Raw genomic sequence first — 72089 nt, 5'->3', positions numbered from 1 at the left:
ACAAACAAATTAATGACTTCATATTCCACTTAGGAGTTCGGGTTGTCTCTTTTGCATGATGGAATGATTGATCTTCTTTCGCCATGTTGACCGCTGGATTACTTCTTGCATAGATCTCAAAGCACTTCCAACTCTTTCATTCATTCATCTATACAGATCTCAAAGTAGCCACCCAATGATGGATTGGTGCGAGGGAGGGAGAATTCTTCTTTCACGCGAAAGATTCAACCCGTCCTTCTGCACCGCAAGGTCCACAACTTGCAGTGCGGGAAAAGTTAGCATTCCATTTCTCGGGTCCTCGAAAGTGATGTATCGAGCAAGAACACATGCCCCTCTAATGCCAGTTTCTTTCACCATCCTGTGGTTCTGAAAGTAAATAGTAAGTAATTCATGATGGATGGCATCACATAGAATAAAAGCTCGCTTGTGGACAGGGTAGTCGACTTTCCGAGGTCACGTTATTTCAAGGACAGATAAGATTCTACGGGGCGAGTTCAAGCCTTCAAAGATGAACTTTTTGGAAGAGGGGACCAAGAACATGAGTTAGAAGAATATTATTTACAAGGTTAAAAACATAGTGGTACCAATTAAGAGTAATCCAAACTAGACAAGTAATCCCTATCTAGTCGCTTGATTACAGGCACATTCATGCTTCTGAACAAGCCTGTCTAGTCGCTTTATTGTTTAGAAATTTTGCTCATGAGTAGGCCAAGCTCAAAGAATTTTGGTGCTAATTGAGTACTCTCTGCATGCCATGGCCAGGTCTGCACTTCCATGGATAAGGTTTGAAAGCTTATTAATGAATTGCAGCCACCACCTTAAGCCATGAGACCATTAAAATTTATGATATACATATGCAAAAACTCATCCATCCTGTACCATATTTTTCAGGGTTATTTTGTTTGCATCATGTTGGTTTAACATTCATGCCTGCTAGCTCAGCTGGTAGAGTACGAGGTTTTTAACCACAAACCCCTCCCCCTCTCTCTCCCTCTCTCTCTCTCTCTCTCTCTCTCTCTCTCTCTCTCTCTTCAAGGGGCTCGTTCATTCTATCCACACATAAGGGTGTGCTGAGAACGCCAAACGAAGGGCCTATCATCTCGTCTCCTATTCTCTTTTGGCACCTCTTGTGTGCGCGAAGGGCCCTGCCCCATTTGTCTCTCTCTCTCCCCCTTGCGTTTGCTTGTCTGGCGTCCAACTCCCCATGCTGTCGGCCACCTTTCCGGCCCCTTTCTCTTTCACCACCCACTCCCCAAATCCAGACCCCAACCCCAGGACTCATCCCTCAAGCTTAGCTCAAGACCTTGCTTTGCATCTAATTCCATGGCTCCAACAGCCACTAATAGTCGTCCTCACCGACGTTCTAATCGTTCGAGTCTCATTTGGACGCTCGACGTGGTAGTGAGAATGAGCACGTCAGCCATGGGCCATCCAAACTAAACCAGCCTGCATTACTTTTGAAGACCACTACCCCTTGTTCTCTGCAAAGTTTGAGGTGCAACCATGAGTGCCGATGCCTTTTCCAAGGACGTCATATATAGGTCTCATCGGAAAACTTGACGCGGATAATTGCAGCTGACTGAGGTCTATGTTGATTGCTTTCATTGGAGAGACCAACCCTGCCTCTGAATAATGGAGGGAGGAGCCTCATGTCGATGTGATGCGAGTCGCATCCATGATGTCCGCGTCTGCTCGTGGTCGGGTACTGGGTGTAATGGATGGCCCGCCATTTCCACGGAGGGGTGGCCCTTGCTTTTGCTTGTCTCTTGATGCATCGCTCAAAGCCGATTTATGTACCTTCCCCAAAAAAACAGCTGGCCAGAAGCATCCTCATCACATTATAGATTTAAAAAATGCTGCAGCATTTTTGACCTACATGAGTCACAAGCCGAGCCTGATATGATATTATTTATAACAACTCAGAACTTTATTCAAAAAAACTAATTAAAAGATATTATTTAAATTCGGCAATTCTATATAAATACTTAAAATCTATTCGGTGAATAACTGGTATGAGACTGGACACACATATGCACCGCATAAGTCCTCACAATTCTATACGAATATTTTCGATCTTAGCCCGATCATTAATTAGATTAAGCCCTAATTGTTATCTTGATAAATCTACCTAGATAAGCTATCTTTAACATGTGACTTAAATGCAATGTAAAAATTATTGGGCAACAACTCACAGGATGTCATGTTATATATAAGTACACAATCAAACTCAAAAAGAAAAGTAATTCGCATGATAAGCCAACTAGTAGGATTCATTTGATTGCTACTACAATATAAAGATGTTTATATAATTCATGGCCAATTTGAATAGATAAATTGCTCAAAAACACATTCTTTTGAGGATCCGATTAACAAGATCGCTTGTAGCCAAAAACACAATATCTTAGTGAAAAATTTTACTGATCTAGTACAGATTATACAGGCTCTAGGGTGGCATGAAAGAGGATGATCTATCAAAGTTTGACCCAAAAGTAGCATGGATATATGCTGATGTCATTGTGAATCATACTTGGGTGCTCTTAAGATAACTCTTGCTATTAGTTATGGCAGATAGTTACAAGCATTAGGTGACTCGTAGAAGAATAGTGAACACCAGTTCTTAAATGAATTGCAGGCACAATACATATCTTCCAAATATATGCTTCCATGTGTCCCTCATGCAGATGTGATGGAGCATTGTGGAAGGCTGAAAATGACTGTTGTGCACCACCACCCATACAGTACCATAATAGTGTACAAGACATTCTTGGCTACAATATAATGCTCTTTTGATTATACTTTGGAACAACTCAGTCTAATCTTCACCTTGCCCTTTCAATTAACAAAAGATGACAATAAGAATAAGACTAATGCTTAACATGTATGTATCCACGTCACCGTCATAAAATCTTGAGTTGACCTTTTCAAATGATCCATCCAATTGTGCTTGAACATTACAAGTGGCCCTAAAATCATTGCATGCGTTTGCTTCTTCCTTGTGCTTAATCTTATGTGCCTACTAGTAATTTGTTTTATAAAGTTCATGGAGCTTTCACTAGCTTTAAACGCTTCTTATATTTGCTGATCTTCTTCTTCTTCTCCTCCTCCTCCTTTATTATTATTTTTTATAGTTCATTCTCTGGTACTTCATCTGTCTACATAGCTAAATATGTCAATAAATATGATGGCGTACCCCATTTAGTGGTGATATACATACATACATGTACACACATGCATAGACACATAGGTGTAGAAATATACGCACTATTTTTGTATGTTGTATACATATTGATATGCATATTTTTGATAAATATCTAATGCTAATACTCAAAATTTCTCGACCGTATGGTGTTAATATTTTGGACTGCAGACCATGGCATATGCAGGGTATAAATATTTTCTACAATGCAATTTTTAGAGACGACATGTAATATGCATGTTCTTAGCCTGGTATTGAAATCTTAGCTTGAAATAATATCATCAGAGAATATAATGGCTGATTTAAATGTTGAACCAAAGTTTGCTGGACACAGTTGCACCTTTTTTTGTTTTCTGATTGAGAGGAATAGAAGAAGTCCCACTCATTTATTAAAACTTATAAAAAGTAGAGTACAGAGAGAGAAGAAAGAAAAAAAGAAGAGAAACCAGAGCTATCGAAGGTGAACCAAGAAAGAAGAAATAGCAATACAGGGTCAGAGCAATCAGCAGTTAGCATGGGGAAGAATAAAAAGGAAGAAAAGAGCAATTGTACTAGCTTGTGCTCTTTCAATAGTTTGTATGCCCTCCTGGATTTCTTCATAACCCCAGATTTGCAGAGCAAGGTCCAACCTCTCGAGACAAAAAAAACCCCCAGCATTCTTGAGAACCAAATTTAAGGAGGCTTTCCACACAAATATGCGAGAGTTTCGTTCTTTCCAAAGGTTCCAACGGCTTGCCAGCACCAGCAGATCCGAGGCAGGCTTCAGGGCTCGTTTAATTGTTCTTTCCAAAGGTTCCAAGCAGCAGGGTGCTCCTTGACATCTAGGAAAGGTTTCAGAGAAGACTAAATGCCCTTAAAAAATGGGCAATGAAGAAAGAAGGGTGAAGCAGTTTCGCTTTCTTGAAGCACCTCGCCGAATGAAAACACGTACTTTTTCTGGCGCTATCCACTTCCAAGGAGAAGGGAATGGGAGAAGAAAGGACAAAGTTGACCTCCCTAATTCATAGAATAGAAGGTTGTGACACAGTAGGAGTCGCCGGAGCTAAGCTTCCTACCAGGTGAATCAGGATTAGGAAAAGGTTGGGTCAGGTGAAGTTGGCCTTCCAATGCCTGGAATTCAACATGCTCCATGGATGATAGAGGTCGATGGAGATGCAGGGCTCATGTGTTGCATGTTCTGTTCTACTCCACTGAGAGAGAAGGGATAGATTCGTTCTAAGAGCCAATGCAAACAAAGCTGGAAGCAAGAAGGATAGAGGTATGGTACGTATTCAAGTATCCTCCCAAAACCGGATGCAATTGCCATCACTTAAGAGAGAGAGAGAAAGAAATACCACATCAAAAAGGATCCAAAACAGAGCAAATGTCCTTGCAAACAGAGACATTTGCCCTGTTTGCAAGGATTATTACGCCGTTACGGAGCCACACCTCGCCGCGTCGCCCAGTCCCACGTGGCCGTTTTTTAATTTTTAATTTTTTATTTTTTTATACCTACATTCATCAAGCACTAACTTCGGCGTATCTTTACAGAAATGAACGGGTATGATTGACCGCGTCACCATGCAGCGTAGGGAATAATTTCTTCCGTTGTGCTATCGATTAAAGCATGCCACGCACGCCCTTCCATATTCCTCGGCAAGCCCACCACCCTCAAAAAGCTGCACCTCCCCCACCGTTCTTCTCCTTTAGTTTTCTTGCCTAATAAAATTTGAATAAATTCGCGACAAACTTCCTTCCATTCAACTCTTCAAAAAAATTTACACTTCCCGCAAATAAAAGTTCCATCAGAAAAAAGGAAAAGGAGCAAAAAAACAAAACAAAGGAGGGGGAGAGAGGCAAGGATCACTGCTCTGGTTCTGGGGTCTGGTCGTCGCTCGGTCTTTCGTTCTGAGTCTCGTTGTGAGTCTTGTTTTGGGTCTCCATAGAATCCCCAGTTCTCTTCTTCTCCTCCTCCTTGGTCTTATCGTTGCCATTATTATTATCGCCGAAAGAAGAAGCCCGACTCGACATGGGCATCGCGAGGAACGTCGGCTTATCTTCGCCGGCCATGATGACTACGATCTTCTCCTCGTAGAAGGTGGCGGCAGGAGCGGCGGTGGCGGCCGCGGCCTTGCCGTCGGGCCCGCCGTCGCTTCCGTCGCCGCCGCCGGCGCTCCCGCTGTCGAGGTAGCCGGAGAGCTTCCAATAGGAGCAGGCGAGGATAAGGAGGGCGAAGGCGATGAGGCCCAACATCGCCGCCAGCCCCCCGAAGAGGTACGGCACCGGCGAGTGCCACGCCGAGTGCCCCACTCCGCTGCTCCCCGGTGCCGCCGCCGGCGTCGCGTTGAACCCAGCTCCAGGCCTCATCTTTTTTCCCGTAAATTAGAAAATATAAAGAAGAAGAAGAAGAGATGATACAACTTACAGGGGGTTTAAGGGCCTCAGAGGTGGTGGAAAGTAGAGGAGTGGGAGGGGGTATTTATAAAGGTGGGAAACTTAGGAAAGGAGTGGGTTGGATAGCTGTGTAAATAAATTAACAAATCACTTGCGTTTTTTTTTTTTTTTTTTTTTTGCCCTTTTAGATTGTTCAATTATTTGTCCTTAGGATGCTTTTATGATTTTTGGCTTTGTGAATAACATATTTACTAGTGTGAGGAGCTGTCACTGGATGATTGGATGATTGTGTGTGTGCTTATCCACATATAATCTGTTCATAGGGCTACATATCTTACATGTTCGCAAGGAAAAGTGAGCTATGGTGAGAAGCGCACTAGGCTGCCCCACGGTGTGTTGAGGGAGGTGGAGAGGTGAAGGTGACAGCGCGCAATGCTCGGGGAATAGGAATAGGTGAAGGTGGTGGGCCTCTCCCTTCTGCCCTTTTTTTTCCATTCATTTGCCGCTTGGTGCGAGATGAATTGGCGATGTGGGTAACAATTGCACAAGATGACAACATCACTACTTGATTGCTATTTAGTGACGTGAAAGGGCACTGGAGATTATAATATTACTTTCATGGCATGCTCTAATATATTCCATGTGAAGATCCCCTACTAACTCAAGTAATGTTGTCATGCACTTCAAAGTGTTTTTGAATTTAATTACTCCCACTTTATTAACTTGGCAGTGCTATGTCAGCTGCTTTATTATCACATGAGTGTGTGCGTGTAGATGAACGTTAGTAGGAGCTGATGAAAACCATTCAGAAAACAAACCTTAACCCCCCACACCACACCAACCCAAAAAAAAAAAAAATGTTGTATGGTGCAGCTAACATTTAAACCACATCAATCGCCAACCATTAATTTGACACCATCATCATCTGAGAATTATGATCATGCATGTATCTAACTCTCACAATTCATACCCCAAATAAAATCACCTTCCGCATTTGCAGCTTCTTCTGGCAGTGTTGTTTCTAGAAAATTAATTTTGAAGTCGTACTTGCTTCTCTCTTATACTATGCAAACAAGATGACCGACTTCTTTTAGCAGATAGTTGTACATTCGGCACAGCATGTATTGAAGAAGCTAGAGGGGGAAATTCTAATCGTTCAACTTAGCATGAGCCATAGATTGCTCTCAGAAAAATAAATAAGGAATTGCATGTCATTTTAACTTCCAGAGTTTAGCTGTCTCAATCTTGCTGGAGTTTACAATGTATGGAGTTTTAAAAATATGTGACGCTGAAGGATCGGCTATGAGCTTACGTGTGTGTGACACTGATGGGGGTGCGCGGGATCACATCGTTCGAAATTGTCGACTATTAGATACGCCAAGATTTGTTTTGCGTCAGAAAGATCCTCTAGGGATCCGATATCTTGGGCAAATTTGGCACGCCGGCGAGGGCTGAAACGCTGCATAAGCCCCAAAGTAGGGGTTTGAGGTGTTTTTGTTTTCAGGGACTGCCTTTAATGATACCGGATAAGATAAGAAATGCAATGACGAACGAACCATCTGTACAGTGACTACCATGATATTTGATCCCCATCATTATCAAAACATAATAGAGGTGTCTTGAGACCATTATAATGTTTTTCTTCAAATCCGTGGTTTAAGTATTTATATGATGATGTAGTCTACAATTAGAAGAGGCTGCAGCAAGAGGATACCACGTAAGGTGTACCTAGTAGTAATTATTTGTACTAAAATTGAATTTGATGCACAAATAATTTTCACCCAAATTAAAGCAAAGAACCTACAAATTATTAGACTGGTTTAGCAATATATGAGATGTTACTTTGAAACAATGGACCCAATTAATTGACATGCTACACTTTAACTATACCTCAGCATCATGAGATTCAAGTATATTAGGTTTCTTTCAACTATCATCAATGAAGCAACTCAGAATCTCATCCAAAAAGACTGCCCAGAAAATATTATTTAAATTTTTTAGCTCTATATAAGTATCCAAAATTTACTCAATACATAGCCGATGTAGAACTAAACACATACTCACACGGATCTCCATATACTCTTCCGTTTAAGTTTTGACGTTTTTATCGAGTTAACGATCTAAATTTATTCAAATTTAATCACAAATACCACGATCGGCCTATGGTCAATTCTAATGAACTTGTGTTGCAATGTCTCGTAGTCCATATAAACCATGAACTAGATTCATTCTGATATCATTTATAATAATTTAGAATTTTATCCAAAAAAACTAATCAAAAAATATTATTAATTTTTTTTATATAAGTATTTAAGATTTATTCAGCGCATAGTTAATATAGAATTAAACATAAATTCGTATGAATCCTCATAATTATTTAAACTAGAAGTTATTCTAAAGGCTGCTATGTTCGGCTTGCATGAAAAGTTTTCTCCATGTCTATTGGTAATGTCACACAAGTTAAACCAGGGAAGCAATAAGTCTATATAACTAAACTTAACTAGTGCTGGTGTCAATGATGAAATTTATTATATATATTTTTTAAAGAGTAATATGGTGGAAACCATCGAGGCCTCAACTTGAGCCTCTTTCGAGGATGAGCTTTTAGGATAAGAACATCAACCAGCTCACCAAACAATTATTGATAAAATTAATTTATCATGCACACACGTTAACATGTCAGCCCTTGTATCATACTAGATGGAGGCAGTCAAGTTGCAGCTTTCTTTATGAGAATTGCGTCTTGTCATAGAATAAATTGTACAATCCGGACCAATACTGTTTCTTGGAGACAAGGGATTTGGTAGTGATATCCAAAATATTTACGTGTTAGCCGTGCGGCCTTTTCATTATAATTAAGATTTTCATGTTGCCGAGAACCACGTCATCGTTTATGTATGCTTGTATTATTCTCTTGCGAGGTTGGATCCTCTGCGGCGAGCTTTTGCATCAGAATATCCTGTAGCACTATGAATATATAGCTACCATATTATCTATTTTGAAGATAGCCAGCCTATCATCAGTTACAAAAATTCGATGACTTGATTCAGAAAAAAATAATTTTTTTTGACCCATTACATTTGAATCTATAAAAAAAAAATAAAAATAGAGCTTAAGTCCTCTTTTTTTCATTAATAATGATCCATACCTTTTAAATTGAAACACATTGTCTCTATTTATAATATTAATTAAACCCTTAACATTTACAATTGAGATTAGATTTTTTTTCCTAGTTCTAATAGAATTAGATATTCAAAAATAAATATAATTAAAAAAATAATTTAAAAAATAAAATTTGATGAGAGATATATTTTGATTTCTATATTAACTTTGTCTTCTATCTCTCTACTTAATTCTTCACAGGTTGAAGGATAAAGTTTGATCAAAATTTTTTATGAAAAAAAAATTAATTTTATTGGTTCATCTTGGAGACGATGGAATTCGATGGAATTTTGATCCAATTTAATCTCTAAAAAGATTGGGCTAAAGTTCTAAACCTTGAAAAACTATTTTTTTTAAAAAAAAATAGTCTCCCTCTGGGACCACCACTATTGGCGTCACAAGATTCGGAACCCCGTCGCAGCTGCTGGCCCCCAAGCCAGCACTTCGCTTGGAGGTGGGCCCGAGCCATGTCAGTATCCACCGTACACTCTTGTCGCAATTCAATTTATGCAATGTACAAAACAAAATCATGACAGCACAGGGATAATATTATTTATTTAAATGTGCTTTACTTGATTAGAGAGCGATTCGTTAATTAAGATTACTTGGATATTAGAGAACCTAATCTAAATGGAAAATGCATCATATTTAGCTTTGATTGCTTCATCAAATTGTAGGCAGTTATTTTAATTTACATGACACGGTCAAAAATTTACGATCTATCAAGGCTACATCGAACTAAAGCGTCGATCATCCATGCTTGAGTATAATACTCTCAATACAGTCAATAACTTGATTCACATAAAAAAAAATCATGAACGTTATGTAAACGTGGAAGTTGGCGCTCTAAACTACTGTTTTCCGTATCCATATCATCATTGTGGGATTCCTCTAAGGCAATGGCGTATCATTGAGTAATTAATATCATTAGTGCGATTTCCACCACGTCCAGTACTTGATTTCGTGACAGAATAATATCAGCTGCCAAAGACGCAAATCTCTTGATAATTCTTTAATCTCTGGATGGCCCCATGGTTCAGAATCCTGCCGAATTCTTGTCTATAGTTTGATGCATGGCCACGCTATTCCAATGCTGTATTAGGTACCAAGCCAATGGAAGAAGGATGCTGGAATCCGGCATCGCATCGTTGGGGTGGCAGGACGCATCACGCCGAGGGTGGGGACGCTGTTCCCTCGGCGGGTGGGCGTATGCCCGTCGCGCCAATCAGGGCCCAGGCGTGCCCGCCCGGCCGTCGCCATCCTTTGCTGCAACTTGTGCCCATAGGCCAAGGACTTGGATAAGGGCTCGTATGTATATGAGTACATGAGGGTGCTCTTGGAGTGGTGGCCACAAGCACAAGAGGGGCTGGGTGCATGCTGGCCTCATGAGCTCTGTCCACCAACTTGAGGATGTTATGTGGCATCAAGCAATGCTGTTCTCCACTGAAGCTACTAGTGGGTGAAAGCTTGTTCTTATTCGAGCTATGCTTGTGTTGGAGGATTTCATAGTCCGCTTGGTTAGATTGAGATGGGGTTGTGAAGTAGGGTTGGTGCGGATACCAGTGCCAGACCGCCTGTCACTCGGGTCTATAGCCGTCGCAGAGAGATAGTTCAGCTAGTGTTGGATTGTTTTTGTGTTATTTTATTTTATGCTGATTGAACTTATTTGCATATTGTCATTTTAAGATCTTTATGGAATTGTTTTTTTTATAGGGATCTTTTTATTATTTCTTGATCCTATATATATGGGTCTATGCACTTGTTTAGGGTTATAGAAATATTGAATGAAAATAGTCTCTTTTTTCTGAAACCCTAGTGTGAAACTATGACCAGAGCCAGATGAGAAGCTTGGTTCTTCTTTTTTCTCCTCCTCCTTCTCTCTCCTCTCTGCAGTTGTTCAACGGGCTACCTTCTTTAAGTTTGTTACGAAGTCCTGCTAGACATGCAATTTGTAAATCGGTTTAACATGCAGCCAGGCATATTTAAATGTGAGACATATTAATGAGACTGCAGCTGCTCATCACCTTTTTCATGAGCATAATGGCTCTTGACATACATAGGGTATATAATCCTTTGGTTATAAAAAGCGGTGGAATCATGAAAGAAAATTTTGTAAATTTAATATTGTTTTTGTATCTTCGTGGATTATTTGGTACAAAATTTAATACTAGGATAAAAAATGTCCTTGATCCTTCCACACTGGCTAATGACTAGCCCATAACATCGGTCTGGGTTGCACAGGTTTCCAATGAAATTTACACAAGGTTATGAATTGCTAATTTTATAAGATAGTACAATAAAAATCTTGCATTGATCTTGTGGAAGCCTGTATTCGCTCTAATAAATTGTAGTATTAGTTCTTTATACTAGATATTTATTATAGATCAATTTTAATTATAATGTGTTTTTGAACTCTGCCTAAAACAAATCTATATAAATCTTCTTTCATATTAAAAAGCTCCTGCAAATTTTCAACATGCTAATGTAGCAAGGCTTAAAAAAAAAAATCCAAACTAGAAGGGCTAGGAGCAGCCCTTCCATGCTAACTCATAGTATTGATTCAGGTTGCACAAATTTCGAACAAAATTTTGAACAGCTGATTTTAGAATATGGTTAAAATAATGAAGACTTACATGAATCCTCTACAAGCTTTATAGTCTATTTGTTTACCATGGTACTAGTTTTATATTGGGTGTGTTTTGAACCATCCTTTACAAGTTGCTCAGAACTTATGTAGAAATATTAAAAATTTGTCGAATTTTTTACATACTAATATGACTAGTCCAAAACATCCAATCTAGAAACTAGAGAAAAATTTGGTCAAATTTTTAAAAATCTGAAATAAAATTAAAATAATGCTGAAAACAAACAAGCGGATTTTTTTTTGAAAAATCCTCATTACGAAGAACTTCCATAATTATGTCTAGCCAGCACTTCAAATTTATCATCCCGAGTCGCATATTTTAATTATTCAATTGTGAAAGCATCTTCGGTAACGAGTCCCTTCACACGGTGATTCTGAAGGAGAGTTGTTAATTATTCTCTTTAGCTTTTGTAATAAAAAAAGCAGAACGCGTTTTGGTTTTTCCTTTACTTTAATAAATAGAGTCGTGGGTTTAGCACTTCCCACTATGTTCTCTGAGTACTAGGGAATAAGTTCACATTTCGCAGAACATCTCTAGACTTCCATATGATGTAAACTCAAGACATGGAATCTGGCGGAAAAAAACATGCCATTACTTTAATGAAAGTGATTTCGACCTAAGCAAACATGCCATTACGGAAGGAAAAACATGTCAGATTTGTTACATTCTTTCTTCGCATGTGCGGTGTCACAAACGCAGGCATTGATTTTACTTTGGATCGATCTCCATCACTTTATATATATTCAATTGCTCTCGTTTTACTTCTACAATCAGTCCATGACCATCTACTAATAATATAACAAGAGCATGGATTCTCTACAGTGCACGAGTCGCATCACAGAGCACTACACATTCATCGATAGTCATTGTCAAAAGATGGACAACTATCAAACAATACAGTCATCTTCTGATGGTGGCCATCGAAAGTTGCACGGTACTCTGACACCTGACCAACTCAAGCCTAAGGAAAAATGTGAGGGTTGTGCCAACTAATAAGCCGAATCATGAGCAAAGCGAGCCACCCATGGCCAACCATCAGCATGTAGCCATTTCTTGATACTCCTGAATCCGACTGCAGGCCAGAATTCCAGCATCCTGTACTAAGCTTGGATGCTTTCTACTTCACTATGCTTCCCACAATGAGGGAAAATGCTGCCTTGACTTGATCCGAAAGTGTTTTGGAACTTGGAGCATCAGAGCTGGTGCAACTGTGCAGGTCCTTCCAGAAAGTGGCTCTAGCTGAATTCCTACAGACCACCAAAGAATACACCTGTAGCAAGACTTTAGAGGAGGTTAAAAAGTAAGGCATATATTGGCTTGAAAAGCATATGGATAAACATGAACCTTCCTCAATTCAAAACTAAAGTTGCCAGATGCTTTGCACCCAACGCGGTTCAAAGCATTTCGACACCCTACGAGCAATGTCCATTTGAAGCCAAGAGCGAGCAACTTCTGGTACCAGACGAGTTGGTGCAATATATATATGTATATATATTCCAGCAGCGAACATGGCATCATTCTTCCATCACTAGTTTCAGCCTCCAGATGGTCGCTTGATATTTCAAGATCATGGAGATCCCATACCCGAAGCCTCCTATTGAAGTGCTGAGGCATAAAAGGGGCAGTAGATATGATTTCTCACATGATCAATATATAAAAGGAACATGGTTATCTAATCAGTATTTGGAACCAGCATCCAGAATTCTTTCTCTCAACTAGTCTGCTTCTGTGTTAGAGCTAATACCACAAACTCAACTACGTGTCTTGTTACGGTTGCCAGAATCATATACAATCTCGTCCACTATAGCATGCACGATTTTGGATATCATAACCGCCACATATTGCATGCACAATTTTGGTATATCAGCTCGGAGCAATCTCCAAAAATTATAAGATCCGATTATCATATTCAAATTTAGTATTTATACCAAATTATGAGATTTTGCTATCATATTATGCTATATTTGGTTTCTAGTATCTTTTTTATTAGAATGAAATTTTGTTGTCATATTTTATTATATATGAAGCTCAATTTATATATAAAGCATACCAGTGTCAGAACAAGCAATTCAAATCTTAAATAGGGTTATACTGCTAAAAGAAGCAGCAGATTGAATTTGATCACTTTAGCCGGAAAGAAGATTCATATATGACCTACTTGTCACCAGTAAGCATGTCTTTAACTTCCATTACTCCAACTGGCAGAGTTGCCTTAAGTTTGAAATTGAATGAATTCAATCACGTCCGATAGGAGTGAAACCTATACGAAGGATTCATCACCTCTGTCCTTTCCAGTAGGCATTCCAGACTTCTTCCATTTGTCCTACGAAACTTGATTAGATTCCAGGACGTTGGAGAAGGCAAACGACAATGTTTTTTCGAAGTTATTGCAGCTCAACGATCCGCGTGAAATAGAAAACAAATAATGACGCTTTTAAAACATGAAAATTTAACTTAGAATCTAATCAGATATGTATTCTATTCGAGTAGCCAAACAAGCCCGTAATCACAGTAAAACTATTGAATCACTGCATGGTTGTTTTTTAAAAAATACTAAAAATTCCAGAATTTTATATATTTATGACGAGTAATTTTCTGGGACCTTCAAGTCAAGAGTTTTATATAAAACTGGCAAGAGGGAGAGAAAAGTTGACAGAGGATTATTTGTGGATGTGCAAGTGAATTATTTAATCATTTACCACCTCTTCCATTTCTAGTTTTCTAAAGATCAGATAACAATGTGGCCAGGGGTTGGCAATTGGCATTCAAGTTGGACAAATCAGGTATCGATTGGGCCCAATTCAAGTTGGGTAAGAAGAAGCTCAACCTAAACTGTGCCCAGATTTGGCCAACCCAGGAAGCTCCGCGGTGCAGCAGACGCATATCTGGGCTCTCCGATGGACCGTTTTCGCGAAAGCCGCCAACCCTGTTGTCAAGTCGAAACCAACCCAACAATTTCTTCCAAGACGTTCACCCTCTGGGCTATTCTTATCCGACGGCCCATATTACGTCATGAACCCATATTTTTGGACCATTGGATTTTGTTAGCGAGTGGACCATCTCTGCAACCGTCTGGCCGGATGAGCGACTGTAGAAACGGATCCGTTTTGGGTAATCCAAACCCGACATGATGACAACCTACCTAACGCTAAACCTAAGATTGTATGAACTTAGTCCTTTCAGGGTTTGCTTAATGGGCTCGGCTTTCTTTTTTTTTTTTTTTTTTTAGCTAAAGCGGATGGCTTAGACGTCTCTCACTCTGACTCTGTAGCTACCAGAGGAGCTCCAAACTCTAATACTTAGACAAGCATACTTTAGAACAAACAGCGACTGAACTCTCTTTATAAGGTGCTCTCCAAACAGATAGTTGATCAGGGTGGATCCGACTTAGTTGGCCTGCCGAGCCTAAGGCCCTGTTTGGGGGAGCTGTTGGCAGTAGAGCTGTTGGAAGTAGAGCTGTTATAAAAAGCTGTTTGCTGTTTGGTAACTACATTTGTAAAGTGCTGTGGTACTTTGTTTTGTGTTTGGTAAACAAACTGGGAAAGTACTTTTGTATGACAAAATTACCATAAAGGACATTGCATAGTATTATACAACAGAATATAATAAAACATAACATATATTAATACATAAATATACGATATAGTATAATATTTTTGTAATATAAAATAATATTATTATAATATAGCATAATAGTAATATAATTATTAGAGTAAATTAATATTTGGTAATATAACATAATATTAAATTATTTAACATAACATATTAATGTATTATGATATAATGTAATATATATTATATTTATAGTATAATACAATAATAAAGACATAAAATATTATAATTATTAGTATAAATTAATTTCTCATAATATAATATAATATTAAATTATTTAAAATAACATATTAATGTATTATAATGTAATGTAATATAATATAATATTTATAGTATAATACAATAATAAAGATATAAAATATTATAATTATTAGTGTAAATAATTAATAATATTGAAATATATTTATTTATTATCTTATTTATTCATTCATTCATTTATATAAATATTTATTTATTTATTTATTTTATTTTTTAAATTTTCTTTTCTTTTCTTTTCTTTTTCCTTTTCTTTTTCTTTTCTTTTTTTTTCTTCTCTTCTTCTCCTTCCTTCCTCTCCCCCGTTCTCCTTTCTTCTCCTCCCGCGCGGCCGGCGGCGCCGGAAGGGGGCCAGGCCGCCGCGGCCGCGGGAGGGGGCCGGGCCGGGGCCGGCGGCCGGCGACGGCCGCGGGAGGGGGCCGGGCCGGGGCCGGCGACGGCCGCGGCGGGCCCCCTGGGAAGTGCTCTCCCGCGAGGCCGACAGCGCCGGGCCGGGCCGTGGCGGACGCTAGAGGGGGGCGGATCGTGACCGCCGGCGGCCGCAGGAAGGGGGAGAGGGAGGGGGTGCGACGGCGGGGCCTCGCAGACGCGGGAGGGGGGCCGTGGGACCTCCTTCTTCTTCGGCACCGTCCCTTTCCGTGACGGGGACATCATCGCCGGCGGCGGCCGCGGGAAGGGGAAGACCACCTGTCTTCCTCTTCTTCGGCACCTCCCCACCATGGGGGCGGGGGAGAGGGAGGGGGTGCGACGGCGGGGCCTCGCAGACGCGGGAGGGGGGCCGTGGGACCTCCTTCTTCTTCGGCACCGTCCCTTTCCGTGACGGGGATATCATCGCCGGCGGCGGCCGCGGGAAGGGGAAGACCACCTGTCTTCCTCTTCTTCGGCACCTCCCCACCATGGGGGCGGGGGAGAGGGAGGGGGGTGCGACGGCGGGGCAGAGGGAGAGGGTGCGGCGGCGGGGGAGAGGGAATGGGGTTGGGTGGGAGAGGAAGAGACCGTGAGAATGTGAGAGAGAGGTTTTTGGGAGGAAATTTTTTTTTTAAATGGGGGTATTTTGGTCAAAAATACAGCTTTCCGAAAAAGCTGAAAACAGCATTTTCGGAAAGCTCCAAATTGGAGCTTCCCCCCAAAAGCTGTTTTCAGCTTCCCGCAAAAGCTGAAACAGCTTTTCAGAAAATTTACCAAACACCATTTTTTAGCTAAAAGTACTTTTGGAGAGCCAGAAAGTGCTTTTTGGCCCTCCAAAAGCTCCCCCAAACAGGACCTAAGGATTTAGCAGTTCATCTCGATTCTCGATAAATCCATTTTAACCGGTTCAATTTATGGAACGAAATCCGAACCGGAATTGTAGCTCAGTCGATTGATAGGATAGGCCGGCTCCACGGCACGGAGATGTCGTTACTTGAATTGTTCCGCGGAGTAGCAGACCAATGTCTCGTGGCTATTACCCTGGCCGTTATTTAGGGGCGAATCAACAAACAAAGAAGCCTTCCCCCCACATTGGGGAAGCGAGAGCGATCGAAGCCCGCGCTGCAAAATTCGAAAGAAAGGAAAGAAACAAGAAATAGGGTTTCAGGCTCCCATCGCCATGGCCGGTGCCGGAGCCAAATCTCTACTACCAGAAGTGGACACCACCGTCGCCGCCGCCGCCGTTGCGTGCTCCATTCCCGGCCTCGAACCCCGCCGACGCGGCCACCGAAGCGGTATCGCTCTCTCTCTTTCCTTCATCAAACCCCCCCGATGGACTGGAGTTCGCCTTGGATTTTCTTCTCTCCCTCTTGCTGAAGGTCGGCACGATCCACGTGAGTGGGTTCCCGAGTGACCTGAAGGGGAGAGAGCTTCATCTCCTCCCGAGGTGGATGCCGAGCTCCACGGTCTCTCTTTTCCAGCCACAAGCACAGGCGGGATTCGCACTCTTCTCGACCCGCCAGCACGCCGTGGTCGCCTAATTCTTTCTCAATGTAATTTTCCTCTCTCTTCGTTCTTTCTCCCCCATGACAATCGTTTTGATTGCTTCTGGTCTGGTTCTTGGTCTTTGAATCGAGTTGAATGTGAGATTTCTTCGTGCATTTCAGGGCTTGGAGCTTGATGGGTCACGGGATCATATATTGCGCGAGGCGATGACAAAGAACAATCTTTGCATCAGGGTAGGGTTTCGTCGTTTGGTACCCCATTTACTTTGCTTTTGGTGCAAAGAATTTTGTCTGATTCCTTTCTTTTCTTTTTTTAATAAATATTGTGAAGATTCTTTTCTTTCTTCCCGATTGCAAGAATAGTGTGGCAATTGATGGAGATCTCTATATTTTTCCCTCTTCTTTCTTCCACAATATCAGATTATGGCTACCACTGTTGGTCAAGATATGGTCTGATTAATTTGTCATGGAAAAATGTTTGATATTCATGGGATCCCTTTTTTTAATGATATTATAAAATTGATCATGTTATCCATTATTGCGCGGGTGGTGGTTGGAGACCAACTATATCTTAATAGCTACATGACTGTTGTGCATCTCCTGTTCACGTATGGGGTATCCACAAGGATTATAACTTGACATCCAAGCACTCCCTTAATTTTGTTCATGCAATTAGAGACTACAAGTTCTCATCCTCTTTGTCAAACTATAGTTTAGCAGTATATTTTCCCAAATAACACTATCCAACCCCAGCTCAAAGAACTTGGTAATATTATTAGAATACAAGGGTTTCAAATTTTTCCCGGTCTCAAATTTTGCCAAGCATCTTTTAGCTTCCTTTAGGCAGATTATGGATTTTTTTAGAATGGAATGGAGCGAAGAGGTTGTATATGCATATAACGCTTGGAGCCAAATATTTTTGGACTATGCTAGTTGACACTGACTGGTTTGTTTTAAAACTGGCAATGGATTGTCTGGTATCTCCCCATGAACTGATATTTTTCTGGTTCATGTGGAAAACAAGCTTGCAACAACTTGTATTAGTTGAACTTGTTAATGAAGTAGTGTCCCAAGCGATTTGACATAGTATAGACTAATATAGAATACTTCAATTTAATTTGAATTGTTAAAATGCTATAGAACTTATTCAAGTGCTCGTATTTGTTTAGAATAGGACCAAGTGGGCCCTTGAGAATAGCTTCATGCACTATCTCTCTTCCTTTAAGGGCCTGTTTGAATGATTGGACTAAAACTCCTTTGGGATTTGTAGGTTGGGTCAGTACAGCTGGCAAAATTATAAAGATTACAGGCTGGGCTAGGCCTATATTTATAAATACTTAGGAGTGGCTTTGGAGTGGGCAAGCTTTTCTCCTTATGGGATTCAGGGCGGTCCATTCTAAAGCTACTCCTGTATATTTATGAATATAGACCTAGCCCAGCCTGTAATCTTATAATTTTGCTGGTTGTACTGGCCCAACCCATGAATCCAGTAGAATTTTTAGCCCAATCATTCAAATAGGCCCTAAGTGAAATATGGCAGAAGAAAGCAAAATCCATAGACTGATTCCCTGTAAAATTCATAGGTATTTGAACCCGAGTATCCAGGAAAAAGCAGAATATTAAATCAAGAATAGGTCTCCTTTTGAAGAACATGTTCTACTAGGAAAGGCCTATATCCTAAAATTAATTCATCAAGTTGACGATAAAATCCATGTCCTGTTTGTTCTTCTAATTGATTGCTTCTAAACTTGGTCCAGTCTTTTCCTGAAAAAGGATTGAGTTGAATCGAATAAAATAAAAAATGAGTACCATACCATGTATTTGCATATATCTCTCATATGTACAGACCTTACTTATTTACTTAATGTCCTTTAGATATTTAAAATGACATCTTTTGAGCACCATTCAGACATAGCGGGCTATTTGTTTTGACATAGGTTTGTCAACAATAACTTCTGCTCTTGCAGCCATGACTGATCTGATCATACTTCACACCAGAATTGATAACTTTCACTTATGTCTCACTTTCTGTACATTTCTACATGATGAGTTAACTGATGCATACAATTCTCTAATTTATAAGTGCCATGACCAATTCTGGCTCCTTTAACCATGCTTGATGAGCTATGCAACATGATTTGATCACGTATCTCTGCCCAGGTACTGATCTGCTTTGTGGTTTTCTGCATTCAATTTCTTGTGTTTTACTTGAAACACCATTTTTACATTAGAAGTTGTCCAGGGTTCCAATGGTACAAGATACTCTAAATCCAAGCAGTATGAACGGTTCTGATTTCATCTGTTCTCACTAAATTACATTTTGATGTGGCTTTGTCTTTAGGTACATGCCTTCATCTACTTCTTATTTCCTTCCTAGGGGCTTTATGGCAACACAAGCACCTGGCCTACTGATGTTGACATACGAGGATGTAGCACTTCTGTGCCTGGTCAGGTAGCAGCCATGTTTTGCTTATTTGACTATAATTTCTATTTCCTCAGTCCCCAAACTGGGAAACAGAAGTCCTTTTGCTAATATGCTCTCACACACAATTTTTGTTTAGTATAGGTGCTTTTCTCTAAATACTTGTAATTTCTTGCAGCCTCTCTGGTATTCTGAGTCTTCATTCTCTTGTAGTGCATTCTGTTTATATAGAGTATGGACCTTCTTATGCAGAGGAACTTACTCATTGCTGAGAGTTTATTGATAATAACTAGCTCAAATTGTACAGAATGATGCTCATTGTTGCTTAATTATTTTGTGCTGTAGTTCCTTTTCATGTCAATATCTTCTGCCGCAATTTTTTTCAGCGCAATTAACTTCAAATTCTAAATAACTTAAGGGTCATAAGATCCTAGACCCCTGCCAATTTTGATGAGCTAGGGAACATGTTTTCTTCCTCCTGGTAATAGTTTTTTTTTTTTTTGGTGCTTGTCTAGGCTAATACTCATTGATGCATTGTAGGGCTAGATTTGAAAGAAGGCAGTAAGGGATGATGTTATTACAACCTCTTTCCATGAATAATATAGGTCTGTCATGGACAAAATAATCAGAAACAAAGGTGTCTAAAATGTTTGAACCTTTTGTTATTATGAAGCTTATGAAATGCGAATTCTTAAAGCATGTCAAACTCAAGGCGTTGCATGGAAGCATAGAACAATAAATTGGAATATCAGTGAGTCAGTGAATGGAAGGTTCATTTAGTGCACCCAATTTCTTATGTCATAAAAGTGCAAGGGCATGAGCTATTTACCTCGTGGAAGACATGGCTTTACGTGAAAAACCACTCATATCCCATCTAAACCAGATGCCCTGTCAGACTAGTTTCATCTTTAGCATCCTACTGCAAATAACCTCCTTACATAAACATCCACTGAAGTTTGCACTGGTGTAGCAGAGCCGCAGAGGTCACTGCAGAACCTATTCTGTCCAATTGTTAGTTGTATTTATTTTGTGGTTGTAATGCATGTTGGGTCCATGTGAATTCAGTTATTGGCATTGTCTTTGTCATGAAATATTATGTTGGTAGAGGTTTGCACAGATTGATTTCAAATATAGGGCCCTTGAATTGAAATGTTTGTTTAATTGAAAGGGTCTAGTGTGGCTTGTAAATAGTGCAGCGGACTGGGTCGTCTCCTATATGGCACATCATGCTGGAGAGTTTTTTTTTGGTGGATCAGAAATCGGCTCCTGCTTCTCTTCGCTATGTATCTTTCTGATATTGTAGGGTGCGCTCACACACGACTAGTGTGAGTAACCGCTGTAGAAAAAAAAAAGAGAGAAGATTCCATTCAGTTTGTTTAGAATGCTTCCTCAATTTAAAAAATCTTTCGGCACTGCCTTCCAGTCTTTCTGACATTATTTAAATATTAAGTTGGAGCAAGTTTCCATCCTTGCTTCCATCCAGAATCTGTTGATAAAGATCAACTGCTTGGTTTGCTTGTCGTGTTTTGTTCCATTGTTTCTAGTGAGCACAATCCATGTTTGAAAGATCCATCCCAACTAATCTGCCATTTGAGTTCTCTTCTAGTGCCAGGCCATGATGCAGACTTCCATTTTCCTGGTCAACTTGTAGTTAGCTCGTGCTTGAATTCTAGTTCTTTTGTATGTTCTATTGACCTCTGAAACATCGCATCCTGGAGTAGCTAGCTTCTCTTGGTTTTCAACTTTTCATGGTTTTGCTGTCGAGCAGAAATTAATAGAGTATGGGTATGATAATCTAAATCAGTTTTTTAATTATCAGATATTAGGTTTGATTAGCTTTACCTAGTTGGTGGACTCGGAGGTGGTGGTGGTGGTTGGAGGTTTCAGTATTCTTGGTGATGGTGACCTCTGCAAAAATTGAACTTAAACAGAACATGTTGAGTAGTGAGGACAACCTGGTCTGTTTCCTTTCCTTGTTCTCGGGTGAAGTTGTTATCCTTCGATGTGGAATTGGATATTTATGGGTTGCGTTCGTGGTTGGTTTTTTTTTTTTTTAAGGAACATAGATTTGTTTCTTCCCATTTTCTTATCTATATGTTTTTATATAATTTTTTAAAAGAACTTTGAGTTGCAGGCAGGGCAGCTGCAATCACAAGTACAAGTGCTTGCAATGCAAACCATGTCGTTCCCTAAGGCGGCATCACCATGATGGGAGCAATGGGATGTTGTTCCTTGGGCCATGTAACTTTAAGCCATGGAAAATTCATCTTTGCTGGTGAGAGCTTGATGCAGCAAAAAAAAGGATAACACTTCAAAAATTAACATACAAATAGAAGCAAACAAGGTCGAAGAATCTTTTATTTAATTAAAAAAAAATTCAAATTTTTTTAATATATTAAAAGAATGCCCTGTACAATATATTTAGATCTGGATATTCAGAACCCATCTCTAATTTTGGGTATTAAATTCAATATAGAATTATGTTTGAACAAGACTTTATAATAAGGAGGAGTGCTGACTATTTTTGACATTGGGAGGCCCATTGTCTTGATCATTTGCCGCCAACATTATGGTAGCAATTAAGAAATAAGGAGGAGTCCAATTCAAATCTTTCTTTAACGGTCAATAGGGGTGCGAGTTCCACGAGTGCCGACTATTTCTGACATTGGGAGGTGCCGCCTGACATCATGGTGCGTTGGATGACGTGGCATTGGGAGGCCCATTCATTGTCTCTATCATTGCCCGCCTAACATTATGGTGCGTTGGCGCCTTCATTTATTATTTTTTTCCTTCCACTTCAAACTGGTCCCCTCATGCAGCCTATGCGTTGGCAGCAATGCAGTGGGTCCGGGTCGAATGCATCGTGGAAATTATTGGGGTGTGATCATGGAAGACGCTATTCTGACAAATATTGTGATGTCAGCCTTGCATGACTTGTGATGTATGTATCAACAGTTGTATCGTAATCAAGAAATTATTCTTTAGGTCCTGTTTGGTATGATTTTCTTTTCCTTTTTTTAATAAACAGAAGCACGGCAACTAAAGCAGGAAACAAGTTTGGTAAGCATGTTTCTTTTTTCTTTCAAAATAAAAAATATTTATTATTTCTGAAAAAGGTTGAAATGAGAAATTATCCTTCGCTCCGGCCTTATGGTAAAACTCATCTCTTCGACCACTCTCTCTACTTTTCTCCCATGCGGCCTCATCGGACCGTCTCCCTACTTTCTCCCCTAGATCTCACGTGTTAGAGCCTCACCGGAGCTCGATCTCACCACCTCTCCCCGCTTCTCCTCTCTTTTCTCCGATGAAGAGCATGAAGGCCAGACCCTTAACCATCCTCTCCTCTGCTTCTTTTTCTTCTGAACTGCGGCCTCATTTAGCAAGTTGCAGAATCAATGAATGTTAGAGAACTAGAATTGCTTAGGTCTAGGTATAGCATCCTTCAAATCATGTTCTGGTGGAGCTTCTTACTTGGTAGAAGACCTGTGGATGGGTGAGAGGGTAAAGGGTGCAGGGACTTGGGGACATGGGGCTGCTTCAGATGAAGTCGATGTGGCAATTTGGAATGAGGTCCAAGAGAAACAACTTGGGGTGGTTCTTGAGACACCATGCAAATGCATCAGCTCAGAACCGCGGCACAGGCCCTCACAGAGTTGGGTCTGATGCCTGATTCTCTTAAACCATTGTTTCATCTGGACTGATATTTTCACTTTGCATCCACATATATACTATTACAGCATTGTTATGTTTTTAAAACATTTTAACAGTCATGGAGTTTTGAATTTGGACTGGTTAGGCATGATGTCTATTACTCATTGTAAGTCTTAAAAGTAGATGAACTAGAGAATAGCAGAGAAAATATAATTGCTTTGAATTTTCACTTTTGCTCTTACCAAACAATTTTATTTCTGTTGTCAGGGAAAAAGAATTAGTAACTATGGTACATGTTTCTATTATCAGAAATCTGGTCCATGTTTCATCTGTTCTCCTATTTGCTAATGAATTATCATCACTAATTAAACAGATAGTTATAATCTGCTAATGCTATTTCTTTCTAGTAACTGTTTCTTTTGCCTAATGGTGCTATCCTTGCCTGTTACATGCGTAATTATATATGAATAAGAACAGAAACTTTATGTTCTTTATTTTTGTTATGTGAATTCCTTTGCTGGTAAGCTCTTAAAAATTTTCTTTTCATTTTTTCCCTTGCCCGTTTGGCAAACTTAAAACTTTTTTTTCGAGAAAAATGCTATTCCTTTCTAGTAACTGTTTCTTTTGCTACGTGGTGCCATCCTTGTTTGTTAATTGCGACTTCGAACGACCGGTGTGAAGTGTGAACCCTAGCGCCCAATGCCCATTGGGTAATTAATTGCGACTTCCAACTACTTTTTATTGTCTCTCTCTCGCTCGCTCGCTCTCTTGCTCTCTCTGCCCTTAGTGCTCTGCTCGACGTTTGCCTGCCCTGACGTACCCGTGACCTGCCTGTCGGTCTGTCTGTCGCTAAACGAAGTTACATCGTGTTCTTAGAAAATAGACAGATGACGCTGCATCCACCGCATGATAGTCTGAACGCCTCTTTCCATCGTCGCTTGAAGTTGAAAAACGTGTGCTGTTTTACTGGAATTCCAAAATACTAGAGATTTAAATGCCTCGTAGAGTTGGTTTACACTAGGTAGTATGATTCTGTCCCTCTCTAATCTTGTCTCTCGGATTTTGTGTGTTCGAGCGGCAAGAACCCTGGAGCGAGGAGGTAACGAAAGTGAAGAGCTTTCCACTATTCGAGCACTAGAAGCGCTCCGACAGAAGTAAAGATCCCTCCTTTTCCTTGGATTTTTTCTGTTCTTGTGATCTTTTTCAGAAACGGGATCTTTTCGTTTGAATCACTCAACGCTTTTCTTGAATTACATTTCTTTTTAGTTGCCAATATCTCTCTTTTGCTCCCGTGGTATGTGTTAAATTTCCATGCGATTGCTTGTAGTAGCTCTTGAAATTAAGGTAGTCAAACGTGTCCTCCTCCTCAGATTTCCTCAAGTCTGTCGGCCTTCACAGAGTTAGTTCTTTTCTTTTGGCATTGCTCCATGACTCTTCCCGCAGCAGTAACCTAGCGCTCTCATCTTCTTTGTTTTTCTTATTCTTTTCTTTCTTTCTTTTCTTTTTCTTTTCTTTTTTCTTTTGTCTTATATTGCTTATTAGTTATATAAAACAGCTGTGTCATCCGGAATATCTCTTTTTCTGCTGATTTTCTATTTACTGTTTTCAGTTTTAACATCAACAGCAAAAAAATAATAATAATAAATAAATAATACAATTCTTTTTAGCTTCTTCAAATTTTTTCCACATCTACGAGATGGGTTATCTTCTTTGGCATTGCTCATCACTGCTCCTGGCTTTGATTCCACTATCCTTCGGTTTGACCTCCGATGGAATAGCCCTCCTGGCCCTCACCAAAAGCCTGATCTTACCACACTCCATAAATTCCACCTGGAAATCTTCTGACCCAACTCCATGCAAATGGGTGGGAGTAAGTTGCGACAAGAGGCGCCATGTGGTGTCTCTCGATCTTGCAGAGAGAGGGATTTCAGGCACATTGGGACCGGAGATAGGACTGCTGCAACATCTGCGGACGATTGATCTTGGTGTCAATGATCTCTCTGGACTGATCCCACCAGAATTGGGCAATTGCACCCTGGTGGAGCACTTGGACCTCTCGATTAACTTCCTTTCTGGTGAGATACCGGAGACCCTCCAAAACTTGAAGAGGTTGTCTTATCTATCCCTTTACGGAAATTTCCTTACTGGAAAAATACCAGATCCTCTGTTCCGAATTAAGTATCTGGAAACAATTTATCTCAATCAAAACAATCTCACTGGCTCGATCCCTCATACTGTCGGGAATATGAGCAGGGTCAAGGACCTTTGGCTGAGTGACAATCTCTTGTCAGGTGTCTTCCCTGATTCAATTGGAAACTGTACCAAGTTAGAACAGCTCAATCTGTTCAATAACCAGCTGACCGGTCCTCTTCCAGAAACTTTAAATAGCATCAGAGGGCTTAAATTTTTGGATGTCCATAGTAATAATTTCGGTGGGAGGATTCCTTTTGGTTCAAGCAGTTGCAAGTTGGAACAGCTAATTTTGTCATTTAACCGATTGGAAGGTGAGATCCCAGCAGGGTTAGGAAATTGCAGTAGCTTGACGGTCTTTAGTGCTGTTGGCAATGGACTGTCTGGTGAGATACCATCTTCACTTGGTTCACTGACCAAGCTTACAATACTTTACCTATCTGAAAACTCTTTGTCAGGATCCATTCCAACAGAGATAGGGAAATGTCAATCACTGAGGGCATTAGAATTGTATGAGAACCAGCTAGAAGGGGCTATTCCAAGGGAACTGGGTAAGTTGTATAATTTGACCAAGCTCTTTCTGTTTGATAATCACTTGACTGGAGAGGTTCCTATAGAGATTTGGCGCATCCGGAGTCTTGAGCATGTTCTAATATATAAGAACAATCTCTCTGGGGAGCTGCCTTTGGAGATGACCGAGTTAAGAAATCTGAGAAACATTTCTCTGTTCAATAATCGGTTTACAGGGGTCATACCTCAAGGTCTGGGTATCAATAGTAGTTTGGTGCAGATTGAAGTCACTAACAATAGCTTTGTTGGTGGAATACCACCACATATCTGCTTTGGAAAAGAACTTAGGCTTCTCAACTTGGGATTTAATATGCTCAATGGTAGCATGCCTGTAGGTCTTGGGAACTGTTCAACTTTGCGGAGGTTGATTCTTCGTAATAACAACCTCACAGGTTCCATTCCAGAATTTGTGGAATCTTCTAGCCTGTCATATATGGATTTAAGTTTCAATAATTTGAATGGGCATGTTCCTCCTAGCCTGGGAAATTGTGGAGACCTCGCTATGATAAACTGGTCAGGGAACAAGCTTGTTGGCCCAATACCTCAAGAAATTGGAAGGCTAGCAAATTTACAAGTTCTGAATCTTTCTTACAACAATTTATATGGTATGCTGCCTCTGGAGATTTCGCACTGCAGTAGATTGTATTTGCTGGATTTGAGTTTCAATTCTTTGAATGGCTCAATCCCGCCAAGCTTAACAAACTTAACAGTGCTCTCTCGATTGATACTGCAAGGCAATCAGTTCAGCGGAGGGATTCCAAGTTTCCTGTCACAATTTGACAGGCTACTGGAGCTGCAGCTTGGGGGAAATAAATTGGGAGGCAATATCCCTTCATCATTGGGTGCACTACAGAATCTGGAAATAGCTTTAAACCTCAGTGAAAACAGACTGGCAGGTCAGATTCCATCAGCATTAGGGAATTTGAAAAGATTACAGAGCTTGGATTTATCTCTCAACAATCTGACAGGAAGCTTAAAATCCTTGGATGATCTCAGTTCGCTGCTTCAAGTGAATGTTTCGTTTAATCAATTTAAAGGTCCACTACCAGAAAAATGGTTGAAGTTTCTGAACTTGTCACCAAGCTCATTTATGGGAAATCCAGACCTTTGTATCTCTTGTCAGGCAGATGAGTTGTCTTGCACAAATACGACTACTTTAAAACCCTGTGGTCCATCGAGCAATTCTAGAGGCCTTAGAAAGATTAAGACCGTGATGATAACTCTTGGCTTGTTACTTGTCGGTGTCCTGGTATTTCTTTTGTTTGGATTTGTTCTCTTCAAGTGTAAACAGACAACAAAAGAGGAAGGACCATCTTTACATGAGGGTTCTTCTTTCCTGCTGAATAAAGTAATGGAAGCCACTGAGAACTTAAATGAGAAATTTGCTTTGGGGAAAGGAGCTCATGGAACTGTTTACAAGGCTTCATTGAGCCCAGAAAAAGCTTATGCTGTAAAAAAGCTTGATTTTGCAGGCCACAAGGGAACAAGTACAAGTATGGTGAGAGAAATCCAAACGGCTGGACAAATCAGGCACAGGAATCTGGTGAAACTGGCAGACTTCTGGCTGAGAAGTGACTATGGGTTGATATTGTATGACTACATGGAGAATGGAAGCCTTCATGATATTCTACATGAGATAAAACCAGCTCCAGTTTTAGAGTGGAATGTGCGTTACAGGATAGCTCTTGGAACTGCTCAAGGGCTGGCATATCTTCACAATGACTGTAATCCAGCTATTATTCACCGTGATATTAAACCTAAGAACATACTCTTGGACTCAGAGATGGAGCCACATATCTCAGATTTTGGCATTGCCAAGCTCATGGATCAACTTTCTGCCTCTCTTGATTCCACTGCCATCACGGGCACCATTGGTTATATGTCTCCAGGTACTCTTCTATTGCCAAGGACTTGATGATGCTTTTATTTGAATTCCTGTACCTATGGATTAGCTGTACTCTTCTCATTGCAATGATAGGAGATACTATTTCTTCAGTGTATTGCTGCCATCAGAACGACCTTCCCCATCATATATGAGTATGTTGGTGTTTAATGGTTATGCGGACAAGTATAACTTATTAATTTTCCTCCTTATAAAAACTTGATATACAAATCTTCCAAGCCACCTAGATAACATCTGTTAAAACTACCATCAGCTCTTTATGCATGAAAGTAAAAATCTCGGTTGGAATCATATGTTGAAGTTGTATTGCCATGCCTTGCAACAGAAACTGCATTTACAACCAGAACAAGCAGGGAATCAGATGTCTACAGCTATGGAGTAGTCTTGCTTGAATTGATAACCAGAAGGAAGGCCCTGGATCCATCATTTCCTGAAAACACAGACATAGTAAGGTGGGTAAGTTCAATGTTGAATGGCAGTGATAAAATTGAAGTGGTTGCTGATCCAGATCTCATGCATGAAGTTGTTGGCTCCGTGGAAATGGAAGAAGTATGCAAAGTACTTTCATTGGCTATGAGATGCACAGCTAAGGAGGCAAGTGAGAGACCCTCGATGTGGGATGTCGTTAAAGAGCTAACGGATATTATCAAGTCCAAAGCTTGTAATTTGCCTAAACAGGGAAAGTATGGATCTGTGGTACCATAGGTATTTGCTGGGACTTTTGGGTACTCTCATCGCTTCATCCACCAGATTATTAAACTGTTGTTAGTGAGCGTAGTAAAATGAGATAGTTTGGTGTACAAACGCTGATAATATGCATGAATCAGAGAGAGGTTCTGTATCATCATATTTTGTATTCGACTCTGGAATATGTAGAAACAAATTCTAAAATTGCCTTATTTCTTGGATGTGATCATATGTGGTGCGGTACCGGTGTTTCTTGTAAATTCTCTGTATATTATTAATTTTTTTGTGCATATATTATTCTTCTAGCCAGTGCTGGACTCTGAGCCCAGTAATTATCTGGTTATGAACCAATAGGAATGATTATAGCAGGTGTAATCGGCTTAATCTAGGTTCAAACGTCTATTTGTTTAGCAAGGTTTTCCATCTGGTCGTGGCCCCAGATGGAACAGTATAATGCTGGCAAGTTGCTACAATATTCTTTCAAATAAAACTTCCCTAAGACATCGCTACCAGAAACACCTCTTACAAGAAAGGAAAAAAGAGAAGGGGAAAAGAGTTCTCTTAAGATGTGTATATATAAATAGGGCTTCCAATGAGCCATGTGATAAGAAGAAATTGGTGCAAACTCGTTGTATTTGTTGCAATACATGGATGGGCAACTGATGATGAAAATACCAAATAAGCATTTTTCATACATAATGGTTAGCCGTTATACCTCCTATCACCTCCACAGATATGGCCTACAGGCTTACATCCATGCGGTGACCATGTCCGTGCTATAAAAAGATGGAGCATAATCAGGACCACCACTATATTCATTCTTTTAATTTCTTCGTTTAGTTTGCAAGTCACCTTTCTATGTTAAATATTCTGTTTAAGTGTAATGAGTGTGTAGCAGCAGTTTAATGTCCGTTCATAAAAAAGATAATGTTCGGAAAAACAAGTATTGAGCTTTATGACATCTCCAGAAGAAATTAGTGCATCTAAAACACCGATAGAAACAGTGGGGAATACTGTATAGGCCATCAATTCTTTCACATGGAGCTTCAAGCATGACTTTTAAAGATGACTTACCAGCAATGCAAACAATGTCAAATTGGAATGTTATTTATGAGATTATAACCTGTAAAAGGAATGGATAACAAGATAGCTATCACAGGGATCAATTTACCTTCATGAATAGATTCCAGATAAATGGCAACAATAACAAAATATTAATAAGAACTTGACCTGGATATATAAAATAAACTTAGTATAGGCGTAGCCATCAAAACCATTATCATATTGTTCCTGGAGAACCGTTGAACAGCCCAGACTGTCAGATAATCAAGTTACCCTACTTTCACATGCATGATAACCTCGTGAGACAGATTGACACATTCATTGATATGAAGATACTTTGACATGTGATACCAGCCCTAACACTCTTTCATTCCACGATGCTCAACTTAACCTTGTGAGGTTTCCAGCCACAATCCTTCTTCCTACTCAAGCATATCAATTTCAGTACCAACAGTCGTAACGCTTCACGCCATGATGCTAAGCCTGCCAAGTTTCCCTCCACAATCCTTCCCCCTTCCTACTTAAGCATATCAATTTCAGTACCAACGGTGAACAATCATTTGTTACAAATGTGAGGCAGTCCTTCACAGATTTTTGCCATAGCGGAACCCATTGTGGTTAGCAGAGACACACAAATGTGAGAAAAGGAAGAACCACCATATCTCAAGAGTTGGCAATGATACAAAACAGCAGTTGCTTTAAAAAGATTTCCATTCCTTAAATCTAAGCTTTCATATTCAGACCAGACACCTACCAAATCACAAGAAGCTTATTGGCACTATAAAGCTAACGTTATCACATTGCAGATATCACTTGCATTTGTGAAACAAACATGGCATAAAGATGAAACATCTGAAGATCCTGTTCAACCATAGGTGAAGTTTAGGAAGAAGAACCAATCAATGACATTAGAATGCTGTACATGACTCGATGAGCCCATATACATGATGAGATGATAGCTGAACTTATATCAACTTTAAGCGGTAAGAATCAGCACTCTCCTAAGGCAATTGTTCCTGGTAGTGACTTAAGACAGGATTACAGCTTGCAGAACTGCACGCTGTTTCATGGTCGCATGAAATGATCTTCCTCTAGGTATTACTTTCCACTTATCATAAGCGACTGAAAAGGAACCCTCCTAATCACCACAAAAGTTGAGAAGTCTTTCAGAATTGGCTGTTTCCATGGCTCCCCATCCATTTGCAGATAGGCCTGTTTCCACTGGCCACCTCTGATTTCCATCTTAATTGCAGCAGCCTGAAAGACACCAGCAGTTTCTTTACAAATATGTCACAAGCTTTATTACAACCATCTCGATTTTGGTAACAAAACTATTTAAAGTATGTTAGCAACAATTGGTCACTAAAAAAGCATACATGAAGTTCTTCGGAAAAAGTACTGATGCTAATAATTTTTTAAAAATATGTCATCATGCTATTCATATATAGAAGTTTATTTTATTCTACTTTAATAATAAATTCTTAAAGATCTCATGGCATGACAAAAAATATGGCGTTGATTATCATTTAATTAACAATTTTAATTAAGCAATCATGACTTCTGGTAGCTTCACAAGTGGCAAATTCGCATCAAGAGTAATCAAAATAAAAATACTTCTGCACCCTAAACAGTCTTGGAATCTTTTTTCTATTTCTGAATTTCTTCAAATTCTATATGCACAATGAATTCTTAGAAGTTATCACTGCACAACAAAAACAGAGTGTTGATTAATATTGAATTGGAAACTTGTCTTTCAATTTATACAGAAGTTTATCTCGTAAAATTCATCCCCTAGCATTAACTTTCATGAACTTTTGTCATGATAATAATTTTCCAAGGTTTTCCCTTACTCTTCAAAAATAATTTCAAGGGGTCGACCCTCCAAACCAACTGGATGGATTTCTCAGAAACAATAGTTACAGATTTCTCAAAAGGAATAGTTTTAAGTGGTTTGAAGGCATTTCACTTTAAATGAGCTATTGCAATTGCACTTTCATTTGAGTAACAGTAATTACAGACTATCAATTTTTGAATAAAATCACTAGTTACTTGTTAGTGCATTACCCAAACAAGTAAATAACAGGGAACACTATTGGTAGTGGTACACAACAGATGAAGCTAATACATTCTAATTTTCTTGGACAGTTGGACAAGATGCGTCAGATTTCACTTTATGTTCTTACTTAAATGCTGCAGGGTCAAACTGTCAAAATAATGCTGGTACCTGAGCAATGTGCTTGGCAGAAATGAGTTCAGTCATAACAAACGAAGCATGCCAACCTTGCTTTATTCCAAATATTTCAAGTAGACCATCATCTGCATGAGCCTCAACAAAGCCTCTCTGGAAAAAATAGAAAAAAAAAAGGCCAGTACAAGATTTTAGTTATGCATAGAAGTAAATGTCATGAACAATGGGTGTAGGATAAAGGAATAGAAACCTGGACTTGCATTCCAGTAAATACATCTCTTTCTCTCTCTCTGTGTTAGTAGAGATGGACCAACAAGGAGAGCATTCTTAGAGAAGCTTCTAAAATAATAGGTACTCCTTTTGCAATTACATAACCTTCATTTCTAAACATGTTTTTGAGGTAAACAAACTAAAAAAAACTGCGCTTATGGAAAAGAAGAGTTCATCTATTTATATATTTTTTTCAGTTAAGACGATACAGGCATCATGATTTCAAACCTAGCAACCAAGTGCTTTGGGTTATGTACATAATAATTTGGGACTAGGATATGAAGTTAAGAACAAAGCGACCCAAAATGACCAATTCAACCAAATCTAGTCCAAAAAGGGGGCTCTATCCAGAAAAGTTAACAAGTACGACTCTCTCTACAAAATGCTCCATGCTATCTAATTCTTTTGAAGCTAGGTACAGTTCATGTGTCACTCAAATTTATAAGCATACAGGGCTTAGATAGTCAGAACCAACTGGCAAACATTACTCTGTATTTTAGATTCACAACAACTAATAAAATATAGATTAGCTCTTAGGCCTCTGGCACAAATAGCTAATAAGGAATATCCATTTAGCTGATGCAATATATGATATTATTCTTAATTAGGTGTTGCGGAAATAGCTAATAAAGATTATTCATTTGACCTCTGCATTATAATGTAATTATCATTAATTAGGTAGTGAAACAATGAAAATCTGGGTTTCGCATATAATTGAATTAACATCCTCGAAGTCAAAATGGACAGATATCATCCATCACACAGTCACACAGTACATTACTCAACAATATATGAAATCTTGTAACCAAGAACTCTTTCTATTAAGAAATCCAACTGCGAACCTTCTCGAGATATTCAGGGTCAGGTCGGCCCCATGGATGTCTTCCACTTGCATAGTTTTGAAGATTTAAAGCCACAATTGCCCTGACACTGCAGCCAAAAACCTTATTGAAGTTACATTGGGGAGGTGGGGTGCATCAAACTAATAAGGAAGCCTTCCCATAATTGTTCAACAATTATCATACTAATGAAAATTTATAAATAAAGTTTTATTTAGAAAACAAATAAAAGCATGTATTCCTGAATTGATCTACATTAATTTACTTATAGTGTCGTTATACGATCTTAGACCATTCAGGCAGTAAGATGAAGAGAAGTTATAACTTGCCTTGAGGGAACCAGAATCTGCTCCCAATCTGCACAATTGGCCCTTTTAATGTAAAGTCGTAAAATGTTCTTGAGACCCCTGTTAAATATTACATTCAGAATAACACAAATTTATTAAGCAGCACTATCTTCCAGATTGCTTTATTGAGAAGTTGCACAATTAATATGCACGAGAACACAAGCAACCGCATATTAAGAAAAAAGAAAACTTCAACCCTCCATCCTTTATTACAAAGATTGAAGGCCACAAAACTCAAAGCAAAGATAAGGAACAATGCATTTTTAAAGAATACGAGATTTCCAGAAGTGATTCAGCAAATTTTGAGAGAAGAAAGCAGAAGCACAACTATAGCCATAACTCCCTTTTAAAGAATAGGAAGATTTCCAGAATCCATAATTCTTCTTTCATCTCTAAGCTAACCGGAGCTGGCCATCCAAAGTAAATGCTCAGATTCTGAACACACCCCAAATTGGTTTTCTTGAAGGTTCATTAATCCCCTCCAATTTGCACATCACATAATATGCAATATAATGCTCCTAATTTTCCAATCTTCATATTAAAAATATAAGAAACCATATGCTGTTAATCATACCATCATTCTTTGAGACAGCAGAATGTGGATACTCTGTAGGACCCAGCAGCATAGCACCCAATATACAATAGAAGGAAAAGCACCCAAAACAAGAAAAGGCTCATCATATAGTGCTTGTATTTTTTTTTGGTGATGCATATAGTGCTTGTATTAGGTTGAGATCTTCCAACAACGAAATCCATGAGGACAAGTATGTACTCCACCATATACAATAAGTCAAATCATTGTAAAAGATCCAGAGTAGGAGTTAGTTCGACACACACATCAATACTTTCATCACACCCTTCCTGAAATTTGCTTTTAAGGACATCTTATTGTGATAACTAATTACTTGACCCTGGAAGCTTGAGCTGTCGTGCAATGGATCAAAAAATTTTATGAGGCTTAACACCTCCCTCATGTGGAGAGACAAGACATGAGAGAGAATGAGACAAGACATGAGACAAGTCCAGATAACAGGCAAGTTAATTAAATAAACAATCCAACTTGGAGGTGATTATAACCCACCGCTTTCAATACTAAGAGGCTTTTAGTTGACTGCATTAGATTGTACTATACTTTTTACACAATTTAAAACTCATTAGTTTTCAAAAGCTACTCTCTAAAGGACCGGAATATGCAATGTTAGCTTATACATTGTGCAAGTTGTCAGACAAATCTAACTGGCTCAAGATATCTTTTGGTGTTGCTTAAGAAAGACAGCAATAAGCAGACATAATGGAGATTTCAAAAATGCAACTTTTAACACAAAATAACTTCCAATCAGAGAATGCAGAAAAAAAAATTATAAGAATGCAACATCCTTGAGCAAAGCATTCAAATGACATACCTAAGTAGGACTACAACATCTAAATCATACCGTGTTACTATAATTATAATTAAACAGATTAACTGATCTTAAATTTCTTCTAGCATGCCTAACAAATGATGAAATTCTACATGAATGTCAATAAAATTTCTTGTCTAGGATGAGATAATGTACTCATCGTGTATAAATTAAGAAACCTCTTGTTTAGAAACTTGGTGTAGTTTAAGGAAGGCAAGACTAAATAGCATGACTAAGACCCACATTGAAAAAATACTGGACTAATCACATTCCATAAGGAAAGAGTCATCTCCTCTCTTTTGAAGGTCATGAGATGCTTGTCAAAAAGCAAACAGAGAAGAATCTATCTTTTGGAGGTTACATGAATATGCTATCAAGTTTGGCAATGCAAATGATATGGTTGTATTGGTGCATTACCATTAAGTTGGTCCACAGGGCTCGAAGAAGTGGAATGCTTTCTTCAATCAAAAAACTGAATAATGAGAAATTTAGGAGATGGACCTCACTTTTCCACATTTTTTGGGTGAAATTAGAAGTAAGGATTAAACATGGATGAACATAAAGGTGGGGTTCATAGGGACATTGCTCATTTTTCTTTTCTAGGTGTATTGTCAACTAGTAGTTGGATCATGGCTAATAACTATTTTTAATAACTATCAGTGCATCTAGGAATGCAAGGTACGAGAACCTTTAGTTCCATTATGCCCAATAACTATGCTGAGAACCATAGCAAGGTGGCAGCAAACTGGATGATAGATGTCTTCTGTACGAGAAAAGAAAAGATTTAAATGAAATAATGATATGAAACTTATGTTGTCACTTTTTCCATCAATCAACTTTGTCCATCACCTACATAGTGGTTGTAAGCAATAAAAAGGTTTACATGATAACTAACATGTAAAACATATGGAAGAACATCCCAGCTGTGAAGTATATGGAAGAATAGTAAGGGAAATACAGAGTAAATGATTGCTCCTTATCTCATCATGATGATCTTTGAAACTTCATATTCCAACAAACAATTCATGCTTTGCAAAGGAGTGGCATGTAAAAATTATGTCTGTTCAAGGGAATAGTTGATTGCATGGACATCTCCATTGCTATTTGTGGAGTTCATTTTTAGTTTCATGTTCCATTTACTTATATATTGTTATTTACTTATATCCTAAGGTGCCCCTTTCTTGTTAAGGGTCTGAAACCATATCTTTTGTACTCTTCTTACTGTACTTCTCTATATAACTTCTCCCTGTTTACAATACCTAGAATGCTTTGCAATTCATTCAATAATACAAATATAGTAATGTAGTTTATATGATGACACAACAAATGAAAGACTTCTCATAATTTTATTTCCCTTAAGAGATGTGGTGTGTGCATGCAGACACACGCATGCACGAGCGCTCACTGCACATGCGCGTGTGCATGGACACACACACACACACACGGAGAGAGAGAGAGAGAGCATGATTGGATGTAAGTGATGACAAGTTTATATGAAAAAAAAGTGAGTGATTAATATCTAACCTTAAGCCTGGATCATTCACACATGGTGTACAGAACCACCCCTGGGTACAGCTATAGCTGGAGTAAATCAACTGAAATAAGAAGAAACTCAAATGATATCTTGCATTTTGACAAAAATTGATAATCAAAGTCTCAAACTTCATATAACCTGATTAGTATAATCTAAACACAGAAAAGAAGAAAATCGAACAACAAATATAAGTATGGAATTATTTTATATGGCTGACAAAGTAAATTAGTTAAGGAGTAACCAGAGTTGGTTGTGAAGATATTCTAGATAGTTTGAGCATGAATGGCCTAAAATACAGAAGCATACCAATCAGATGAAAGGATACTTTGACCTCCCTTGGTAGGTGGGAGGAGGTATTTGAATTAACATCCTTAACCTTGGAACTACATTTGCAAAACTTTTAGCAACAACAAAAGGTACTAACCAGGAAAATGTTTTCTATATTCTTCAATATCCAACAAAGAAACATGTAAAAGATAAGAGGCAGACCTATTCTATGAATACTAATATATGAGAGGTGTGAGAACTAGCAGATGGAAATAATATTCACATAGATGGGTCCAAGCAGAATTAGGTGCAGAGAAGATGAGCCAAATTCGTGAATGTGCCTGTCACTGTAAGATATAGCTCAAGGTAAATCTACAAGTAGAAAAAGCTTGGTCACCAACATGGTGAGATATGCCCCAAAAGATAGAGCATTCTAAACTACAAAATATATGTATATACCTATGCATTATTGAACATAGTTATCTCTAAGCTATTGCTCAAGGTAAATATACATGTACAAAAATAATGGTCACCACTCACCAGCATGGTGAGAATATTATAAAAATATATCAAATAATATCTGGAACTACATAATACATATATATGCCTCAACATGCAGGTTTCAGGTAAGGCCAAAAGGCCAAGATGAGTAGAATGCACTCAAACCATCAGTAAGAATAACATTCCCTGACAAGCAGGACTCTCTTAAAAATATAAAATTGGGAAGGAAAATCATCTTTGAAAGCATACTTAGCAAATTTGCATTTCACAGTTATCAATAGTGGATATATGTGCAGGTCTTGGTAGAAGTTGGCAACCTATAACAATAAATAAGAAAGTAAGACACATGCAGCAAGAGACGATATTCATTTTTATCTTAAAAAACATGACCAAGTCTCAAGTTTTACTCGAGATGGTATATGAATACTTCTTGCCAAACCCCCACAATTTGTTCACCTACTTGAGGATAAAAAAACAGTCCTCTAGGCCCAAACATGAGCATGATATGGTCATTGATAGTCATGAGTTTGTACTCTGAAATCAACACAAAACATTAGGTCCGACTCCACATTATTCACTTAAGTAGTTTCTCCGGTTCCACAGAAAAATTGGGTTTAGCATATGGATATATTTGAGAGACTGCCTGCAAAGAAGAGTCTTTAGAGGGAACAAGTAATCACAGCTGGTCCATACTTTCCCTCCGCAAGAACTTAAAATGCAGTGCACCTATCCTATTGCTGCCCCTAGTTATGGCACCAAAGTAGGAAGAAACTAATAAGCCTTCTCTCAGATCACATATTCATATTCCACAAAAAATGCAAGACTAGTGGGCAGGCTAGAACTGCAGTTGCAATTGCAAATGCTAATCACTTTAGGTAACTTAGAAGATAATGTAGCACCAGAATAATTGCTAAGACATTTTCTCAACCTTTTCCAAAATCAATTACCTAACCTACAAACTCCAATCTGAAGATGGGTCATTTCCGGAACATTCTAGAATATTATTAAAGTTAAAACTTTATAATACCTAACAAACAAAATAATGATAGAAACATTTAACTGAGAAAACCCATTAAGTAATACGTCAATGTCATTAGTGATGATTTCTCTATGCAACATGCTTCACAAATAAGCTAAAGACATTTTGACATTTTGAATGTTCTCATGCCCAAAGCCTCTTTCACATCAGCTTAAGTTTTCAGATGGCATGTATGGCTGGAAACAAAACTGCAAGTTCTAAAATGTGATCAAGTCAAGGCATGTCAAACTTGGAAATCTACTACTTCTTTGACAAACAATGCATATTGTTGAACACAAGGCTTTAAAAATTAGAACCAGAGGGCATACTGGTTTTTTTACAAAACCGGTCTGGTATCGGGTACAGACACACGGTACATGACCTATATTGATACATTGCATACCGGTGCTGGTTTTCTGCCAAAGCGGTACGGCACTGCTCATAGCACCCTGTTCCAGTGGTTTTTAAAACCTTGCCTGGAGCTTTCCAGGCAAATATGAGCATATGAACACAAGATGGGATGTTGAATGGCATGCCATCCTATCAGCATTTAAGGAAAATGATGGGTCAGACATATGCAACTTCAACAGCGCATGAGGTTTAACAGTACACCAAGGACAGGATACAAAGATATTTATGCTTACAAGAAGATAGACACTCAACTATGAAACCACCTTCTCCATAAGCCACTTGATGTAAGCATTCATGAATTATATTAGATTCCAGTAGTTTACTACATCAAGCTCATTAACCTACACTAAGTGTTCAGTGAATTTGTGGAGATTCTATTGGAAATCGTCTGAGCAATAAAAGGTACAAGTATATAGAAAATAAGGAAAAAAGGTAACCTAAACACTTAGTATCAATAGTTTCAGAAGAAAGCAGCATCCACATACAATGCATGACGGTATGGCTTATATCAACTCTATTGATGCATATGTGCAAGAAAATAAGTGAATATGAGCATCATCTTGGCACAAAGGTTTGGTGGGAGATCAAGGTTATTTGCTTATAGGGCGCCAAGAAGATCTTATCCCAAATATGAAATAATTTCATGGAATCAACTTCACGTTTCCATCAAGTCATTCTCTGTGGTAATTCATAAAGTTTCAGGAGTTTAATACCTGTTCAGTTGTTTACAAGTTTTGGTGCAATAACTACTGTAAGGATGTGTTAGTTGTCAAAATAGTATTTTAGCTTCTTTTTTTTTTTTACTTGCTTAAAATTAGATTATAACAGTAACTTACAAAACACAAGTTTATGTTAGATCATTATAAAAAAAAGCTAATACACACCCCAATCCATCGAGTTCAGGTTAGATCATTATGTTAGATTTCCCATGACAACACATATTGGGACATATATTCCCAATTTCTATCTTTGACATGTATAGTATCAGATTCTTTTGTAGCAAATCCCCAACACACAATCACCCAAAAAAATTGAATAGGGAAGAACAATCAAGGATTAAGTATACGTAGGCTTCACATGCACATGGATACACATTCATGTAACATGTACCTGCAAGCATGAATGCAAAATCCACCCACCATAGCTGGCAAGATATAATTGCATTTTTTAACTTAAGCTACCATTTGCTCTCAAACATCTATCTAAATAATCTTAACCCATTCTTTGGATTCCAAAAATCTCATCCATAATTGAGCTATATACTTTTAATGAAGTATCCCGCGTGAATTATGATGCCAACATCTCATCCATGTCCTATGTAAAATTCAAAAATTTTGCAGCAATTCAACCGATTGTTTAGTACTTTGTTCCAACAAGTTTACCAAACCAAGTAAATATTCTGCAGTCTGTGCCCCGTCTCTCCAATCAACCTGCATATAAGCATAACCTGCAAACATTCATCCAATCATTCTTCTGACATATGACAGAAGTCGTTATTAATTTTGGTCATATTTCAATACCACACTGACAACACCAATGTTTCCATCTCATTGCCTGTGATAACTAGAATCAAGCACCATGAGATGATCCTATAATTCTTTTGGGCCACTGACTTTCCTTCCATGTGCAGCATCATCTGAACCAGCTCATATATTAGGACACAAATGACCTTTTTTACCAAGCCTGATTTGTTGGGATAATAAAAAATGCCATATGTTCCTCCACAAAGATATTTCGCTAGGGAATATTATCTGTATCATCTCTGACATAAAGATATGCTTTAGGTCTGTGTCGGACAATAATTAAAAACTGCAAGCAAAAGACCATTTATTATAACTACATCAAGGAAATAAAAAAGTTTACTTTCCATGTTTTTTAATTTTTGTTTTTGTTTGTGGGTGAAGAGGGGGTAATAACATGCCAAAAGAAAAGGTTGTTCTAAATTATTATTGAGCAATTTTGTAAATGGATAATAAGCTGATGTGTCTGTTGAAATAAGGGAATTGACAATATAACAAACAAGATGAAGAAGTTAGATACTTAAAGTAAGGACAACATGATTAAGCTAAATTGATGCCTAGTAGGGATGTGCATCACAATTAATTAACAAAAATCAGAACAGACCTTATTCGCAATTGGACCTTGTGCAAGGTATGGTTTTTTATTACGTAGCTGGTGGAAACCATGTGCTACTTGAGCATCCATTCCTGCATTCAACAAAACCAAAAACGTAAGGATCTGCTGGCACCAAAAAAAAAAAATCACGAACTAATAATTAATGATGGGAAGTTCATCAAACAAGGTTAAATAGATTTCAGCAATCATGAGGAGTTCTATTTCCTTTCTTTCCTATTTCTGTTTGTTTTGCATCATCCAGCAGTCGCTTTTTGGGCGCTTACTGAATATACTATTTTGGTGACGTATCAGGCAGAATGTGAAAAGCAATATTTCAATAATAGAGGTAGGGTGAATATGTGAATAGCCATTTTGTTCTGCTTTGCTTGGCTTTGACACAGCACATAGAAGTACAATAAGCATCAACTACAAGATCACAGCACAATATAGCCCTAGCCTAACCTACATTTCAAATTAAGCTTCCCCAATACATAGAACAACATTGTAATTATTTTTGTTTTTCAAGAAATATGAGCTGATGACATCTTGAAGCAAGATGATTAGCCACATCATTGGCAGGAGGCCGAGGTCGAGGATAAGACTACCTACATAGATGATTAAGGATGCTTGAAAAAATGGCAGTACAGTGTAAAAAAAAATAAAATCAAATACATTAATGCAAAAATACACAATATACCAAGAAATGCTATCATGATATTTTGACACCCTTCTCTATAAATGCTCATAGATAATAATAAATGCAATCAATTTAAATGGCAGAGTACACATTCAAAGTTACAATTATCTATTATTAGAAATGGACTAGTTTAGGTAGTTTCGAAAAGAAAAATTATATTTTTGATTTTAATTTGATTAGAAACAAGTTTCCGTGCATTCACTTTTCACTGAAGAAATAATATTGGTTAGAGAGGCTCAAACGTTAAAATAATTACTAAATTAATTTACTGCTGGCAGCCTAGCACTAGGGAGTTCTGTGTAAGTGACATGCCACAGTCTGTGTTGCCAGTGGTTTCCAGTTGAAGCAGTGCTCTGTTTTATATAAGCTAATATAACAAAAACAAATCAGCCGCATGCGCAATCGAAATCCAACCCATCTGCTTAGATCTGTATCTGTGAAGCGTTGATAAGTGTTGAGAGATGTAATTTGATAAGGATTGAACTGATGCAGTTGAACTTTTAATAGGATGAATGGCGAAGAAGAATTCAAGATGTTGGGATCAATTAGTCAGGAATTCATTTCTTACCTAATAATGCTACCATCTCCAATTAGTTAAGTTCCCCTTGCTTGGAAGTATCAGTACAGAAAGAAGATGAGTCATTCATGGATTAAATGGTAAGATTAGCCCATACATGGGTTCATGACAGTTTATAGCAAGGTTCGCCGCACTGGTGTCACACTAGCATAGTGTTGGTACAGTATGGTACAGAATTTTTTTTGGTGTACCGAGGATCGGTACGCCACTAATACCGGTACCGTCCAGTACGGTACAGCATACCATGATTTATAGAGTTAAAATCGCATAGAAAGATTGTGTATATTAGAACTACATAAATTTAATCCAAAATTATATCCGTGATGATAATAATCAATGTGAATGATGCAACATGTCAACTAAATTTGAAGTCACCATGTCTTAAAGCATACCAATGCTAAAATAGTTATAGTAGACTCCCTCATAGCAAGAAATCTTTTCTGGCAACTCTCCATCAATGTCCACATCCTGCAACAACTTCAATTCTTTCAAGCATGTAATACCATAGAAATGTGTTCATCAGGTAGAAAAGGCTAAAATTTCTATCATTATAATGAAACATAGTGCTCTGTATAGAACTATAGATTCTAAATTACAAATTGTGGTGCTAGCATCAGTATTTCATACTCCCTTCAAGAAATTGCTAAATCATTCAATAAGAAATTGAGAAAACTATAACAAATATCATTTGACAGCTAATGAAGAAATATAACTAAATTGAGCCTCATTGATGAGATTAAAACATGACAGAAACCCCCAAGCACTAACAATGGAATAAACAAGCCACCTAACATAAGTTCAATGGTAATGCAAAATCAAATAAAATAGGATGCAGAGGTGTTATGGTCTTGTATAATGGTAATTGGAAAAAGCTCAGCTAAGCATAGTGCTCGTATGGCCTAGAAGGAACAAATCAGAAAAAAGTACTCAGATGAGATAGCGCATCTGAGTAGCGCCCTTGACACAGGTCAATAGCAAAGCAGCATTCATCACTTGAGTTCAAATCCTCCCTAATTTGCAGCTAAACTGGAGAGGCCCAATACTCAATCACAACCACTTGCCTATCAATGCAAAGGCCATGATTAAGGGGGTCATGGGATAGGAAGGATATATACGACCAAGGTTCGCCATCGCGGTCCCGGACTTGTACTGGTACCATCATATTGCAGTATCGGTATGCAGTATGGTACGAAAGGGCGAGGCGTATCGAGTGTCGGTGCGATATGAGAATGCATACCTATTCGGTGTTGGTACGATATGGTATTGACCAGTACGGCGAACCTTGTGTATGACCAAGATGCCTCTCAGTCACAGGCCATCACACAATACATGAACTATCTTTGATTGAAGAGCTGGACCTCTACAGTTCAGTTGCGAACTCGAGAGTACCCTTACTCTCATACATCATAACTCTACATTAACCTACCACAAAACTTGTTAACAGTAGTTGTGGTAACAAAGAAGACTGAGATGAGCATACATTGCATTGCCCTTTTAGATCTTGGAGCCTTGTCATTATCTCAAAATAATATATGCAACTACAAATAAAAAAAATAAAGAACCTAAAAATATATATATAAGTTTATACTTAGGTAGAATATATATAATGTGAAAGGTCACATTTTTTGTCACTACCCTAGAGAAAAGATATACAACTACAAAATTCTGCAAAAGGTCAAGCTTTTCTCATGCACCAAATCTTAATGCATCAAGGCCCCAATATTTGGTCTAAAGCAAAGTCTCCAAATCTCTTTACACCCACTAATCACATAGATTTCTCCTTTCTTGTTTAATATTTGACTGATGCATGGTGTCATTCTATTACATAACATGTATAAATATGCTTCACTTATGTTGGTTGGAAACTGAAAAGTAAGCATAGTCATGCAAAACCTTAAAAAAAGTAAAGATATACAGATCAGTAATAAAGAGTCCTCTCCTTCACCCACCCAGGTTAGATGTGCTTGAAATTGGACTTATTAAAGCCATAAATGTTATAATGTTTCTAATGGTGGCCCTAATTCTTGGAAGCTTTATCCTGCCTCTAGCATCTCCAGTATTATTAATTGAAACAAAAGTTGCATGACGTCGACCTGTACGACTTATCATTGCATAAAAATTTTCTGAATACCTGGAAACTCTAGATTAAAAATATGTCAAGATTTTCTCTCTTTTTCTAAAATTGATAATTCGAGTTGAAATCTCATGGAAACAAGTAATCAAGTGGGAACACATGGAAAATCACAGGAAGACCATATGGAACCCTCTAAACACAAGTTTGCAGTAGTTTCACGTTGTTCTCTCAATCCTGTTTTGTAAGTACTAAAAATAGATTTTAGGTCCCTGAGCATTTCCACTTATGCTTCCCCTTTTGGTCAAATTGGTCTCACAACTGTGTTTACCGTATATAACAAGATGTATGGAACATGTAGTTCTTGGTACTCATGATCGACGGTACAATAATACAAGGAAATGGTATTAAATATAACAAGTTTTAAATAATTGAAATATGGTGCGCCACAAGATGTATTGTATTAAATCATGATATCACCTTTCCAAGAGTTAATAAACTAGCATGTTCTAGTTTTGCATACACAAAAGAATAAAACTTTGCTTTGGACATAAATATATCTCTTCTACATTCCTGATGCAATGCTTTGCCCATTAAATGGATTTCACCACCAAAGTCTGCATCTGATTGCAGACATTTTTCTTTTTTCGAGAATGAGTTGCGGAATGGGTTAATTTACTCCAAACCCGCTATAGTCTCGAATAAACTACTCGACCCTACATGTTCAAATAGTTTCTCTGGATTAGGTGGAAAAAATTGCTCTATAGAAAAAGTAGCTCTACCAACTTTTTTAACATGGCTAATTTAGCCCCAAAACAAATTGGTTACTTTCCAGAGTTTGGCAGGTTAGAGTAGAATAAGTGGTAACCACAATCAAATGTAGCATGAAATTGTTAATTTTGAGATGTCTCATATTGACGGATTACCTGTAGGCGCAAAGAGATTTGTAAATTTATGCCACCTTATCCCAAATGTTAATTGCATTGCTGGGTTAAGGAAACTAACTTTACTTCAAGGACTAGAGTTATATTATATAAAGAAGGAAAGTAGATATGAGATAGGGCTATAAGAACATTGCAGAACTAAGATAATCAGAGGACATTGAAAATCTTGCAAATTAAAAGCAAGGCAGAAGCCATGGTGATAAGCTCATCTGTTTCATCAATTGCCCGGTCATTTTAATCGAATCAAGAACAGCAACAATGCATTAACCATGTATTTAATTTCCAAATGCATTCTTTTCCATATTTCTGGTGTAAAGAAAATAAGGACATGGAAGCATAAATAACAAAGAGTTGAGTTGAAATTGTAAATTCATGATATTTTGAGAATTAGCAACCATGCAGCAGAAGTGAAATTAAAATAATATCTGCAATCCCAACCTGATCCTGACCAAAAGCAAATTTTTCCATTCGCCTAAGAGAATGTGGTAGTTCTATTGATTCTCCATCTGGTGTCACAGCCACAACATGCCAACTGCAAGGCAATTACAACTCAAATTGTGCAACATGGATGGCTTAATGCATTACATGCTAAACAAGAAAAAATTCAATTATTAATGATGACGTAGAATCTAAAACAGTCAAGTCAATGCATCAAGGAAACAGTCATGGTGTTGAATCCAACAAAAGGGAGTCTTGCCAATATGACAGAGCAAAAACAATATTCATCTGACAATTATAAATGGAGACTATGCTGATGATTATGAACAATAAGCATACTGGAAAGGTATCGAATGAAGTACCATGCTATTAGGGAGCTGAGCACTCCCATGGTATGATCAGTCAAGGAACAGAAAATAATGCATCACTTTGCAGTCTTAATCTCATGTATCTGTTACTATACATCAATTAAGCATGATTTGGAGCTTATCATCACATTCTAAAGTCATGCATCATTTTTTGAGGGTCAGTCTAGTCCATCTAGGCATTTAGGTATCAGCAGAGTAGGCAGCAGTCATGCACAACAACATTCCTCTAATAATAAATGTATCCATACGGTTAGTGACCTCTAGCATGGAGTACAAACATTTCTCAATAAAGAGCTTATCAATCCTGCAACTAGGAATATTCTGTTTATGTCAAATGACAATCAACATTCCTACTACAACAGCACAGTGTCCCAGGGCTAGGCCGTAGTCACCGGACATGTTTCTGCTCCCTTACTTCCAACTCCACTTCCCAGCACCCAAAAGAAATGGTGCAAGAGAATAAACAGTGTGCCTCCTTATTCACTTAACAATGACTTAAAAAAAGAAGAAAATAATATGAGGTTAAAATCTACTCTAGGGATTCTTGACTGTTGAGTTCATGGCCATTCCTTAAATTTTCCAATTCTTTGGAGCAAAACCACATGCATTGCACATCGCAGAAATTATGCTTAAGAACGACAGAACTTCACTAGCTTATCAGAGTATTTAAGTTTTGAAGGTTCACTTTTCCAGAACCATCATGAAAATGTTCCCAAAATCTGCAAATTAATATGCAATCCAGATGCCCATCGCAAAATAGGAAGCTGGCTAGAGGCTTTTCCAATCTAACTGAAATTAATAATTGAATAAAAAGAGTAGAACAAAGTGACACTCAAAAAATTGTTCTCTTATCGTATGAACTAAAATGCAGACAAGCACACTCTCAATTAAGGCAATCAACATATCGATGTTTGTATAGCGGGTGGTTAGTAACGAAACAGATTTTGGTTAAGGGTGTGCAAACAATAATGCCATTAATTTTACAATCGCAGAAAAGTATAGAAGAAATCAAGAAATAATATGTTGGTCGACTATATATTAGACCAGCATAACATAAGCAATATGTATAGAGAAGCAGCAATTCCTAGTAAACTGTGCATCTCAAACAATACCTTACCATGCAGCATCCCTCTAGCATGCAGCAATTTGCTCATGAGACATCACCATCACATCCACATGGAATATAAAGTTAATAAGAACAAATTTCGCTTGGAGAAAGCTATTCCTTTAGCAATGTATGGGATTTTCACATTTGATTCCATGTTATAAATATAGAGGACACCTAAAACTTTGTCAGATGACGAAATGGAAACTCCCCCTGGTTCTCTAGAATCTTGGAGACAAAGTTACACAACACTTCACTATTTTTTTTTATATATTTTGTGGTTTATGCATATATCCTAGTCATTTTCTATCTAATAGTTTTAATATTTAAAAGCAAAAAAAGGCTGTCTAGTCACATGGAGTCCCTTATAGATTGCTGACAATTTGTTTTGCACCATGTATGCATGGGTTTTTTGTTTTTCATTTACTGCCTACAATTTGACTGTTTACAAAATATGGAGCTACAAGAAAAAGATAACCCACTAAAAAGGGAAAATACAACACAAACAAATACTGAATTATCAGAAATTTCCCTCAAATCATTTTCCTTTGTCTTGCATCAGAGAAGAAAGTCCTGATAAGGTCTCTCCCATGAATGCATTTTTGGTAATAGACTATGCATTAGCTAGCAAAGCTTGCATAGATGTGTACATCTTTTGCATAATTAAACAAACAAATAACCATGCGACAATCTGTTTGTACCCTTGTGCAGATTCTACAGAAGACTTTGAATGAAGGCTAGGTTTATCTTCAAATAAAGATAACTCTTACCTATCGAGGCGGCAAACAGGGCCAGTGATTGCCTTGTAGAGAGTAGTTTTAACTGCCGATCGCCACGCAAATGGAAATGAACCACCCTACAGATATATTACTCATGTGAATTAATAGCATTTCAGATAAATTATAACGATCAAACCAAATAGCAGCAAAAAGAAATCCTTACCCAATCAAAACTTCTTGCAAGATCATTGCCCGTTCCAAGTGGAATGATTCCAGTTGGAGGAATTGGTTCTCTTTTGTGCACAAAAAGTTCTGCAAGAGCTCCTAATACCCAACCAACCGTACCATCGCCTCCTGCAACCTGCCAAGCAGAACCGTGCATTCATCACTCACACATATCCAAACAAGGAAACCACCATGAGGTGGGGTAATAATGAGTAGCCTAGAACTAGAAAAAACTATGACTTGCTGACTAACACATGCCACTGATAAAGTTCAACAAGAAAACAAATGGTTTATGTTCCTAGAATGTGGAAATAGGAAAACTCCAAAAGCATGCATCATGTCATTCACTAGCACCTGTTGCCAACCATATGCACGCATTAGGTTTTGGCTAACAGCATAAAATATTGACTAGTTTTTCAATCAAAGATAACATACTATAACCCTCAGCTTTGCACGAGTGGCCTTTGCACAACTGTCACCAAGATCAGCCAACTTCTCCAAGCAAGTCAGACCATACTGCACAAAATCAGAAGGTTTCACATCTGAAAGATCAAAGACCTGCATCATAGATATAAACGAATCATTTAAAAAAACATTCTAACATTAATTCCTGCAATAACATTACTATTCTGCCTCAATATAATACACAGCCTTCTCAGTTCATATCCATAACTTATATCTTATTGCACAGCTAAAACCTGTGATGTCCAAGCAATGCCTATGGTGTCAGTGGAAAAGCTATCAAAACAACTCTTTCTCTGCTAGGTTTCCCATCTACTGGAAAAATAATAAATAAAAATAATGCAATCCATCCTGATGACTAGTTATAAGATCTTTATGCAAGCATATATACCATGCTTTTAGTATTAAGCTCTCAGCAATTAGAATAGTAAACTGTAAGTTTGCACATGTATACCAAGCTCCGGGCACAGCATTAAGCATAAAGTAGCTGCCTCAGTTCTATCTCTCCTATAATTTTTTCTTTTTTACTTTAGCAGTTCTTTCACTGTCATTGCAAAACTTTGGTTCAGATTTCATCCTAGTATTTTGTGTCCTTACCTTTTGTTAGACACTCATCAACCAATTCATCTAGCTTTTCTCCACTATGGTCCCATCATCTCGCTTCTTAGATAGTCTGCTGCTCATATTCAAATATTAATTCTTGTAACATTCTTATAATTCAATTAGCGTCTTGATTCAGAATTGTAGTCAGGGTCATGAACCCATTAATCTTTGAAGATAAATATGTGATCCCTTTTTCTTTCGTTTCTATTTTCCAAAAAAATATGTGGAAAGTTTCCAAGAAAATGAGCAGAGAGAAAGAACTGCCATGCAACGTTCTATTAAGATGAAACCAAAAAAAAGAAAAGAACAGGCAAGTAAAGAAACCAAAAAAGAAATCAATCATCTCAAACCAGAGGTCCTTTTCCGCATAGAAGGTTACTACTTAAGAATGTAAGCAAGAGAACAAAATTTGACTAGAAACTCCCATTCCTTCAAAAGAAACATGAAGAACCAGTTTACATCCTCCAGCAATAGTTTCACTAAATTAAATTCTAGTGCTCCAAAATGCAGATAAAAATAGAAGGGAAATACCTATTACCTAACTGATACAAATATGTGCATAGCTATGCACTCTAAGACTAGCACCTAATCTCAACTGTTCTTGATCCTTGAACAGCATATCTTTGGCCTTGAAGGATATGAGCCCAAAAATCACCCATTTCAAGAAGCTAGATTTGTAATTTACCACTCAATTCCTTTCCTAAAGCCTACCTTCTGGATCAGAAAAGAAGTCAGTCCATATGAAATCTGAGCTACTGACCAAGGGCTCGGAAGATGCTTGTTCATCTTTAAAAATAAAGCAAAATACTACTTAAAGAACACTTCGGGAACTCAAAAGGCATATTAAAGGCACTAGAATGATTGCCTCACTTGGCCATGAATCTTTCATCAAGAAATCTCTCAATGGATTCTACCTAAAACCTTTCAGGAAACATTCAGGTGCTCCGACACACATAAAATGAAAGAAAGGTATAGAGTTAAAAAAAAACTATTTTATAGAAATCTGTGCATATGCAGCCTAAAACAGGTACCTGATCTCCACATCTTTGGCAATGCATCTTTCGCCTTGAAAGATGGTGACGCTCTTGCCATAAATTTATATCAAATTTTCAATAATTACAAAAGTTTAAGCAATGAAAATAACAATAAATTAAACAATAGTCTCTTGATAAGCTAGATTTAGATTTCTAAATTTGTCGCTCAGTTTCGTTTCTAGGTTCTTTCTTGAAGGATATCCTAAAGTCCACATTCTGGATCAAAAAAGAACTACGTCTATGCGAAATTCAAGCCACTGAAGCAGGCATTAATTAAACCATTACTTAAAAGATCACTTCAGAAACTCAAGAAGAGTACTAAACGCACTAAAATGATCGCCTAACTTAGCCATGAATCTTTCATCAAACAGCACCCTCCATGTATCCGAAACCCAAAATCTTTCAAGAGACATAATAAAACACGTAAAAGACAGAAGGGGGATTGGTTTCTTGACCTGTTCCTCGGCCATGAGCTGTTGAAGCCGGATCTTGAGGGTCGGGCCGTGGCGTCCCCCGCTGCGGGAGTTCACGAACACCACCAAAGGCGCCTCCGGTGCCGCCTGGTCGTCGCTATTCCGGTTCGCCGTCGTCACGGCGGCGTTCCAGTCCTTGCTCCGGACCGCCAACGCCATGGCCACCCGAAGGTACTCTGGCATCAAGATCATCCACCTCAGCTCCTCCTTGTCTATCCTCATCCCAGCGAGACCGCACCCCTTGATCGACTCCCAGATCGACGACCTCGCTGCCACCACCTTCCCCCCCGCCGCCGCCTGCGCCGCAGCCGCCGCCGGCTCCGCCTCCATCGCCGCAGATCCCGACATCTCTCCGCCTCCGCTCCCTCTCTCTCTCTCTCTCTCCCCCCCTTCCCTCACTGGGCGAAACAAGAAGTAGGAAACAAGAAGGGGGCAAAGAACTGATTCTAATAATAAATGTTCTTACTTCTTTATTCTTTTCTCCTCCCACACTGTTTTCTTCTTAAAGTTTGACTATTTTTAAGCATAATAATTAAAATTTAAATGATAATTCGGGGGGGAAAAAGGGCGTCGGCTACCTGGGCTTTTTCCACGGGCAGCGGGATGCCGGTTTCCATGGCGCTGACGGTTGAAAGAGCGGAAGCAGAATGACCCCTGTCAATGGACGAAATTACGGGAATGCCATGCCCACGGAACCACCTTAGGCGTGGGCCGGTTTTGTCCGGGCGGAATAAGGGAAGTTTGGAATGTCTTGTGACGTCCGCTCCGCGGGGAGCCTGACAGCACGGGAACAGCGACTTTATCTTCTTTTTTTTTTTTTTCCCCTCCACTCAACGCTCTGTGGACTGTGGTGCTCATTTATCTTGGGTGACATTTTTTTTTTTTTTTTAAGAAGAACTCCTGCGAACTCGAAATCAAAAGAATATAATTGGAAGGAATTAATTAGCTTTGTTTGTATGTTATGATTATGAGTCATACATCGGTGGTCCAGCAAGAGTGTTGTATCTTGTAAGACAATTTTTCTAGAGTAAATTTTAAAAAAAATCTAAAATTAAAGATAAATTAAACTGGCATATTATAGTATAAAAAAATCTACTGCTTATCCTTCTAAAATTTATTTTTATTTAATATTTTAATTCATAACTTAATATAATGTTAGCTTAATTTAAATAAATCTAAATATCACATCAGCAAAATTTTTAAAAATAATTAAAATAATTTTATAAGATATAATATCCATCTAAAAATATAAATATATATATATATATGCATTTGTTTATCTAAAAGTAATTTTGTTTTTTTATATAAAATAAATGGGTTTACAGATGCTGTTAATTTAATTGGATGTCTATAAGGCAATAAATGGGTTCAAAAAGATTGTTGCATCTTGTAACATAATTTTTTTAGAGTAAATTAAAAAAAATTCTAAAATTAAAATAAATTAAACTGACGTGTAATAGTATAAAAAATCTACCGATTATTCTTCTAAAATTTTTTTGTATTCAATATTTTAATTTATAACTTAATATAATATTTATTAATTATAAATAAATCTAAATATCACGTCGGCAAAATTTTCACATAATTAAAATAATTTTATGTGATATAATAACTATCTAAAAATATAAATATATAAATATATATATATACTGTTTTTATTTAGAAGTAATTCTGATTTTTATATAAAATAAATAGATTTATTAATGCTGTTAATTTAATTGGATGTCTATTAGGCAATAACCATTTTGAATCTCTGCCTTCGGATCTTTGCCTTGTCACAGGCTGCTGGTAACACGTCATCTTGGCCTCGGGATTGTTCTAGAAGATTTCGGGCGTGATGGCACTTTGGTAGATTCACAGGGAAAGAAAGGGGCGTTTGAAAGGACAAACATCACGGATTGACGAACGGTAGTGATAGACTGTGCCTCATGATTGACGAGAGGGAACGCCGTCGCGGGAACAAGGAAATATCCGTCCGATGCCGTCAACTGTGGGTTCGGGGGAATCTCGCCCCCAAAATAGTACGGTGACCGGCAGCACGCGGTCAGAGAAGTTGAAAACTTGGATTTTGGAGGGATCTAATTCCGGAATGTAGTCGCCGTCACTGTTACCGTCACCGCACGGTGATTTTAGGCGTGCAAGTGTTTTCCTTTTTCCCTCTTCAGATTGAATTGCAGACTTGTCTAACAGTCTAAGCCGGAAACAGAATATAAATAAAAATATCCATCCCACTATATATACAGAAAGTCCATCATATGCAAATTGTACAGCCTCTGCAAATTTATTTTCCTACAAGAAAAAAATATAAATCCAACTAGTTTTATGATTTTTCAAATATAAAATCGAATCATCATTCATAGCTTTTAATTCATGAAGCTTGGTAGGAAAGCTAAAACTTACTGAGTGTCGATTTATAGCTGACCCACGAGCATGCAGTCGCTTTATAAGAATCTAAGCGATAAATATAGTACTTGTATAAAAGTTTTATTAAATACCAAAAACCCGATACGATAACATGCTTAGCGCACCACAAGCTAGTGATAGACGACATGCAACAATTTAGGCAAGTGAACAAAAATAACATGTTAAACTAGGTCATCAAGTTATACCAAAGGAAGATAGAAGCTACGGTTACATGATTTACCTTTTTATTAGAAAAATATAGGATGAGCCAGTGACATGCCAAACACAAATCCAAGGATACTTACAGAAAAAATTATAGGGGAACATGCATAATCAAATCTTTGGTGATTGAATCTCTTTGTTTCATAGTCAAAGAGTCAATATTTTGCATGTCATAAGCATGGTCTATGTCTAAAGCCAAAAATTCATCACATATTTTCAAAATACTTGTTTGAGGGGTAAGGGTACCAGAATGTGACGGGACCTCGACACGGCATGCCCAAAGTTTGAATATCGCAATCGGAATTGGACCCGATTGGAGTGGAAGGAAGCGCGAAGCCACGATATTTCTCTGGCAAGATGTCCACTTGTTCTCACGCTATCGACGACCTCCACATCGCAGTGACAGAGCCAGGAGAAAGCGTCTAGAGGCTTCTTATTTTGTACATTAAGAGGTAACAAGAAATTACTCTGACACGGATGTGAGGACAATTTGGTCGTCCTTTTAGATGCCTGAGGTCCTAACGCACCCATATCCACAAGGGGTATTTGGCTCGCTCGTCCTTTTAGATGCCTGAGGTCCAAACGCATCCAAATCCACAAGGGGTTATTTGGCTCGTTTCCATCTAAAAACTACGGCATTACTTACCGTATTTGGTCGGTTAATTTGAAGAGGGTTTGATCGCTATACAATTGACATGGCTCCCCAGAAATTATTATATTATATTAGAACGTTGTAATATTACTAAGTAATTGAAGATAATATATTGTATTTTAGAATATAAAATATAAAATAATAAATTGTATGGTAATAATATAATATAAGATCCTTGTAACTCGCATAAAGTTATATATTTTTTGAATTGAATAATTGAATCTCCCATCAATGACTCGAGTCATTGATATCGTCTACTAACTCTAAACTACTTACATATTAAAAGTCATATAATTTGGATATCATCTACTACCCCTAAACTACTTACATATCAAAAAACATATGCTTTGAAGATGCTAAACCTATATAGTAAGTAATAAAAAATATGTATTATTTCATGCTATTTAAATCAGCCAATTTTAGCATTGGATGTATAAATTAACGATCCCCAAATCACATGATTTATCACATATAAGCCGCTTAAAAAATTAGATCACATCGATTGGCCCGATCATCGATGTAGGAACCCTATCTTCCAATTCAAAAAAGGTGGAACGATGTAAGAGTTATACTAGCTACAATTTGACTCTAACCATAATAGTAATATAAAGTAATATATAATACTAATACACACGCACACACACACTATATATAATTTATGTTATAACAAAGTATTAATTCATATAATTATTGCATTATTCTATCTTAATAACCTATTAATATTTATAATAACTATATTAATAAAAATACAATACGGCACAATACCATAAAACATTATATATAACACTAACTTTTAATTTCATCTGTAACGTAACATAAGATAATATGATAAATATAATAGTATGATACCGTATTATATTATTATAATATGGATTTATGATAATTACATATTATTACATTGCTATATGATATGATGATGATTACTAATTTATCACATAAGAAGCATGATGATAAAATTTATTATTATTTCATAACATTTTTATTATTATAGTCATGGCACTAGAAGTACTTAAAGATTATTGGAGAGAGATGAAGGTAATCCTTTAATAGAATCTACATCTTAGATTCAGTCATGCAGTCCTAGGAGCAACTCAGCCACCACCTACTTGCAAGCAACCATACACCTGCATCTTTCCACCTGCAACTGCCATGCAGCATTTGAGATCCAGATGGAGGCAACCAGACAGATTGCAGCAGGTATCCACAATGGAGTGCCACTTCTGCTACTGCAGTGCATACTGTTACACCTGCTTCAATGAATGAACACAACAGAAGTAGAGTATCCTGAGAAGGATTAGAAGAGGCAACATCCACGCAGATCATGACAGACATCTTCAAGGCACACCTAAGTGGCGGTCGCATTGGTTCCTGCCATACTAGTTTTTCATCATCTTCCAGATGCGAGCGATCGCACTATTCCTCGATCATGTTTCACTGGTCTTTCCAAATAGTCTGATATTTCTTGACAGTCTGCCACCACCTTCTTTTGCATGAAATCCCCTGATAAATGAAAAGAAAACAAGAGAAACCCTCACTTGTTTCTGTATACAAGATACATAGTTACATATGAACCTTGTAAACACAAGATTACACACTCCCTGACATTTTGACATTCAAAAATCAAAATGGATTTCGAACAAATTGAGATTAAGTAATTTTATTGCAAATTTGCAATAAAGTGTGCCTACTCTGCTTACCAAAAAAATTCTGCCTTCTCTCCGCATGTTAAGGCAGATGCAGTCCCATGTGTATAGATAGGAGAGAGGGTCACTGATGGAATTTGCACCCAATGGCAGATGAGCCATCATGCAGGTAGTTGAACCATTGCAAGAGTTAAGACAATTCTGAAGCCTGCCATTATGTTCCTTTGACATGTGGTTGAAAGGCTCTCTTCCTCGCTGGAGGTGGACCATCCTGTACCCTTTTCCTCAATAAACAAAGCAACAACTCGCGACTCACATAGTAGCATTAAACTACTATGAATACTAAAAGATATAAAAAGAGCTGAACAAGGCAGTTGAGATCCACAGGCGGGCACTCCAAGAGCAAAAATAAGAAGATGGGCTGCTCTAGTTGGAATAAAAACAATGTATAGAAGCGGTTGCCAGCATTCATCAACACATGCTGTCTTCAGAAAAACTCAAAACCACTTACAACTACACTTTGTACACTCTGACCCTTCTTGTGTGGGTGGGTGGGCTTTGCCACAAACAAAAATTCAAGGGGAAAACCAAGAGTTCATGACCAAATGCAAACTTAAGAATGAGTGATCAGCAAGACTGCCAAGATATTAGTTTGGACTGCGAACCTTGTTTTCCCTCTTAAACCTTTTACTCCTACAAAATAAGTCACATGATAATAATAATTACTTTTGCTGCTTGAGCTTATCTCTCCACATCGAGTAATTGTAATGATTTTGGTTTCTGGCATTGGAGGCGAGGTCGACTTTCTCAACCATAATATTAGACCTATCATCAATTCTGTATGAGACATCAAGTCCTTCTAGGATTAGGTGATATGTTATGTCACCAACTGAGGATGACAAGGCCTTTCCAGTGAAAGCATCATGGGGATCTCCATCCCCATCGTCCACCAATTCTTCTAAGGTATTGTGGCTCGCATTCCCCAAGAACACATGATGGGGACGGCTCCTTTGAGACAGCGACCTTATATCCCAAGAGAGTACCTCCTTAATTAAGCTCTGAAACTCCTCTGGTGAAGCATATAGTGATTGATTTTCCTAGAACAAGCAAAACCATAGTAAATGTCTATTAATGCAACCTTTTTTAAATTAAAAATGGTAAAAAAAGGAGTTAAATAGGTACCATGCTAACCCATGCTGGGTGCTGGTACTGGCTTGGCACAGTTGGCACTTAGAACCATTCAGTAAAATACTCACAATAGATCAACAAGGTCCCTGGTTGGGAGCGTGATTCTGATGATTGTATAGAAGGGATGTATGGCCAAATTTATGAAGGCCCATTTCAGAGTTGCATGCAAGGCTGACCAATTCAAATATAAATGCGGATAGTGACAAATCAACTGAATCTGAAAGGCAATACACAAATTACGAAGTGCTACAACCGAACCCACTCTTTATTGATTACTTTTAGGGAAGGAAAACATCAGGTTCCTTTCAGATATTTGAAAATCATGGCTATCTGGATATGAGCAGGCAATTCACTGAAAAGGAGCTCAAAAGAAAAACAAAGCAAAAGGAATGGAAAAGACTGAAATGGATCTGAGTGCCACTAGATAAAATGCATGAAACGACACTCCTAAAAATAAATGGAAGCCACTAAGGTCCTAGAGATCATTTTGCTGAACGGTTCCAAAATCCGTTTAGCTATATAATGCAGAAAGTGACCTTGAACCACATGACAGTGAACCGGATAGCATTAAATGATTATTTTTTGGATGACACCAAGATATTGTTTGTTTTGTGAAAATAAATTATACTCACAGCTTGTATCCAGCAACTGGAGAGAGAAGAAGCAAAGCCTGCAGAAAAGCTAACAGATGCCACAGCTAAGGAATTTTCTGCCTGTTTCAGTAGTAACAATGAAGTTACGCATCTATCATGTAAAATAAATTGCAAAAAGAGACCCCACCTAAAGGCAAATCTCAAGAATGAGGAATTTTCTTTACATCATACCTTAACATGGGAATCTGCTAGCTTAACAAGTTACATGAGAAACAAGCAATACAACCATAAGAGATTCAAGACCATTGCAAATCAAAAGTCTCTAAATTGTTGCAGTAGTTCATGACACTTCGACATCAAATTGGATTTGTGCACTTAAATACTTGTTTTCCATGTGAATAAGTTGCAACAGCTGATTCAGGTTCTAGTTAACAATTTCCTAGATAAAATATATTTTAGTGGTTGAGGTAATTACACATAATTTTAAAGGGTTTAAGTATAGTAAACCGCCAAAAGAAGCACAAAAGCATTGCCAGCTTCCTCAAGGTACAGAAAGGAGTTTAAAGAAAAAGTTAATTAAGTTCCTATAGACATCACTCCTCGCAACTCATCCTTGAGGAAAAGACCTGCTGCATGACTAGCAATATGCTGCAACGAGTAATAGATAAGATGTTAAATCAAGAGACAGGATTTAAAAGATCATCAAATAAGTTTGAGATTTCCAAGATCCATTACTTCCCGATGACTTATATAATAAAGTTCTCAAATCTCTGGATGATGTGCCAGGTATCATGTAAGCAGGAAGAAGATTCAGATAAAATTTGAAGCATTATACAATGCTTAGCCAGATGCATTGTGGTTTTCTAGGACAGCTTGAGGGGGATGCAACTACAATATGCAGTCACAGAAATATAATTGCATGGAGAGAGTACCTTTAGCCACTCAGGGACAGTTGCACCATTAATGCTATCAGAATATGGCAGATAAGGTTTGATATCAAGTACTGGCTGTCGATAAAGGTTAAGCGATAAGCACAAGTTCATTACTAAAACTGCCAAATCCACAAGCGCATGAGTTTCAGTGTTTCACAATATATAATAAGACAGACAGAGAGAGAGAGAGAGAGAGAGAGAGACGGTGCCATCAACTAAATCAACTCCAGAAAGCAAAATTGCATGTCCATCTAATGCCTCCACCTGGAAAATATTAAAGAAGAAAGCGTATTACATTAATCTGGCATTTCTTTTCCTCATTATGATCTCATATCATAATTATTGAAAGATAGAAAGAGATTTTATTTAACACTATATGATGACACAGAGTACCAAAATTAAAGATCAAGGTATTTTACCAAGCAAGCACAACATGTTGCATACTGTGGCGATCCCAGAAATGAGGCTGATCAGTACAAATGACCACAAATTCCCACAAAGATCATTCCTTAGTAAGAGAATCTGTCTTCCCTCAGTTTTCCCAAATGTCAAAAACAAACTCCAATATATCTTAATCTCAATCTTCAACAATCAAGCCTACAAACTGCAGGATCTCATGATGTCATCCACATCACGAGATATGGGAGTTCCATTTGGTCAAAAAAGTCTCAATCACCAAAGATAATGCAAGGAATGAAACTTACCTTCTCTGGAACCTCATAAATACCACAACTAGAGTAAGCGGTCATAATGCTAACTCTAGATATCCTCAATTGCACACCTTCCTCATATTGCATGTAGAGCAGCTATACCCCAGTAACATTCCCATGTAGTTTTACACCATACCATTACATCTAGCCTGAGATTATAAATTAGGTCTCCAAATTTCTACAGGTTCCTTACGAACTGCCTAGCATTTTACTAACTACAAAATTTACATAGAAATCTGGCTACAACAAAATATCTATTGAAGCATTTCATTGTGTTAATGACTGTACTCTATAAGTTATATAAATGTTCCCTTTGCCTCCGGAAAAATGTGGATGCATGTAATGATAATCATAAGCATCCAGCCTTGTCCCAACTTCTTGGAGCTTTTATGGATCCTCATTTGTTAAATATTCCTATTTTAAAGCTTTCTTTATATCTTTTCATCCATGTTACCTTAAACTTCCCCTCCTTTTCTTGCATCCTTCAACATAGATTAAATACCCCTCCAAACTGAAGCCCCTTGAGAACTTCATGTTACATGCCTATACCATCTCAATTAAATATCTATCACCTTGTCCTCAATTTGTGCAACTCCTGTAGCTCCTCCTACTCATCTCAATCTCAATCCTTCATAGTTTTACCATACATCTATATTGACATTCTCATTCTCTAATCATGACTGTTGCTGAATCTGAGGTGCTGCTGACTCAAACCCATTTTATTGCTTAAAAAGATAGATCAACAGCTAAATTGATACAAAGCTGCTTGTATGATTATGGTAGATATTCTTACCTTTGCAACTGTCAAACCAATAGGACATGGTCGATGTGGCGATCGAGTGGAAAGGACGCCCATCTTACCACCTTTTAGTCTTGGTACTCTCACCTGTTCAATATAGCACCAGTATATATGCTAAATGACGCTAATTTTTCTGAACTAAGGGTTCGTTTGGTTCGCGGGAAAAGAAGAGGGGAAAGTGTAGTCAACGGGAAAGTAATGAAATGCCTCTTGTTTTGTTGGAGTTTTCAAAGGAGGGAGACGAAAAAGTTGTATTTCCATAGAAATATGATTCCCACATTTCATGGAAAAGTAACTTTCCCATGAGATGGGAAAGTTACTTTTCCATGAGGCGGGAATCACTCCATTTTTATTTTTTTCCAAAAAGTCCCTTCAGCATTAAAGAAGCATTAAAGAGGCATTAAAGACCTAATTTTTATTAAGAGTATAATAGGAATTATACACAACTTTTTCAGAAAAGTAAATGGTCAACCAAACATAAGCACTTTGAAATTTTGTCACTTTACCATGGTTAACCAAACATGCCAAAAGTACTTTCCTAGGCATCCTCTTCCTAGGAATCTGCTTTCTAGGAATCATATTCCTAGGAAGGCAAATACTTCCCGCGAACCAAACGAGCCCTAACAGCAAAGGGAACTGTATTAAAACATGAAGTTGTAAAACAGAAAAGCACACCTTTGCCTTGAACTTGGATCTAGAAGGCTCATTCCACAGCCTATCAAGGTCAGTGTTCAGATGAAATACATATAGGATCCAGCAATGGGAATAATCTGCAAGGCCTTCAAGTGCCTCTGGGGGAACTCGACTTGGGTCAAATACCAAGCATGCTCTTGCAAGGGGTACAAGTGGAGGTTGCCTTGGTGTACCATTTCTGCAAACATGAGAATTGAAGACATAATGCATTCATAAATACATCCCAAGATGTAAAATTTGCTAAACAGAGCATATAACCATGGTAATAGGTTCTTTTTCCATAAAAGCAAGCAGGGTATTGACGATCAATAAGAATTTGCAAATAATCCAATGCAATTTTAGCAAGACAAGACATGCAACCTTTTTTCCCACAAAAACCAACTCAGCTTGAAGGAAGTAAGTAGCAGCCGAACTGCCCATAGCAACAGCTTCTCTCTGATCTCTAGCACTAAATCCATTTGTAATAAGATGACCACCCACAGAAATAAAGCCATAAAATTAAGTTTCTACTGCCTTCCCAGAGGGCAACTCTGCTTAGAATAAATTTTGGCATCTGGTTTGGCCTGGATAGAAGGAAACCCTGTCTGTTGAGCTCCTAAAAACTGTCCAAGATCAGCATCAGTGGCCACAACAGAACTTAAGAAACCCCTTCCCACTTCCGTTACTGATGTTTTGGTCTCAGTCTACTCAAAATTAGACAATAGACTGACTCCATAAGTACCTACTCCTTTCTTTCATGTAAAGTGACTACTACATCAGAGAAAGGGATGAGGATTGTTCAAGTTTGCCCACAGATTATCTTAGCAGAAGTTTCCTTCTGGTAATTCCAATTTCTATTTGTGCCTACATAGTTGGATGTCAAGGTGCTACTTCTGGATTTATTGGAAGGGGCAGTGTTATATGGACACAGATGTGAGAATCGGATTCGGGCACATATCCAAGTGTCTAATTTGGTAACAAGATATAGTTTGCTAAGGCCTTCTAGTATGTTTCTATTCAAACTTCCTAATTATCCTAAGTATATAAGAAAGATAACATGTTGCAAAGTTGTTTGAATATTTACACTCATGATCCATCCCTAAAAAGAATGAATGCTCACTTCTAACATGAAAATGAGGAGCTAACTAATTGTTGAAAGAGTCCACCTTTTTAGCTATCTTTAAAAGTGAAGGCCATAGAACTTCGAAGCATCTAGTTGGACCTAAGTGTCCAAGTTACAAGGAAGGGTACTGCATGAAAAAAGAAAAAAAAAATCTTTTCATCTTCAAGCAGACCAAGGTTGCTTGAATTGGCCCATTTTATGATGGTAACCATCTTATACCAGTTCATAGACCAAAATGATACCAAGGCTGGTACAGGCATAAACTGTGCCTGCTGTTCTGGTACATCCAGTTGTTCCAATCTATTCCGCTGCTTTACCTTGCTTCCCTTGCTGCCTGATAGAATGGTATTGGACTAGTAACTGACAGAAAGCATTCCATTCCCGTCAACAGTACCTCCTCCACTTTTTCATGACTATAAGTCAAACCTGTATGTAGTCTTCCATGCACCTGCACTGTTCAAAAAAGTTGAACTGACACTTGTAGAATTTGATATCATTAAGCGTATGCAAATCATTCTGATGAGTCCTAAGGACCTCAAGTGCCACACTCATTTGGGCCAGTTGACATGTAAATTATTTTCTGACAGCAAAATGTTCTTTTTTCTTCCTACTTATGAAAACGATATACGAGGACCCCCAAATCTCTATTTTTTCTCCTGCCAATGATTAAAGAATATAGTGACTCCAAAAGTCTTTAATACCAAACGCTCTCTTCATCCGCATCATAAACTATCGATTATACATACATAAATACATACATACATACTCATGAACACGACATCCACCCACCCACCCATCCATCCATCATGCTAATGAACACAATATGTGATATTGTGGGCTATTTTCTTTCTGAAAAAAAAAGCGCTCTAATACCAAACAGTAAACAACCATCATAGCTTAATAACAGTTTGTAAGTCGATGCGTAGCTGCAATACCTCGTGGAGAAGCAGGATTGCACGGTGCCAATGGGAGCCATGGGATAAGAAAACGAGGAAGAGGACGCCTGCTTCAGTCCATCATAGCTCTGCTTAGCCAAGGCTTTCCTCAAGGCCTAAAAGTTTCATCAACATAAGAATCCCTAAAGAAAGAGAAAGACGAGTAGAAACCCAAGAAACGGAGGTGGGAGGAGAACCTGCTGAGCTCTAACTCTGCCGCGTCTCTCCGAGGCGCCCTTCTCGAGAGCGGACGCGAGAGAGGCTTCGAGCTCGCGGACGCGGGAGGCCAGACGCCTCGATTTCCGCCTGGCGATGGAAGCTGGACGATGGAGGTGTTAGGGTTTCTCTTTCGCCCGTAGGGTTTCGGCTGCGTGGAAGATGAAAGCGGGCGGGGATTTTACCTGAGACGAAGGCCGCGGCGACGGAGATCGCCGCGGTCGCGACGCCGAGGGCGACGGTTGATATTCTCGCCCATCTGATATCCTCGGCGCTGGCCATGAGAGTGAGAGAGGTGACAGGGAGGCCGTCCGTTTGTATGTCAAGGGAATCAGACGTCAGGTCTCGATGCAGAAGACTGCTGCGGCGCGCGCTCTGCCGGTAGCTGATCTCGTACACACGACACGTGATCCCGAGCCTTCCTCTTCTTTTTTTTTTTTTTTTTTTTTTTTTTTCTTTTTTTTTAAGATTTTTTTTTTTTTTGGCATGAATACCCTTCTAAATATTGAATTTTGTAGGAATATCCTCTCCAAATTAATATTTGCATTAAAACTCTATTTTTGTTTAAATACCCTTGATATAACGATTATTCTAACAAAATTAAGTAAAATCATTTTTATATTAATTAAAAATAAAATAAAATTTTGAAATTGCTCTATTGTTTCTGTCTTCTTTCTGCTATCGGGACCGCGATAGCAATTATGCGGACGTTCGCGACTCACGATTTTTGTGGCCGTTCACGATCACGATCGTCAGCCACAAGCGAAATCGAAATCGCAGGCAGCGAGCGGGATCGGGAGCGGGATCACCTCTGTCCCTTCCAAGATCCCATCCACTTCCAAACAAAATCATCATCAGAGCTCGCAACAGCAGACTGTAAAGTCTCTTGGATCTCAGCCATGAATCCAAGCCAGAGTATCTCGCTGCTAATCTCGCTTCCGAAGAAAAAGAAGAAGGAAGGGAATGGAAGTGTTTGATGGCGGATTTGAGTGTCCTTTTGGAAGCCCAGAAGAACTCTTCAAAGAACACCCAAATCCTCAACAAGACCTCCATCCTCCGAAACTCTTCTCTCTTCTGCATTCCATCTCCAATCCCCCCCTCCTCCCAATTCCTTCCCCACAAGCCCTTTCTTGGAGTTCTGCTACCTCTGCCGCAGAAGACTCCAAGAAGGAAAGGATCTACAAATACATGTGAGCATATCTTCCCACTTAGAAGTTCTATTTTTCTTTATTTTTGCTGTAGGGGTGACAGGGCATTCTGCAGCATGAAGTACCGGTGCAAGCAGATACGCATGGACGAGGAGAGCGGGAGGAGGGATAGAGGCGAGCTCTAATGATGGTTTTGTTTGGAAGGTGGACGGAATCTTGGATGGGACAGAGACGATCCCGCTCGCAGCTTGCGATCCTGATTCCGCTCGTGGTTGGCGATCACGAGTCGCGAACGTTTGCGGGATCACGATCGCGATATTGATAGCAAAAAGAAGAAAGAAATAATAGTGTAATTCCAAAATTTTATTTTATTTTTAATTAATATAAAAATAATTTTTTTAACACTATTAGAACAACCGTTATATTAAAGACATTTGAACAACAACAGAATTTTATGAGAATTTACATATAAATATTAATTTTAAAAAAATATTTATATAAAATTTAATATTTAAAAGAATATTTATATTTATTTATTTATTTATTTTGGTACATTCGTTATATCTTTTCTGGAACACGGACGTTTCCGAGTTTTCGGTGAGCACCTCCATTTTTGGTACGGAACTATGCGAAACCCAGGGGCGAAATTATCTTTTTGTTGTTAAAAAAAAGAAAAAAAAAAAACTACACAACTGCAAACATACCCTTCTTGCCAGCTGTCTTGAGGTACAAACAGCTCTCGTTTGCACGTTTCAAAGCAGGCGTCGTTGTCGGATAAAGACTACCGACCAAAACCGTCTGATTTGCTGTCAGTTTTTGCCAAAAATTCCAGTTCTTTTGAAGAGCTGTATGATCCATCATTAGATTAAGAACAGGGTATCTTTATCCTCTATGTTTCTGACGGCCAAGATTAAACGAGTAAAATTTTGGGGGACAGCAATCACTTCCCCCACATCGCAGAAGGGTTTTTTTTTTTTTTTGGTATAACGGCAGTTCACCTATATTGGACATGGAAGCAATCAGCTAAATCAGAAGATAAAAGATAATCCAAAGCAGAAGGCTTGAATGAATTAATTGCTTCAGTATCAATTGGCCTGTTCTCCTATCACCCCATTAAATAATGCTGGTCTCGATATCAACTTTTTTCCCCATAATTATTATATAATAAAAAAATTCATATGGACGCTCTAGAGAATTAAGTTGGTCACTTGGGCTCTACTTAAAATCTTAGGTCCTGTTTGGGGGAGCTTTTGGAGGGCCAAAAAGCACTTTCTGCCCCTCCAAAAGTACTTTTAGGTAAAAAAGTGTGTTTGGTAAAATTTCCAAGAAGCTGTTTCAGCTTTTACGGAAAGCTGAAAACAGCTTTTTGGCAGAAGCTCAATTTTGGAGCTTTCCGAAAACGATGTTTTCCGCTTTGTCGGAAAGCTGTATTTTTGACCAAAATACCCCCATTTAAAAGTTTCTTTTTTCTCCCAAAAATCTCAATCGCACCGCCTCTTTCTCTTTCACCATCCCCCCCTCTCTCTCTCCCTCTCTATCTCCTTCTCCTCAATGCCGCCGGCCCTCCTCTATTTATTTTTATTTTTTTTATTTTTTGGAGGCAGCCACCACGCCGGCCACCCGTGGCCGCGCCCCCCAGCCCCCACCCGAGCCCCCCGCTGCTGCGACCCACCACACAGCAAAAAAAAAAAAAAAGAAAGGGGAGGAAGGGGCCGCCATGGCCGCTGCCTCCCCGGCCGGCCCGCCGTCTCGGCCCCCTCCCGAGGCCTCCCCTCCCCCGCGGTCGCCGCGGCACGCCGTCCCGGCCCCCTCCTGAGCCCCCCTCCCCCCGCGGTCGTCGGGGCCCGCCGTCCCGGCCCCCTCCCGAGCCCCCCCTCCCCCGCGGTCGCCGCGGCACGCCGTCCCGGCCCCCTTCCGAGCCCCCCCTCCCCCCGCGGTCGTCGGGGCCCGCCGTCTCGGCCCCCTCCCGAGCCCCCCTCCCCCGCGGTCGCCGCGGCACGCCGTCCCGGCCCCCTCCCGAGCCCCCCTCCCCCCGCGGTCGTCGGGGACCGCCGTCCCGGCCCCCTCCCGAGCCCCCCTCCCTCCGCGACCGTCGGAGCTCGCTGTCCCGGCCCCCTCCCGAGCCCCCCCTCCCCCCGCGACCTCGGGGCCCGCTGTCCCGGCCCCCTCCCGAGCCCCCCTCCTCCCGCGGCCGTCGCGGCCCGCCATTCCGGCCCCCTCCCGTGGCCGCCGCGGCCCGGCCCCCCTTCCGGCGCCGCCGGCTTCGCGGGAGAAGAAGAAAGGAGAAGAAGGAAAGAGAGGAAGGAAGGAGAAGAAGAGAAGAAAAAAGAAAAGAAAAAAAAAGAAGAAAAGGAAAGAAAAAAAGAGAAGAAAAAAAAGAAAAAGGAAAGAAAAAAAAAAAGAAAAAAAAATAAATAAATAAATATGTATATAAATGAACGAATAAATAAATAAATAAAATAATAAATAAATATATTTCAATGAAATAAAATAATAAAAAAAATAAAAAAAATATTAGTAATTATTTAACCAATTTTTTCACCTAGTTAGAAAATTTGTTATAGAAATAAATGGTCATCAAAAGAGTAAAAAATTAATTTATACTAATAATTATAATATTTTATACATTTATTATTGTATTATACTATAAAGATAATATAATATAATATTATGTTATGTTAAATAATTTAATATTATATTAAATTATTATCCTATAGTATACAATGTTATAGAACTTGTTGGGGGAAAAACCCCAAGTCATACATCCACGGAGGCGCTCGGCCAAAGAGCGCCGACCGGAAAGTTGCTCGGCCAAGGAGTGCCGACCAGAGAACTGCTCGGCCAAGGGATGCCGACCAGAGAGAGCGCCAAGAAGAGGCGCCCAGCCAAAATAATCAAAGTAGGGATGCTCGGCCAAGGAATGCCGACCAGGGGGCAAAAAGCGCCGAATAGAGGCGCTCTGCTAGAAGGTGCTCGCCTAAAGAGCGCCGACCAGGAGTACTCAAAGCGGCCCCACCACAGGGCGCCCCATTGGGCGACCAGCTCGGTTCGGCACCCCTGCCGAGCCGATGCCTTAATGCTTAACCTCCGCCTAAAGTCCAAGTGACTTGACAACTCTTACAGCTTGTAACCTGCCGTTACCTCCAAGCCATCAAGGCATAAGATCTTCGCAGGCATTCGCCACGACCTGCCATTAATGCACGAGACTCCCTCAAGTCTCCGATGCACTCGGTCATTTAATGAACACGGCCCAAGACGATCTCCGGATCACTGAACCATCAGAGCGTATGGCTCTACCTGACCGCCGGTTCATTCGGTAATAAATGCACTTACCATCCACGGACCCCAGGCCCACCACGGCCGGCGGTTCAACAACTCCAACAGGTCCGATCGACCGTGACAACTCCCTGGTTCCGGTCTGATCCGGTCCCGTTCTCCACTACGCCATTAATGGGCTAAATCGTGCCCAATTATCACAGAACAGGACAAACCTCCTGTCACCTCCCAGATAACCAAATCCTTTTATAAAAGGAAGCCTGGGGGGGAAGAGGAGGAGGACTCTCTCCAGACGGACTGAACCCTCGGAGACGGGGTGGGAGGAAGCACAGACACAATTGATGACATCATCCCTTTCATCTTCTTGATCTTATCCAGATATCCTCCGTGTCTTCTCCACATACTCTTCTCCCCGCTCTCTCCACATACTTGCCCCCTCTGACTTAGGCATCGGAGGGCCGGCGCCGGGGAGCCCGGCCACCGGCTTTTTTGCAGGACAGGACAGGACTGGACGCACCACCCCTCTTCGGATGCTCCCACGCCCCCACGGTGGAGGACGCAGCCGGCCGGCGCACCGCCGTCCGCCCCCTATAGCAGCGGAGCTCCTCCTTCTCCGGCTTCGCGGCGGCCCCCGGGTCCAATTTCCAGCAACAGTTGGCGCTAGAGGAAGGGCCCGAGTTCGCTGCCATGAAGCTAAGAAGCAAAGGGGCTTCCAATGCCTCTCAACGTCCTCCACCTAGCCCGGAGCGTTCCGGCCGAAACTCATCACCTCCGACCGAGTCAGTTCATCAAGTTCGGCCGGAGCAGTTCGATGCCCTGGTACAACAGGTGCAGGCCCTGGCTACCGCTGTCCAAAGCCTGCAGCCTAGGGGCATCCCAACGGCACCGCCTCCTCCAGCTCCGGTTCAGCCGGAGCCTCCCACAAGTGGACTTCCCCTTCAAGGTCAGGACTCCCAAGTCCAGGCCTCCCTCTGGAGAGAGCGCCCAGCCAGAGGCCACGGAGGTTGGCCACAGCCTTCAGAAGCTGAGTCGGTTCCAGGGCAACCTGTGCCCGAACGAACCGCTGCAGCGATCCTCCAGAACGATGAACTCGACCGGAAGGTCGAGAAGCTGGAACGTCAAATCCAGGCACTCCATGGGAGGAAGTCAGGACATAACGGCGACTTCGAGTTCAATACAAAGTCGCCCTTCTCCCAGGAAATTGAAGATGAACCGGTTCCGTTGCGGTTCAAGATGCCCCAGGTAGAGCCCTACAACGGCAAGGCTGATCCCCTGGACCACCTGGAAAGCTACCGGGTCTTAATGGCCCTACAAGGAGCCTCGGAGGCCATGATGTGCAAAGCTTTTCCGGTGACACTCCGAGGACCAGCCCGGTTGTGGTTTACCGGGCTGAAGCCGAGTACTGTCTCCTCCTTTGAGCAGCTCGGCAGACAGTTTGCTGGCAATTTCGCCGCCAGCCAGCCCCAGCGGCGGACATCCGACTCCCTCCTCGATATCAAGCAAAAGGAGGGAGAATCCTTCAAGGAGTATTTGGATCGGTTCACCTCCGCAACATGGGAGGTCCGGGAGCTTGACCAGTCAATCGCCATGTCGGCGCTGAAGACTGGAGCCCGGTCCTACAGATTTCTCTTCTCGATCGAGAAGAATTTTCCCGCGGACCTCACCGAAATGTTCGCTCGGGCGCGGAAGTACGCCAAGGCAGAAGAAGCCGTGGCAGCCAGGCGGGGCGGAGCCGAGCAGAACCCCAAGAAGAGACGCCGCGAGGAGCGCGGCCAGCCTAAAAGCCCGTCTCCGCAACGAGCTAAGAATCCGCCCCGCCCAAAGAGTCCACCCCGGCTGAGGGGACCGCCACGGCAGAGGTCACCACCCCGCCCGAGGTTCCCACTGCAAGCCCCTGCACCTGAAGGGAGGTATGAAAGATACACTCCCCTCAACGCTCCTCGGGCCGAAATCCTCATGGAGATCGAGAGTCGGGATCGCATCCGGCTCCCACCTCCGAAGCCTGATACCCGAACCCGGCGCGATAACCGGAAGTATTGCCATTTCCACCGGAATCAAGGCCATGATACCGGAGTGTTACCAGCTCCGAAATGAGATCGAAGCACTCATCCGCCGGGGGGTGCTCGATCGGTTTGTGCAAGGCCGGCGTGAAGAGAAGCAGCCCGCCGAAGGAGCAGCACAGCCTGAAGGTTCGAATGCCAACAGGCCCATCGCCGGCGTCATCAACACTATCCGAGGAGGAGCCTCGGCTGGAGAAGCTTCGGAGGAAGAAACCTCCTCAAAGCGCCTGCGCGCCTCTGAAGCCATCTCCTTTTCAGATGATGATTTAGAGGGAGTCGAAACTCCCCATGATGATGCCGTGGTCATCTCCATGATCATAAATAGATTTGATGTAAAACGCATCTTAGTTGATAATGGAAGCTCGGCGAACGTTTTGTACTTTGGTGCATATTGTAAAATGGGGATGACCAAAGAACAGCTGCGGAGGATGAATGCTCCGTTGGTTGGATTCACTGGGGATTCAGTCCTAGTAGAGGGCGAGATCGACCTTTTGGTCACAGCCGGGCTCGCCCCCCGTGAAAGTACCGTGGGGATGAACTTCCTCGTGATACGCCTTCCCTCGGTCTATAATGCCATCCTCGGAAGGCCAGGCCTCAACGCCCTCCGAGCGGTGGTCTCCACTCATCACCTGCTCATGCGATTCCCCACCAGCCAGGGGGTCGGCGAAGTCCGAGGGGACCAAATGGTGGCAAGGAGATGCTACCTGGCGACCCACGAGGCAAAGCGACCCGCCGAGGTGCCTGCCCCAGCGACTGACCAGCCCCCAACTGAGGTCATGGAGGCACGGGTCGACCCTCAGAAAGAGCGGGTACAGCCTGGTGAGTTACTAATCCAAGTTTCCTTACGAGAGAGCTTTCCTGAGCTAACCGTGCAGGTCGGCTCTGGCCTCGATGAGCACGAGAGGAGTCGTCTCGTCAATTTCCTGCGAGACAACATGGATGTCTTCGCATGGTCGCCTGCGGACATGCCGGGGATAGATCCAGAGGTCATGGTCCACCGGCTCCAAGTAAAGCCAACCAGCAAGCCCGTGCGGCAGAAGAAGCGAGGCGCCGCCCCTGAGCGCCAGCGAGCAGCAGCCGAGGAGGTCAGTAAGCTCCTTGGAGCCGGCTTCATCCGGGAGATAGCCTACCCGGAGTGGCTCGCCAATGTGGTCCTCGTCAAGAAGGCCAACGGAAAGTGGCGTATGTGTGTGGACTACACCGACCTGAATAAAGCCTGCCCAAAGGACAGCTTCCCACTCCCCAGCATCGATCAGCTTGTAGACTCCACCTCGGGTCACGAGCTGCTGGCATTCATGGACGCCTTCTCCGGATACAACCAGATCCGCATGGCGCCGGAAGACGAGGAAAAGACCGCCTTTATCACCGATGGGGGAACCTACTGCTACAAGGTGATGCCGTTCGGCTTGAAAAATGCCGGGGCAACCTATCAAAGACTGGTCAGTCGGATCTTCAAAGATCAAATAGGCCGGAATATGGAGGTCTATGTGGATGACATGTTGGTGAAAAGCAAGGTGGCGCAAGATCATATAGCCGACCTCAATGAAGCATTCTCCACACTCCGAAAGTACCAGATGAAGCTCAATCCAGCCAAGTGTGCATTCGGGGTCACCTCCGGCAAATTCCTCGGCTTCATTATTACACAGCGAGGAATTGAGGCCAATCCAGAGAAGATCCGAGCCCTCCAAAAGATGACGCCCCCCGGGACGGTCAAGGAGGTACAACGGCTCACAGGCCGAGTTGCAGCCCTCGGGAGATTCATCTCCCGCTCGGCTGAGCGCTGCCTTCCATTCTTTGCAGCCCTCAAGAGGCCGAAGAACTTTTTATGGTCGGACGAGTGCCAACAATCTTTTGAGGAGCTCAAGCATCTCCTGGCTTCCCCTCCCCTGCACACAAAGCCTCACCAGGGCGAGCTTCTCTACCTGTATCTGGCCGTCTCCCCTGTGGCAGTAAGCTCGGTCCTGGTCCGATAGGAGGGCAAATTTCAAAAGCCAGTGTATTATACCAGCCGGGTCTTGAGGGACGCCGAGACCCGATACACCAAGCTCGAGAAGACCGCCTATGCTCTGGTCATCTCGGCTCGAAGGCTCCGACCGTACTTCCAAGCCCACACAGTGGCTGTGCTGACCGACCAGCCGGTCAAGCAGATCCTGCAGAAATCAGATCGCGCGGGACGGATCGCCAAATGGGCCATCGAGCTCGGCGAATTCGACATCGAATACCGACCCAGACCGGCGATCAAAGCACAAGCGCTCGCAGACTTTATTGTCGAGTGCACTATACTGGATGAGATCGAGCCCGAACCTGAACCACTAGTGGAGCAGACCCCGAGTTTGACATGGACTCTGCATGTCGATGGCTCTTCAAACTCGGGGGGTAGCGGAGCAGGGCTCATCCTCACTAGCCCAGAAGGAGTGGTCGCCGAGCAAGCCCTGCGTCTCGAGTTCCCTGCTTCCAATAATATGGCGGAGTACGAAGCGCTCGTCGCCGGGCTCAAGTTAGCCAAAGAGCTAGGAGTGAAGGACTTGAAGGCCTTCAGCGATTCTCAGCTCGTCGTCAGCCAAATTGTGGGCGACTTCGAAGCCAGAGACCCGACCATGCAGAAGTATCTTCAGAAGGTACGGGATCTCGCCTCGACCCTGGACTCTTTTCACATTCAACATGTTGCCAGGTCGGAGAACCTCAGGGCCGACCAGCTATCAAAGCTGGCGTCCTCTCGCATGAGCGAGCTTCCCAAGGAGGCAGTACTGGAGTATCTCCAAAAGCCTAGTACAGATGAGCCCGAGCAGACCCTCTGCACTGAGTTCGAGCCAAGCTGGATGGACGAACTCATCGGCTACCTGCAAGACGAAGTCCTCCCCACCGACGAACAAGAGGCTCGCCGGATCAAACGCCTCGCTACCCGGTACATATTGTACGAGGGAAAGCTCTATCGGAGATCCTTCATCTCTCCCCTCCTCAGATGCCTCCGCCCAACGGAGGCTGATTATGCCCTACGCGAAGTCCACGAAGGGATTTGCGGGAATCATTTGGGAGGGCGAGCATTGGCCCATAAAATTTTGCGTCAAGGGTACAATTGGCCGACACTCCAGAAGGATGCTATGGACTTCGTCCAAAGATGTGACCGGTGCCAAAGGAACGCCAATGTTCAGCGCCGGCCCTCGGCCCCTTTGACTTCTATCAGCTCTCCTTGGCCTTTTGCCCAGTGGGGAATTGACATCCTAGGGCCATTTCCACTGGCCACCGGGCAAAGAAAATTTCTGGTCGTCT

The 72089-nt window shown here is 40.1% G+C and overlaps 3 protein-coding genes, 1 long non-coding RNA gene and 1 pseudogene across 11 annotated transcripts; 2 read left to right on the top strand and 3 right to left on the bottom strand.

The window, feature by feature from the left end:
• Window positions 1–4911: 4911 nt before the first annotated feature.
• On the bottom strand, window positions 4912–5622 carry LOC103720431 (protein GLUTAMINE DUMPER 2 pseudogene; annotated as a pseudogene). Its single transcript, XR_015971551.2, has one exon. The product of XR_015971551.2 is annotated as a protein GLUTAMINE DUMPER 2 pseudogene (transcript).
• Window positions 5623–16719: 11097 nt separating this feature from the next.
• Window positions 16720–21060, top strand: LOC113463603 (uncharacterized). Its single transcript, XR_003388145.4, has 3 exons — window positions 16720–17204; window positions 17319–17390; window positions 19498–21060. It is a non-coding gene; the product is annotated as an uncharacterized LOC113463603 (long non-coding RNA).
• Window positions 21061–23999: 2939 nt separating this feature from the next.
• PEPR1 (PEP1 receptor 1) lies at window positions 24000–28783 on the top strand. Of its 2 annotated transcripts, XM_039127887.3 has the most exons (3): window positions 24170–27878; window positions 28218–28344; window positions 28416–28783. In XM_039127887.3, exons 1-3 carry the CDS (start codon window positions 24926–24928, stop codon window positions 28480–28482), a joined length of 3147 nt encoding a protein of 1048 aa, XP_038983815.3. In that variant the 5' UTR covers window positions 24170–24925; the 3' UTR covers window positions 28483–28783. The 2 variants fall into 2 exon arrangements, with proteins under 2 accessions (XP_008808346.4, XP_038983815.3); XM_008810124.6 differs by having other exon boundaries at window positions 24000–27878; window positions 28218–28783.
• Window positions 28784–30413: 1630 nt separating this feature from the next.
• LOC103720434 (diacylglycerol kinase 7-like) lies at window positions 30414–50852 on the bottom strand. 2 transcript variants are annotated; one of them, XM_008810127.6, is made up of 12 exons: window positions 50230–50852; window positions 48111–48233; window positions 47674–47811; window positions 47502–47587; window positions 45259–45352; window positions 42198–42273; window positions 40541–40623; window positions 36210–36280; window positions 33268–33345; window positions 32942–33029; window positions 31866–31982; window positions 30414–30898 (listed from the first exon to the last, which is right to left on the bottom strand). In XM_008810127.6, exons 1-12 carry the CDS (start codon window positions 50593–50595, stop codon window positions 30740–30742), a joined length of 1479 nt encoding a protein of 492 aa, XP_008808349.4. In that variant the 5' UTR covers window positions 50596–50852; the 3' UTR covers window positions 30414–30739. The 2 variants fall into 2 exon arrangements, with proteins under 2 accessions (XP_008808349.4, XP_008808348.4); XM_008810126.6 differs by having other exon boundaries at window positions 42198–42282; window positions 50230–50847.
• Window positions 50853–55597: 4745 nt separating this feature from the next.
• On the bottom strand, window positions 55598–62794 carry LOC103720435 (tRNA-thr(GGU) m(6)t(6)A37 methyltransferase). Of its 5 annotated transcripts, XR_606172.6 has the most exons (10): window positions 62521–62794; window positions 62317–62438; window positions 62120–62235; window positions 60065–60260; window positions 59384–59476; window positions 58085–58144; window positions 57881–57955; window positions 56988–57068; window positions 56350–56572; window positions 56124–56264 (listed from the first exon to the last, which is right to left on the bottom strand). XR_606172.6 is itself a non-coding variant. In XM_008810128.6 (9 exons), exons 1-9 carry the CDS (start codon window positions 62615–62617, stop codon window positions 55890–55892), a joined length of 1215 nt encoding a protein of 404 aa, XP_008808350.3. In that variant the 5' UTR covers window positions 62618–62794; the 3' UTR covers window positions 55598–55889. The 5 variants fall into 5 exon arrangements, 4 of the variants coding, with proteins under 4 accessions (XP_008808350.3, XP_088563838.2, XP_088563837.2 ...); XM_008810128.6 differs by lacking the exon at window positions 56350–56572 and having other exon boundaries at window positions 55598–56264; XM_088707713.2 differs by lacking the exon at window positions 56124–56264 and having other exon boundaries at window positions 56355–56526.
• Between the last annotated feature and the right edge of the window lie 9295 nt (window positions 62795–72089).

Source organism: Phoenix dactylifera, chromosome 11 (assembly GCF_051530095.1).
Source record: "Phoenix dactylifera cultivar Ajwa chromosome 11, Ajwa_hap1_PhDact_Kaust_v1.1, whole genome shotgun sequence".
Classification (NCBI taxonomy): domain Eukaryota; kingdom Viridiplantae; phylum Streptophyta; class Magnoliopsida; order Arecales; family Arecaceae; genus Phoenix; species Phoenix dactylifera.
This window is presented reverse-complemented; position numbering and strand designations above follow the sequence as displayed.

Coding starts and splice junctions, on each gene's coding strand:
- PEPR1 (XM_008810124.6), top strand. CDS start 24,926: ATGGGTTATCTTCTTTGGCATTGCTCATCACTGCTCCTGGCTTTGATT. Junction 27,879..28,217: donor CATTGGTTATATGTCTCCAG/GTACTCTTCTAT, acceptor GCCTTGCAACAG/AAACTGCATTTACAACCAGA.
- LOC103720434 (XM_008810126.6), bottom strand. CDS start 50,595: ATGTCGGGATCTGCGGCGATGGAGGCGGAGCCGGCGGCGGCTGCGGCG. Junction 36,281..40,540: donor AAGGTCCAATTGCGAATAAG/GTCTGTTCTGAT, acceptor TTCTTATTTCAG/TTGATTTACTCCAGCTATAG. Junction 31,983..32,941: donor ACCCTGAATATCTCGAGAAG/GTTCGCAGTTGG, acceptor TATTTTTTCCAG/AGAGGCTTTGTTGAGGCTCA.
- LOC103720435 (XM_008810128.6), bottom strand. CDS start 62,617: ATGGCCAGCGCCGAGGATATCAGATGGGCGAGAATATCAACCGTCGCC. Junction 62,439..62,520: donor CGCCGCGGCCTTCGTCTCAG/GTAAAATCCCCG, acceptor TCCATCGTCCAG/CTTCCATCGCCAGGCGGAAA. Junction 57,956..58,084: donor TTGATTTAGTTGATGGCACC/GTCTCTCTCTCT, acceptor CTTTATCGACAG/CCAGTACTTGATATCAAACC.